General features: G+C 43.4%; 4 protein-coding genes across 8 annotated transcripts; 1 reads left to right on the top strand and 3 right to left on the bottom strand.

Annotated features, from left to right (window-relative positions):
• The first annotated feature begins 23372 nt into the window (after window positions 1-23372).
• On the top strand, window positions 23373-30472 carry LOC122438868 (GTPase IMAP family member 5-like). 4 transcript variants are annotated; one of them, XM_043464134.1, is made up of 5 exons: window positions 23373-23620; window positions 24992-25071; window positions 26013-26096; window positions 28161-28209; window positions 29478-30472. In XM_043464134.1, exons 3-5 carry the CDS (start codon window positions 26061-26063, stop codon window positions 30362-30364), a joined length of 972 nt encoding a protein of 323 aa, XP_043320069.1. In that variant the 5' UTR covers window positions 23373-23620; window positions 24992-25071; window positions 26013-26060; the 3' UTR covers window positions 30365-30472. The 4 variants fall into 4 exon arrangements, with proteins under 4 accessions (XP_043320069.1, XP_043320068.1, XP_043320071.1 ...); XM_043464133.1 differs by lacking the exon at window positions 24992-25071; XM_043464136.1 differs by lacking the exon at window positions 26013-26096 and having other exon boundaries at window positions 23374-23620.
• Window positions 30473-34001: 3529 nt separating this feature from the next.
• On the bottom strand, window positions 34002-41667 carry LOC122437923 (GTPase IMAP family member 5-like). The gene is made up of 4 exons (XM_043462395.1): window positions 41473-41667; window positions 37431-37479; window positions 34235-34739; window positions 34002-34098 (listed from the first exon to the last, which is right to left on the bottom strand). Exons 2-4 carry the CDS (start codon window positions 37471-37473, stop codon window positions 34002-34004), a joined length of 645 nt encoding a protein of 214 aa, XP_043318330.1. The 5' UTR covers window positions 37474-37479; window positions 41473-41667.
• A 7110-nt stretch (window positions 41668-48777) lies between these two features.
• Window positions 48778-53453, bottom strand: LOC122438869 (GTPase IMAP family member 1-like). Of its 2 annotated transcripts, none has more exons than XM_043464137.1 (3): window positions 53170-53453; window positions 50720-50768; window positions 48778-49867 (listed from the first exon to the last, which is right to left on the bottom strand). In XM_043464137.1, the coding sequence occupies exons 2-3, from the start codon at window positions 50735-50737 to the stop codon at window positions 48929-48931; spliced, it is 957 nt and encodes a 318-aa protein (XP_043320072.1). In that variant the 5' UTR covers window positions 50738-50768; window positions 53170-53453; the 3' UTR covers window positions 48778-48928. The 2 variants fall into 2 exon arrangements, with proteins under 2 accessions (XP_043320072.1, XP_043320073.1); XM_043464138.1 differs by having other exon boundaries at window positions 48778-49794; window positions 53170-53450.
• A 972-nt stretch (window positions 53454-54425) lies between these two features.
• On the bottom strand, window positions 54426-66632 carry GIMAP2 (GTPase, IMAP family member 2). Its single transcript, XM_043462394.1, is given in 4 exon segments — window positions 54426-56660; window positions 58150-58185; window positions 59053-59113; window positions 66597-66632. Coding segments are annotated over 4 exon segments (1143 nt in total). The 3' UTR covers window positions 54426-55650.
• Between the last annotated feature and the right edge of the window lie 4264 nt (window positions 66633-70896).

The following is a 70896-nucleotide window of genomic DNA, read 5'->3' as shown; positions in this document are numbered from 1 at the left end:
ATGATTCGAATGTTGGGGTGTTTCACATTGTCTCAGAGGTCCCTGAGGTTGTCTTCATTTCTTTTGATTCTTTTTTCTTTTTTCCTCTCTGCTTCATTTTTTTCCACCATTTTATCTTCTACCTCCCTTATCCTATCTTCTGTCTCTGTTATTCTACTGTTGGTTCTCTCCAGAGTGTTTTTGATCTCATTTATTACATTATTCATTTTTAATTGACTCTTTTTTATTTCTTCTAGGTCTTTACTAAACATTTCTTGCATCTTCTCAATCTTTCTCTCCAGGCTATTTATCTGTAACTCTATTTTGTTTTCAAGATTTTGGATCATTTTTATTATCATTATTTTAAATTCTTTTTCAGGTAGATTCCCTATCTCCTCTTCTTTTGTTTGACTTGGTGGGCATTTTTCATGTTCCTTTACCTGTTGGGTATTTCTCTGCCTTTTCATCTTGTTTAGATTGCTGTGTCTGGAGTGGGCTTTCTGTATTCTGGAGGTCTGTGGTTCCTTTTTATTGTGGAGGTTTCACCCAGTGGGTGGGGTTGGACAATTGGCTTGTCAAGGTTTCCTGATTAGGGAAGCTTGTGTCGGTGTTCTGGTGCGTGGAACCAGATTTCTTCTCTCTGGAGTGCAATGGAGTGCCCAGTAATGAGTTTTGAGATGGGTCTATGTGTTAGGTGTGACTTTGGGCAGCCTGTATGTTGACGTTCAGGGCTATGTTCCTGTGTTGCTGGAGAATGTGCATGGTATGTCTTTTTCTAAAACTTACTGGCTCTTGGGTGGTGGCTTGTTTCAGTGTAGGTAGGGAGGTTTTTGGACGGTCTGTTATTACTTAAAGTTCCCTGTAGTCAAGGAGTTTTCTGGTGTTCAGGTTTTGGGCTTAAGTCTCCTGCCTCTGGATTTCAGTTTTATTCTTCCAGTAGTCTCAAGACTTCTCCAACTATACAGCACTGATAATAAAACTTCTAGGTTAATGGTGAAAAGATTCTCCCCCATGAGGGACACCCAGAGAGGTTCACAGAGTTACATGAAGAAGAGGAGAGGGAGGAGGGAGATAGAGATGAGCAGGAGGAGAAAAAGGGCGACTCAAGAGGAGAGAGACAGATCTATGCAGTTGTCTGTTCCCAGAGTGTTCTCCATAGCCCAGACTCCCACAAAGATTCACAGAGTTGTATTGGGAAGAGAAGGGGAAAGGAGGAAATAGAGGTGTTCTGACATAGAAAACGGAGAGTCAAGAGTGGGAGAGAGTAATCAACACACTCCTGAATAAAAATGGGAACTAAATATTGGATTCTTAAATGTCCAAACTTTATATCACATACTGAAAAACAAACAGTAAGAATCTAGAGTAGAGGTTAGACTCTTAAAAATACAATATTAAAAACAAAAACCAAAACACACAAAAAATTTTAGAAATATATAGGAAGTTCGGTTTAAAAACAGGGCTTCTCTCTTGTTTTTTTTGTAAGGTTATAGTGTAAGAAAATGAAAATTAAGGAGTAGTAGAGGAGTAATAGAGGACTTTAAAAGGAAATAAGAGAAAAAGAAAAATAGAAAAAAGCAGAGAAAAAGAAAAAAAAAACAAGAAAAAATTTTCCTAATTAAAAAAATCATAAAAATCTATGAAATTGAAAGTTAAGGAGTAATGTGGGAGTAATAGGGAATTTTAAAAGAAAATAAAAGAGAAAAAAGAAAAAAGAAAATAAAGTAAAAATATATCTAGGAATTTCTCTGGAGCTGCTGTGGTCAGTTTGGGTTCGGTTCAGTTTCAGATAGCTCCTCGTTCCAGCTTACACTTCTCCATATCTACAGGCCCCTTCCGGTGTACTCGGTGTTATGTACAGGGATTTTAATCTGATGCACCAGTTCCTTCTTAAGTGGTTCCCTTTGTTTATTTGGCTTCTGTTTGCCGGGCTCTTCCATGCCTAATTTCAGCCCTGACACAGGCGGGCGGAGGTGGTCTCTTATTCAGGTTGCTAGTTCCGTTGTGCTGCGGGGAGGGGCTGGCGCTGCTTTCCCCGTCTAGGCTGCTCAGGCTCCCAGTTGTTCTATATGGAGCGTGCCCTGCACTGCACGCTGTTCCAGACCTCAGGTGTTCCACAAAAGCGTGGACTCGGCTGCGCCTGCTTTTTGTGCCTTCCTTGCCCGAGTGGCTCAGGCAGCCCGGAGCTTGACGGGCGCACTCTCCCCGGGTGCGGCGTGCCTTCTCCCCTCTGTGGTCACAGTCTCAGTTTCCGCCCGCGCCAGTCGGGTGCGTGCGCCTTCTCCCCTCCACGGCCCCAGCCCCAGTCCCCGCCCGCGCTGGTCGGGTGCGTGCGCCCTGTGTCTCGCCATGACCCTCCCGGCGGATGTCGACCATCCAGAATCTCAGGAGGTCTTTGATTAGAAACTGGAGGCCTGTTTGCAGTGTGGTAGGGGATGCGGTCCTTGGGGCCGAGCCTGCCCCTTTCCCCTCCCCCCTGCCTCCTGCCTCCTGTGGGGCTGGGCCGGTTTGCAGCCTGCGAGCTCTTCTCTGGACTTGCTCGGTCCCTTTGTTCTGCGAACGGCCGGCAGCGTGTTCGGGCTGGTTAATTTTCTCTCTCTCTCTCTTGCTATCCCACAGTTTAAGTTGGTAACTCACAAAAGCTCCCTCCGATTGTCCTCAGGGCACTCAGGCCCCGTCCTTACCCTGAGCAATGCTGCCCGCTCCTCTCCGTTCCACCCCCACTTGCTGGTAGCAGATGCGGGCGTCTGGGGTACTTTTCTGTTGGGAGTTGCTTTTAGGCACATAATCTGTGGGTTTTATTTATTCTTCCTCTCCCAGTCAGGTTGCCCTCCGAGATTCAAAAACTTACCCCAGACCCGCCAGTGTGAGGGTTTCCTGGTGTTTGGAAACTTCCTCTGTTAAGACTCCCTTCCTGGGACGGATCTCCGTCCTTAGCTCTTTTGTCTCTCTTTTTATCTTTTATATTTTGTCCTACCTCCTTTCGAAGACAATGGGTTGCTTTTCTGGGCGCCTGACAACCTCAGCGAGCAATCAGAAGTTGTTTTGTGAAGTTTGCTCTGCGTTCAATTGTTCTTTCGCTGAATTTGTAGGGGAGAAAGTGGTCTCCCCGTCCTATTTCTCCGCCATCTTGGCTCCTCCCCCTGCAAGAGCTGTGTTTAATACCAGATGAGACTCACGTTGTCTCAGTTTCCCAAACTGATCAGTCAGAGGACCTGGTTTCAGAAAATATTTCAGGAATGATGTTTCAGTAGAATCTGCAAACCTTTAGTGATTATTTCTGCTATTGAATTTTTCATCATTCATGGACTAGTGGCCATTTATGGAAGATGCCAAGAGTCAGAGGAAATCACTGGTACCCAACTAGAAGAATTATTGGACTGTGTAATTAACCAGGTTCAATTGAGGCTTTAGCAACAGAGAAATGAACTGATATCACCTCAGTATGATACTATATTAAACCTGAACATCTTGGGGTATGTTGGGGGCTTTTTAAAAGTTTCTTATAAGGGGAGTTTGGGGGGATTTTCAATTGTGAACCATTCATACTTGTTTTTATTTTTAGTGGAGAATTGTTCTTCTTTTTCTTTCTAAAGTTCTTGGTTATTCCTTTGGCCAGCATCGATCTTCACTTACCTCCCCATTCCCAGGTGTCTCAACAACTGAAGCTCATTTGTACTTTTCTTGGTACTTGTTTATCTTTATGGAGGTATAACTGATGTATAATGAACTGTACATGTTCACAGGATGCAATTTGATGAGTTTTGGCATATACACACCATGATTGTATTTTAGTTGCTAAGTCATGTCTGACTCTTTTTGTGACCCCGTGGACTCTATCAACTGTAGCCTGACGTGCTTGTCTGTCCATGGGCTTCTCCAGGCAAGAACACTGGAGCGGGTTGCCACTTCCTCCTCCAGGGGAGCTTCCCAACCAAGGGATCAAACCCAGGTCTCCTGCATTGCAGGCAGATTCTGTACCACTGAGCCACCAGGGAAGCCCCACACCATGGATTAAGGTAGTGAAAATATCCATCACCTCCCGGAAGGGTCCCTGTGCTCTTTGGCAATCTCTCCCTCCTGGGCCTTCTCTCCCTGCATCACCAGACAACCCCTGACTTGCTTTTTGTCAATGTAGATTAGTATACATTTTCTAGAGTTTTGTATAAGTGGAATCATGCAATGTATATTCATTTTGTCTGTTTGACTTCTTTCACTCAGACTAATGTTTTTTTTCAATAAATCTGATTTTGCTTTTTAAATTTAAGTTTTATCTTATATTGGAGTATAGTTGATTTACAATGCTGTGTTAGCTTCAGGTGCATTTTTTAATGTTTTATTTTCAGTAAACTTGATTTTTAAAAAAATTTTACTTTTTATTTTACATTGAAGTATAGTTGATTTATAATGTATTAGATTCAGGGTTTTTTTTGCTGTATTTTCAGTAAACTTGATTTAAAAAAATTAATTTTTATTTTATTTAAAATTTTTATTGGAGTATAGTTGATTTACTAAGTCTAATGATTTTGAGGTTCATCCATGTTGTTGTGTATCAGTAGCTCATTTCTTTTTATTTAGAGGTTACATTCCATTGTGTGGATATGCCACAGTTTCTTCATCTCATCACCTGTTGATGGATATTTGGGTCGTTCCTGGTTTTGGACCATCATAGGTAAAGCGTCTGTAAACAGTCAGGAGGTACAGGTCTTTATGGACACATGCTTTCTTTTCTCTTGGGAAATACCTAGGAATGAGATGGCTGAAACATCACAGTGTATGGTTACTTTTAAAGAAAGCAGCCAAGTGTTTTCCAAAGCCATGGTGCCATTTTATATCCCAACCATGTCCTCCACATGCTCACCAGCACTTGGTGTGATCAGTGTATTTAGTCCTAAGCATTCTAGTGGTCCTTCTTAATGGCTGCACAGTGTTTCCACGAAATCGCTGTGCTATATGCTCAGTCACTCAGTTCTGTCCAACTCTGCGACCCCATGGACTGTAGGCTCCTCTGTCCATGGAATTCTCCAGGCAAGAATACTGGAGGGGGTTGCCATTTCCTTTTCCAGGGGATCTTCCTGACCCAGGGATCAACCGAGTCTCCTGCATTGGCAGGTGGATTCTTAACCTCTGAGCCACCAGGGAAACTCCTACTGATGAACTTTTACCTCGCTTCCTGTGTTTTTGTCTCTAGAAACAAAGCTGCCATCCTGGGTTGTGTAACTGGAGCACTTATTTCTGTGAGATGGAGTCTTTGGAATAGGATTGCTCACTGAACAGTATAAATATTTAAAAATGCAATAAATATTATCAGAGTGCTTTCCAAAAAAGGCTGGAATCGCTTACATTTTGCCCACAGTGCAGTAAAATGGCCCTTGTCCTTCTCCTTAACCTCTCTTCACAGTAGTAGATACAGAACATATTTTAATTTGTGCAAATTGTTTTGATGTTTATCTCCTTGACTATTTGTGAAGTTGAGTATCTTTTCACGTAAGTATTGGCTATTTGTTGTTCTTCTTGAGCAATCTACACATATATTGCACATTTTCCTTGATTTCTGCGAGCTTTTTTTAATATGGATTTTAAGATTTCATTTTTTTTCAGATTTGTTTTTTTTTGTCTTTAACTTTGATGTTATAATAATATATTAAAGGTATATTTTTTGGGATAACTTCTGGCTTCATGTGTTGGTTAAGAAAGCATACCCAACTCTTGCCATTTTATTTTTTACAGATAAGAATTTAATCTTCCTTGGACTTTTATATAGTATGGGGTAGGAGCTCAGTTTTATCAGCTTCAAGTTAGGAACCCATTTGGGTAAGCACCACTTACTACATAAATCATTGTTTCTCTGCCTTTGTCTTAATAATCCCATTATTAACTGGGATTCTGCTTACTGGTTTGTCTTTTCTTTTTTTAAGGAAAATATTTATTTATTCATCTGGTTGCTCTGGGTTTTAATTGTGGCATGCAGGATCTTTTAGCGTGGCATGTGAAATCTTTGTTTCAGCCTGCGGGATCTAGTTCTCTGGCTAGAGATCAAACCCAGACACCCTGCATTGGAAGTGCATATCTTAGCCACTGGACCACCAGGGAAGCCCCTGAATTGTCTTTTATGTCAATACCAGACTGATTTGATTATGCCAGGCATTTTTCATCCAAAGAAAATACTTAATAAATATTAATGTTGAGAAAGTATTAGTTAATTCTACATACAAAATGTTGGGATTTCTGTTGAATTAAATTACATATATAGCAATTTTGGAAGAATGTGTGTTTTTATACTAGTGTAATATTTTCATACAATAACATAGTGTTGTTGAAACTGGGTCTCTGTACATCGGTACTGAACTGAGTCTCAAGACAGGGTTTTGGGTGAAGTAGAAAAGAATAGTTTTACTGCAAGATGCCAAGCAAGGAAACTGGGGCAGCTTGTGCTTAAAAGACCCAAACTCCCTGCAGGCTTTCAAGGAAAGGTTTATAAAGACAAGGTGAGGTGGTCTGAAGATGGTGGAGGAATAGGATGGGGAGACCACTTTCTACCCCACAAATTCATTGAAAGAACATTTGAATGCTGAGCAAATTCCACAAAACAACTTCTGAATGCTGGCAGAGGACATCAGGTACCCAGAAAGGGAGCCCATTGTTTTCGAAAGGAGGTAGGACAAAATATAAAAGATAAAAAGAGAGACAAAAGAGGTAGGGATGGAGATCTGTCCCAGGAAGGGAGTCTTAAAAAAAGAGAGGTTTCCAAACACCAGGAAACACTCTCATTGGTGGGTCTGTGGTGAGTCTTGGAATCTCAGAGGGCAACATAACCAGGAGGAAAAATAAATAAATAAATAAATAATTAAAACCCAAAGATAACGTGCCTAATGGCAACTCCTAGTGGAGAAGCAGCCCAGACACTTGCATCCACCACTAGCAAGCAGGGGCTGGACAGGGAGGCGTGGGCTGCATTGCTTAGGGTAAGGACCGGGCATGAATGCCCCGAGGGCAATCTGAGGGAACTAACTTGAGATAGCAACCCAGACTGTGGGATAGCTATCCTGCAAAAAGCCCTAACCTAAGACACTGCTGTTCATGGTGTTCATGGGGTTCTCAAGGCAAGAATACTGAAGTGGTTTGCCAGTCCCTTCTCCAGTGGACCACATTCTGTCAGACCTCTCCACCATGACCCGTCCGTCTTGGGTGGCCCCACACAGCATGCCTTAGTTTCACTAAGTTAGACAAGACTGTGGTCCGTGTGATCAGATTGGCCGGTTTTCTGTGATTGTGGTTTCTGTGTGTCTGCCCTCTGATGCTCTCTCGCAACACCTACCGTCTTACTTGGGTTTCTCTTACCTTAGACGTGGGGTATCTCTTTATGGCTGCTCCAGTAAAGGGCAGCTACTGCTCCTTACCTTGGAGGAGGGGTATCTCCTCACGGCCGCCCCTCCTGACCTTGAACGTGGAATAGCTCCTCTCGGCCCTCCTGTGCCAGCGCAGCCGCTGCTCCTTGGACGTGGGGTAGCTCATCTCAGCAGCCGCCCCTGACCTCGGGTGTGGGGTAGCTCATCTCGGCCGCTCCTGCGCCGTCACAGCCTGGTGCTCTTGGTCGCCGCCCCTGTCTTGGCTAAATCTCCTAATGGCCTTGAATCTTAATTTCGTCATCTTTCAAGTAGGGATAATTGACTCTTCTCTGCTTTTTCCTCAGGGATGTTGTGAGGGTGAAATGACCTAGTCCAGTGGCTCGCTATTCTTCGGAATTCTGCATTCAAATGGGAATATCTTTCCTTTTCTCCTTTATTTTCACTTCTTTTCTTTTCACAGCTATTTGTAAAGCCACATCAGACAACCACTTTGCCTTTTTGCATTTCTTTTCCATGGGGATGGTCTTGATACCTGTCTCCTGTACAATGTCATGAATCTCCAACCATAGTTCATCAGGTACTCGGTCTATCAGATCTAGTCCCTTAAATCTATTTCTCACTTCCACTGTATAGTCATAGGGGATTTGATTTAGGTCATACCATGAGAAGAGTTGACTCATTGGAGAAGACCCTGATGCTGGGAGGGAATGGGGCAGGAGGAGAAGGGGACGACAGAGGATGAGATGGCTGGATGGCATCACCGACTCAATGGACATGAGTTTGAGTAAATTCCGGGAGTTTGTGATGGACAGGGAGGCCTGGCATACTGTGATTCATGGGGACGCAAAGAGTTGGACATGACTGAGTGACTGAACTGAACTGAGCTGAACTGAATGGTCTAGTGGTTTTTCCTACTTTCTTCAATTTAAGTCTGAATTTTTCAATAAGGAGTTCATGATCTGAGCCACAGTCAGCTCCCGGTCTTGTTTTTGCTGACTGTATAGAGCTTCTCCGTCTATGGCTGCAAAGAATATAATCAATCTGATTTCGGTGTTGACCATCTGGTGATGTCCATGTGTAGAGTCTTCTCTTGTGTTGTTGGAAGAGGGTGTTTGCTATGACCAGTGCGTTCTCTTGGCAAAACTCTATTAACCTTTGCCCTGCTTCATTCCATACTCCAAGGCCAAATTTGCCTGTTACTCCAGGTGTTTCTTTTTTTTTTTTTTTTTTATATTTTCATTTGCATTTTTTAAAATTAGTTGGAGGCTAATTACTTCACAACATTTCAGTGGGTTTTGTCATACATTGATATGAATCAGCCATAGAGTTACACGTATTCCCCATCCCGATCCCCCCTCCCACCTCCCTCTCCACCCGATTCCTCTGGGTCTTCCCAGTGCACCAGGCCCGAGCACTTGTCTCATGCATCCCACCTGGGCTGGTGATCTGTTTCACCATAGATAATATACATGCTGTTCTTTTGAAACATCCCACCCTCACCTTCTCCCACAGAGTTCAAAAGTCTGTTCCGTACTTCTGTGTCTCTTTTTCTGTTTTGCACATCCAGGTGTTTCTTGACTTCCTACTTTTGCATTCCAGTCCCCTATAATGAAAAGGACATCTTTTTTGGGTGTTAGTTCTAAAAGGTCTTGTAGGTCTTCATAGAACCATTCAACTTCAGCTTCTTCAGCATTACTGGTTGGGGAATAGGTTTGGATTACCGTGGTATTGAATAGTTTGCCTTGGAAATGATCAGAGATCATTCTGTCATTCTTTGAGATTGCATCCAAGTACTGCATTTCAGACTCTTTTGTTGACCATGATGGCCACTCCATTTCTTCTAAGGGATTCCTGCTCACAGTAGTAGATATAATGGTCATCTGAGTTAAATTCACCCATTCCTGTCCATTTTAGTTCAATGATTCCTAGAATGTCAACATTCACTCTTGCCATCTCCTGTTTGACCACTTCCAATTTGCCTTGATTCATGGACCTAACATTCCAGGTTCCTATGCAATATTGCTCTTTACAGCATCAGACCTTGCTTCTATCACCAGTCACATCCACAACTGGGTATTGTTTTTGCTTTGGCTCCATCCCTTCATTCTTCCTGGAGTTATTTCTCCACTGATCTCCAGTAGCATATTGGGCACCTACTGAGCTGGGGAGTTCCTCTTTCAGTATCCTATCATTTTGCCTATGAATATGCCAGCAAATCTGGAAAACTCAGCAGTGGCCACAGGACTGGAAAAGGTCAGTTTTCATTCCAATCCCAAAGAATGTTCAAACTACTGCACAATTGCACTCATCTCACACACTAGTAAAGTAATGCTGAAAATTCCTCCAAGCCAGGCTTCAGCAATACCTGAACGTGAACTTCCAGATGTTCAAGCTGGTTTTAGAAAAGGCAGAGGAACCAGAGATCAAATTGCCAACATCGCTGGATCATAGAAAAAAGCAAGAGAGTTCCAGAAAAACATTCTATTTCTGCTTTATTGACTATACCAAAGCTTCGACTGTGTGGATCAAATAAACTGGAAAATTTTGGAGAGATGGGAATACCAGACCACCTGACTTGCCTCTTGAGAAACCTGTATGCAGGTCAGGAAGCAACAGTTAGAACTGGACATGGAACAACAGGCTGGTTCCAAATGGGAAAAGGAGTATGTCAAGGCTGTATATTGTCACCCCTGCTTATTGAACTTATATGCATGAGAGTACATCAGAGAAACGCTGGGCTGGAAGAGCACAAGTTGGATGAAGTTGCAGGAGAAATAATCAAACTAGATAGGCAGATGAACACCACCCTTATGGCAGAAAGTGAAGAGGAACTAAAAAGCCTCTTGATGAAAGTGAAAGAGGAGAGTGAAAAAGTTGGCTTAAAGCTCAACATTCAGAAAACTAAGATCATGGCATCTGGTCCCATCACTTCATGGCAAATAGATGGGGAAACAGTGGAAACAGTGTCAGACTTTATTTTTGGGCTCCAAAATCACTGCAGATGGTGATTGCAGCCATGAAATTAAAAGACGCTTACTCCTTGGAAGGAAAGTTATGACCAACCTAGATAGCATATTAAAAAGCAGAGACATTACTTTGCCAACAAAGGTCTGTCTAGTCAAGGCTATGGTTTTTCCAGTGGTCATGTATGGATATGAGATTTGGACTGTGAAGAAAGCTGAGCACTGAAAAGTTGATGCTTTTGAACTGTGGTGTTGGAGAAGACTCTTGAGAGTCCCTTGGACTGCAAGGAGATCCAACCAGTCCATCCTAGAGGAAATCAGTCCTGGGTGTTCATTGGAAGGACTGATGCTGCAGCTGAAACTCCAGTACTTTGGTCACCTCATGCGAAGAGTTGACTCATTGGAAAAGACCCTGATGCTGGGAGGGATTGGGGGAAGGAGGAGAAGGGGATGACAGAGGATGAGATGGCTGGATTTCATCACCAACTCAATGGACATGAGTTTGAGTAAATTCCGGGAGTTTGTGATGGACAGGGAGGCCTGGCTTGCTGCGATTCATGGGGTGCAAAGAGTCGGACACGACTGAACGACTGAACTTAACTGAACTGAAGACACTGCTAGGCCCACTCACAGAACAAAGGACTGAGCAGAGCTAGCTGGCTGCGGACCGGCCCATGCCCCGCCGGAGACAGGCAGGTGAGGGCAGCCAGAGCTGGAAGGGAGCAATCGCGGCTCCAGAGAGGCATCCTCTACAAAACTGCAAGCAGGTTTCTTTACTAACCAAGACGTCTCGGGATTCTGGACGGTTGACATCCTCCGGGAGGGTCGCAGCCAGAGATCTGCTCCCCAGAAGAGACACACGGCACACCTGAGAAGGCGCGCCCATTGTACACCCAGAAAACTGAGCGGCTGGTTTGGGGGAGCCGATAAGACGCACCCCCCAACTGGGGGTGACTGTGCTCACCAAGCGCCTGGTCACCTGAGCTGCTCGGACCTGGGAAGGGCATAAAACGCAGGCCCAACCGAGTTTGTGCCTTTGTGGAACACCCGAGAACCTGAACCTGAGTGGCTTAGACATGGGAAGTGCACGCAACCAACCCAGGGCCCGCCTCAGACAGGTCCCGGCAGAGCAACCTAGAGCCTGAGAAGTGTAGACTGGGAAAGCGCACACGCCATGAGCAAACCCAGTGCGGCTGAAACACTGCAAGCACTCCCCACACAGGCCAGTAATATTTGCTTGCAGTGTTCCTCCCTCCTCACAGCACGACTGAACAAGTGAGCCTAAGAAAGTGACCACCACCGCCCCCTTGTGTCAAGGTGGAAAGTAGATACTGAAGAGACCAGCAAACAGAAGAAGCTAAAATAAACAGAGGGAACCGCTTTGGAAGTGACAAGTGCAATAGATTAAAACCTTGTAGTTAGCACTGACTACATAGGAAGGGGCCTATAGATCTTGAGAAGTATAAGCCGGATCAAGGAACTATCTGAAAATGAACTGGCCCCACACTGTCTGCAACAGCTCCAGAGAAAGTCCTAGATATATTTTTTTACTATTATCATTTTTTAAATTAAAAATTTTTTTTTAATTTTTATTTTTAAGTCCTCTATTACTCCTTTAATTTTCATTTTTATAACCTACTATTACCTTGTAAAAAAAAGACCTTATTTTTAAAGCAAAGTTCATATATATATTTTATAATTTTTGTGACTTTGTTTTGTTTTTTTAATATTGTATTTTTGAGAATCTAACCTTTACTCTAGATTTTTAATCTTTGCTTTTTGGTATTTGTTATCAATTTTGTACCTTTAAGAACCCAATCTTCAGTACCCATTTTTACTTGGGAGCGAGATTACTGGCTTGATTGCTCTCTCCTCCTTTTGACTCTTCTTTTTCTCCACCAGGTCGCCTCTATCTCCTCTCTCCCCATTCTCTTCTCTACCCAACTCTGTGAATCTCTGTGTGTGTTCCAGGATGTGGAGAACACTTAGGGTTCTGATTACTGGCTGGATCTGTCTCTCTCCTTTTGATTCCCCCTTTTATCATCCTGGCCACCTCTGTCTCCTTCCTCCCTCTTCTCTTCTCTGTGTAACTCTGTGAACATCTCTGAGGGGTCCAGATTGTGGAGAGCACATAGGGAAGTGATTACTGGCTAGCTTGCTCTCTCCCCTTTTGATTCCCTCTCTTGTCCTCCTGGCCACCTCTATCTCCCTCCTCCCTCTTCTCTTCTCCATGTAACTCTGTGAACCTCTCCGGGTGTCCCTCACTGTGGAGAAACTTTTCATCATTAACCTAGATGTTTTATCATCAGTACTGTATAGATGGAGAAGTCTTGAGGCTACTGTAAGAATAAGACTGAAATCCAGAGGTAGGAATCTTAACTCCAAAACCTGAGAACACCAGAGAACTCCTAACTCCGGGGAACATTAATTGATAGGAGCTCATCAAAAGCCTCCATATCTACACTGAAACCAAGCACCACCCAAGGGTCAGCAAGTTCCAGAGCAAGACATACCACGCAAGTTCTCCAGCAACACAGGAACATAGCCCTGAGCTTCAATATACAGGCTGCCCAAAGTCACACCAAACCCATAGACATCTCAAAACTCACTACTGGACACTTCATTGCACTCTAGAGAGAAGAAATCCAGCTCCACCCACCAGAACACCGACACAACCTTCCCTAACCAGGAAACCTTGACAATTCACCCATCCAATCCCACCCACAGTGAGGAACCTCCACAATGAAGAGGAACCACAAACTGCCAGAATATGGAAAGGCTACCCCAAACACATCAATAAAAACAAGATGAAAAGGCAGAGAAATACTCATCAGGTAAAGGAACAGGATAAATGCCTGCCAAACCAAACAAAAGGGGACGAGATACAGAATCTACCTGATAAAGAATTCAGAATAATGATGATGAAAATGATCCAAAATCTTGAAAGCAAAATGGAATTACAGACAAATAGCCTGGAGACAAGGATTGAGAAGATGCAAGAAATGTTTATCAAGGACCTAGAAGAAGTAAAAAAGAGTCAATATATAACAAATAATGTAATGAGATCAAAAACACTCTGGAGGGAACCAACAGTAGAATAATGGAGGCAGAAGATAGGATAAGTGAGATAGAAGATAGAATGGTAGAAATAAATGAAGCAGAGAGGAAAAAAGAAAAAAGAATTAAAAGAAATGAGGACAACCTCAGAGACCTCTGGGACAATGTTAAATGCCCCAACATTCGAATCATAGGAGTCCTAGAAGAAGAAGACAAAAAGAAAGACCATGAGAAAATACTTGAGGAGATAATAGTTGAAAACTTGCCTAAAATGGGGAAGGGCTTGGTTCACTAACCAAGTCCGAGAAACCCAGAGAGTCCCAAACAGGATAAACCCAAGGCAAAACACCCCGACACACATATTAATCAAATTAACAAAGATCAAACACAAAGAACAAATACTAAAAGCAGCAAGGGAAAAACAACAAATAACATACAAGGGGATTCCCATAAGGATAACAGCTGATCTTTCAATAGAAACTCTTCAGGCCAGAAGGGAATGGCAGAACATACTTAAAGTGATGAAAGAGAAAAACCTACAGCCCAGATTACTGTACCCAGAAAGGATCTCATTCAAATATGAAGGAGAAATAAAAAACTTTACAGACAAGCAAAAGTTGAGAGAATTCAGCACCACCAAACCAGCTGTCCAACATATGCTAAAGGATCTTCTCTAGACAGGAAACACAGAAAGGGTGTATAAACTATAACCCAAAACAACAAAGTAAATGGCAATTGTATCATACTTATCAATAATTACCTTAAATGTAAATGGGTTGAATGCCCCAACCAAAAGACAAAGATTAGCTAAATGGATAAAAAAAGAGACCCCATATTTGTTGTCTACAAGAGACCCACCTCAAAACAAGGGACACATACAGACTGAAAGTGAAGGGCTGGAAAAAGATATTTCACCCAAATAGAGACCAAAAGATAGCAGGAGTAGCAATACTCATATCAGATAAAATAGACTTTAAAATAAAGGCTGTGAAAAGAGACAAAGAAGGACACTACATAATGATCAAAGGATCAATCCAAGAAGAAGATATAACAATTATAAATATATATGCACCCAACATAGGAGCACCACAATATGTAAGGCAAATGCTAACAAGTGTTAAAGGGGGAATTAACAATAGCACAATAAGAGTGGGAGAGTTTAATACCCCACTCACACCTATGGATAGATCAACTAAACAGAAAATTAACAAGGAAACACAAACTTCAAATGATACAATAGACCAGTTAGACCTAATTGATATCTATAGGACATTTCACCCCAGAACAATTTCACCTTTTTCTCAAGTGCATATGGAACCTTCTCCAGGATAGATCACATCCTGGGCCATAAATCTAGCCTTGGTAAATTCAAAAAAATTGAAATCATTCCAAGCATCTTTTCTGACCACAATGCAGTAAGATTAGATGTCAATTACAGGAGAAAAACTATTAAAAATTCCAACATGGGGAGGCTGAACAACACGCTGCTGAATAATCAACAAATCACAGAAGAAATAAAAAAAGAAATAAAAATATGCATAGAAGTGAATGAAAATGAAAACACAACAACCCAAAACCTATGGGACACTGTAAAAGCAGTGCTAAGGGGAAGGTTCATAGCAATACAGGCTTACCTCAAGAAACAAGAAAAAAGTCAAATAAATAACCTAACTCTACACCTAAAGCAACTAGAAAAGGAAGAAAGGAAGAACCCCAGGGTTAGTAGAAGGAAAGAAATCTTAAAAGTTAGGGCAGAAATAACTGCAAAAGAAACAAAAGAGACCATAGCAAAAATAAACAAAGCCAAAAGCTGGTTCTTTGAGAAGATAAATAAAATTGACAAACCATTAGCCAGACTCATCAAGAAACAAAGGGAGAAGAATCCAATCAACAAAATTAGAAATGAAAAGGGAGAAATCACAACAGACAACACAGAAATACAAAGGATCATAAGAGACTACTCTCAGCAACTATATGCCAATAAAACAGACAACTTGGAAGAAATGGACAGATTGTTAGAAAAGTACTAAGTTTAGTTTCCAAACTAAACTAACTAAGTTCGTTTCCAAAACTAAACCAGGAAGAAATAGAAAATCTTAACAGACCCATCACAAGCACGGAAATTGAAACTGTAATCAGAAATCTTCCAGCAAACAAAAGCCCAGGACCAGATGGCTTCACAGCTGAATTCTACCAAAAATTTAGAGAACTAACACCTATCCTGCTCAAACTCTTCCAGAAAATTGCAGAAGAAGGTAAACTTCCAAACTCATTCTATGAGGCCACCATCACCCTAATACCAAAACCAGACAAAGATGCCACAAAAAAAGAAAACTACAGGCCAATATCACTGATGAATATAGATGCAAAAAATCTTAACAAAATTCTAGCAAACAGAATCCAACAACATATTAAAAAGATCATACATCATGATCAAGTGGGCTTTATCCCAGGGATGAAGGATTCTTCAATATCCACAAATCAATCAATGTAATACACCACATTAACAAATTGAAAGATAAAAACCATATGATTATCTCAACAGATGCAGAGAAAGCCTTTGACAAAATTCAACATCCATTTATGATTAAAACCCTCCAGAAAGCAGGAATAAAAGGAACATACTTCAACACAATCAAAGCTATATATGACAAACCCACGACAAACATTATCCTCAATGGTGGAAAATTGAAAGCATTTCCTCTAAAGTCAGGAACAAGACAAGGGTGCCCACTCTCACCACTACAATTCAACATAGTGTTTGAAGCTTTGGCCACAGCAATCAGAGCAGAAAAAGAAATAAAAGAAATCCAGATTGGAAAAGAAGAATTAAAACTCTCACTGTTTGCAGATGACATGATCCTCTACATAGAAAACCCTAAAGACTCCACCAGAAAAGTACTAGAGCTAATCAATGAATAGAGTAAATTTGCAGGATATAAAAGTAACACACAGAAATCCCTTGCATTCCTATACACTAACAATGAGAAAACAGAAAGAGAAATTAAGGAAACAATACCATTCACCATTGCAACAAAAAGAATAAAATACTTAGGAGTATATCTACCTAAAGAAACAAAAGACCTATACATAGAAAACTATAAAACACTGATGAAAGAAATCAAAGAGGACACAAACAGATGGAGAAACATACCGTGTTCATGGATTGGAAGAATCAATATTGTCAAAAATGGCTATTCTACCCAAAGCAATCTATAGATTCAATGCAATCCCTATCAAGCTACCAACGGTATTTTTCACAGAACTAGACCAAAGAATTTCACAATTTGTATGGAAATACAAAAAACCTCAAATAGCCAAAGCAATCTTGAGAAAGAAGAATGGAACTGGAGGAATCAACCTGCCTGACTTCAGACTCTACTACAAGGCTACAATCATCAGGACAGTATGGTACTGGCACAAAGACAGAAATATAGATCAATGGAACAGAATAGAAAGCCCAGAGATAAATCCACGAACCTATGGACACCTTATCTTCGACAAAGGAGGCAAGGATATACAATGGAAAAAAGACAACCTCTTTAACAAGTGGTGCTGGGAAAACTGGTCAACCACTTGTAGAAGAATGAAACTAGAACACTTTCTAACACCATACACAAAAATAAACTCAAAATGGATTAAAGATCTAAATGTAAGAACAGAAACTATAAAACTCCTAGAGGAAAACATAGGCAAAACACTCTCCGACATGAATCACAGCAGGATCCTCTATGATCCACCTCCCAGAGTATTGGAAATAAATAAATAAATAAATGGGACTTAATGAAACTTAAAAGCTTTTGCACAACAAAGGAAACTATAAGCAAGGTGAAAAGACAGCTTTCAGAATGGAAGAAAATAACAGCAAATGAAGCAACAGACAAAGGATTAATCTCAAAAATATACAAGCAACTCCTGCAGCTCAATTCCAGAAAAATAAATGACTCAATCAAAAAATGGGCCAAAGAACGAAACAGACATTTCTCCAAAGAAGACATACAGATGACTAACAAACATATGAAAAGATGCTCAATGTCACTCATTATCAGAGAAATGCAAATGAAAACCACAATGAGGTGCCATCTCACACTGGTCAGAATGGCTGCTATCCAAAAATCTACAAAAAATAAATGCTGGAGAGGGTGTGGAGAAAAGGGAACCCTCTTACCCTGTTGGTAGGAATGCAAACTAGTACAGCCACTATGGAGAACAATGTGGAGATTCCTTAAAAAACTGGAAATAGAACTGCCATATGACCCAGCAATCCCATTGCTGGGCATACACACCGAGGAAACCAGAATTGAAAGAGACACGTGTACCCGAATGTTCATCGTGGCACTGTTTATAATATCCAGGACATGGAAGCAACCTAGATGTCCATCAGCAGATGAATGGATGAGAAAGCCGTGGTATATATATACAGAATGGAATATTACCCAACCATTAAAAAGAATGCACTTGAATCAGTTCTAATGAGATGGATGAAACTGGAACCTATTATACAGAGTGAAGTAAGCCAGAAAGAAAAACACCAATACAGTATACTAACGCATATATATGGAATTTAGAAAGATGGTAATGATAACCCTATATGCAAGACAGCAAAAGAGACACAGATGTACAGGACCGTCTTTTGGACTCTGTGGGAGAGGGTGAGGGTGGAATTATTTGGGTGAATGGCATTGAAACATGTATATTATCATATGTGAAACAGACCTCCAGTCCAGGTTCGATGCATGAGACAGGGTGCTTGGGGTTGGTGCACCAGGATGGCCCAGAGGGATGGGATGGGCAGGGAGGTGGGAGAGGGGTTCAGGATGGGGAACACATGTACACCCGTGGCAGATTCATGTCAATGTATGGCAAATATTCACTAGAATATTGTAAAGTAATTAGCCTCCAATTAAAATAAATAAACTTATATAATAAAAAATAAAAACATAAAAAAAAAAGACAAGGTGAGGGAGGAGGTTTGTGGGGTGTGTAATCAGCTCATGGGCGTTCTTCTGACTGGCTGGTGGTGAGGTCACTGGGAGTCAGCATCATCAACCTTCTGGTTCCAACCTGTCTGGGGTCTTCATGCCTGTGGGCCACATACAGTTCACTTCTTCCACCTGGGGGAGTTTCAGTATCTATGAAACTGTTCAGAGGACATGGCTCAGAATACTATCTATAGTCCCTGAGGAAGAACTAAAGATCCTTGACTTTGTGAAAGTCACTTAGTTGTGTCCGACCCTTTGCGACCCCAAGGACTGTAGCCCACCAGGCCCCTCTGTCCCTGCAATTTCCCAGGCAAGAATACTGGAGTGGGTTGCCATTTCCTTCTCCATCCTTGACTTTGTTTAATGGCTAAAGTATTAATATTTTGTCTTGATTGACTGTTTCCCTTTCTGCATTTTCCCACCTCTCTAAGTTTAACCTTTGACTAAAGTTTTTTTTCTGTAGACAAAAAGCAGGTGAAGGACATGAGTAGTGAATGATGATTTACTCTGGGAAGGTCTTATAGTGTCCTGTAAGGTTACAATAGTGAGTTTTTCTACTACTTCAGATATTGTTTTATTGCTCTTCAAAGTTCTCCACTCGCCCCCCCTGCCCCCACCGTGAGTTCCTTCTTGATCACGTGGCCTCCCTCTTAGCAAAGTATCTTCACTAGCCTGTCCTTATGACAAACATTTTCTTGCTTCTCCTTATAGTTTTAATACCTATGTCTGTTGCTCTAAGTAACATATATATATATTTGTTTTAATTTCATCCATTATTAAGTTTGACAAGGTACTTCCCAGATGGCGCTAGAGGTAAAGAACCCGCCTGCCAATGCATGAGACATAAGAGACGCAGGTTTGATCCCTGGATCTGGAAGGTCCCCTGGAAGAGGGTACGGCCACCCACTCCAGTATTCTTGCCTGGAGAATTCCACGGACAGAGGAGCCCGGTGGGCTACAGTCCTTAGCAAGGCACAGTCAGACAGGACTGAAGGAACTTAGCATGCATGCATACAAGCTTGACAAAAATGGATTCAGGCTGTCTATTCTGTTAGGAATTTCTACTTTTGTTTAATGTAATGTATGTGAGATTTACTCATGTTGGTGCCAGTAACTGTATTTTGTTCATTTTACTGCTGTGTATTATTCCATTATATAAGTATTCTATAGTTTGTTTATTTTATCTACTCTTTATGGATATTTGCATTATTTCTAGCTTTTTACTGTTGTGAGCTTCCTTATAAAAATATGCTCAAATATTTATTCATGTATGAATTTCTCTAGAGCTACTGCCTTTAAACTTTTTTGTGTATTCAGTAAAATAATTTTTTGAATCTCTGTGTTCCCTTGAGAATTTTAAACTGAACTTAAAATTTTTTTCATGTGAATGTTTGCAAAGAATGCAATTTCTAACACATTAGAGATATTAACATTTAAAAATAAATTGCTACTTTTCTTAAAAAATAATATAAATCACATAGAAGTTAGCTACCAGCAGTAAGCTGTTAAAAAATACATGAACAAGGTCTTTTATAATAGAAATTTTACACTTGTTCCTTTTTCTCTTTGTTCATTTACATCCTCCACAGACTTGTATCTTATTATAATGGATTTTTCTGCTGGAAGATCTCCATCAACCTTGTGTATATTTCTGCCACAAAATATATGTGAAAATTGAAAAAATTGTGTGAATGTAAAACTTTAAGTGTAAAACATCTCTTCTGTATTTAAGTAGTATTAGTACACAGTTGATCAAAACAACACAAACATACCACAACGTTTGTAAAATAATAAGTGAAGAAGTAAACTTTTTAATTTTAAAGATGGCATCTCATCTCTCAGACTCAATGAGACTTTCCCCCATTTATTTCATAAACACATTCATGACTATTATTCTCTGGTAGAATGAGACAATGTTCAGATCAATTCAACTCCTATTTTTTGTTTTAATCAGTACAGGCACTGAAAAACCTTGTTCACATAAATAAAATAATAAGGAATAAAAGCAAATTTTAATGGCAATACCACGCAATTCTCTGAACTCTTTTTAAGAAACGTGCCAAAAACCCCACATACTGATGTATCATTAATTTTTAATTGTGTATTAATGGATATATCTGCCTTTGGTTTTTGTTGAAAATAAAATAGTGTAAACTGCTTGACTTGCAAAAGGAGTTATGAGTCAGTCATTTGGGACATTAGATTTTGCAACATCTGGGAAGTATATCAAAAAAGCTTTACCAAGACCTATCAAAAGACAGTATTATCTCTCTTACTTTTGAGGTTGAAACGTATCCATTTAACTGGATATATCATTTTGAAAGAATTGAAATATTATAAGCTTTGATAAATCTTTATCAATGTGCATATTTTTTATCTTACAATTTCATTGAAATATAATTAACATACAGTGCTATGTAAGTTTTAGGTGTAGAGCATAATGATTTGACTTATATACATCATGAAATGATTATTACAGTGAGTTTAGTGAATATCCATTATCTCACACAAATACAAAATTAAAGAAATAGAAAAAATATTTTTTCCTCTTAGGATTTACTCTCTAAACAACTTTCATGTATAATATACAGCCGTGTTAATTATATTTACCATGTTGTACCAGACATCCCCAGTACTTCTTTATCTTATAACTGGAAGTTTGTGCCTTTTAATGGCCTTCGTCCAATTTCACCTTCCTCACCCCATGTATCTGGTAACCATAAATCTGATCTCTTTTTCCATGAGTTTTTTGGTTTGTTTTTGAAGTATAATTGACCTACTACACTTCGTTAGTTCCTGTTGTACAACATAGTGATTTAATATTTTGATACATTTCAAAGTGATCACCATGATAAGTCTAGTTATTACTTACTATTACTTATCAGGTTACAAAGATAGTACATAATTATTGACTATTTCCCCCACATTGTACATTTTCTACCTATGACTCATTTATTTTGCACCTGGAAGTTTGTAACTCATAATTTCTCTCACCTATTTATTTTCATCCTCTCACCCTCATCCCCTCTGGCAACCACCTGTTTGCTTTCTGTATCTATAACTCTGTTTCTATTTTGTTATGTTTGTTCATTTGTTTTGTTTTTAAAGATTCAACATACAAGTGAAATAATAAAGTGTTTGTCTTTCTCTGTTTAACTTATTTCACTTTGCAAATATCCTCTAGGTCCATGTGTGTTGTTGCAAATGGCAAGATTTCATTCTTTTTATGGCTGAGTAATATTCCATCTTATATCTATCTATCTATCTACCTCTAAGTGCCTATCAATGGATGCATGGATAAAGATTACTTCCATATATCTTAGCTATTGTAAATAAGACTGCAGTGTACATAGGAGTGTACATATCTTTTCTAATTAGTGTTTTTGTTTTCTTCAGATATATACTTAGGAGTGAAATTGTTGGATAAAATACCAGTTAAGAGTTAAATGTGTAGCAAAAGAAATTTGTTTTAGAAGAGTTGATCTTTAACCCTCTTCTCCTCATGCCACCCCCACCCTGGGCAAGAATGAGATATCAGAGGCTTTTGTAGCTAGCAAAGAGCAAATAATGTCTTCTGTATGTTAAAAGCAAGCTTTTCTGTCCTCTATGGTAGGAGGGCATGTATCCACCACATTCAGTGCAACAGTTAGTATTATTTGAAAAGTTAAAATTACAGTATTAATATGGATGAATAGTTTGTAAGTTAAGTGTGGCTTTCACTGTAAATGTGAAATGTGGGTGTTAATCTGCATTATGGCTGAGCAAATAAAGAATCCGTCTGCAATGCAGGAGACACAGGAGATGCAGGTTTGATCCCTGGGTCAGAAAGATCCCCTGGGGGAGGAAATGGCAACCCACTCCAGTATTCTTGCTTGGAAAATTCTACGGCTGGAGGAGCCTGACTGGCTATGGTCCATGGGGTTGCAAAGGGTGGGACACGACTGAAATGACTTAGCACACTTCTGCAAGCTAAGCAAATGAACCAAGAGTTACCTGTATCTCTATGTCCCGTTTAGTGTTGCTTTCCCAGAGTTAATCTGAACCCAAATGGGCTGGTAATGCCCCCTTCACCCTAAGAATGTCTCCAGAGAGGTGCTTCAGCCCTGGGGCCCCCAGCAGGGCCTTTGCCAGGAAGCAGAGGAAGCGGGAGGCCGCCAGGGGATCCGCTTAAATACTTGTCACTTTGCCTAGATCATACTGTGGGTGGGGACAGATGTGTCCCTGGCTTCCATGGAAATACAAGTCCACCCAGATGAAGAAACCTACCAAACTTTGCTTCCCCCTGAATTTTCCCGCCAATGCAGGAGCTTCAGGAGGCATGGGTTCGATCTCAGATAGTTTTCATATGTGAGTAGTAAAAAAACCTACACAGAAGATTATCGAACTCCAACTTTCATGGTAATTTGCATGAGTACGCACCTTGCTTCCCAGGTGGTGCTAGTGGTAAAGAGCCTGCCTGACAATGCAGGAGACATAAGAGACATGGGTTTGATCCCTGGGTGGGGAAGACCTCTGGAGGAGGGCACGGCAACCCAGTTCAGTAGTCTCGCCTGGAGAATCCCATGGACAGAGGAGCCTGATGGGCTACAGTCCACAGAGTCGCAAAGACTCGGTTATGACTGAGACAATTTAGCATGCATACAAGTCAAAACACGACTAACTTGAGGGCAGGGCATTTGACAGAGAAACAAGAGGCCCAGATCCCCAGAAGATTTCAAGCAAGACGCCTGCTTGAGTTCAGCCTTCGCTGCCGTCTGGAGTTACATATAAGAACTATCTATGCAGAAGAGGTAAATGGTGGATGAGCAGAGATGCCTGTTAGTCCACTTCAGGCCAGTGAAAGGTGGCAAATACTTGGTTTGGGGTGCAGCTATGCCCCAGATGTTCATTGGCTCCCCTGGGTCTCCAGACTAACTCAGGTAGAGAACTTGTTTTGCACAAAAGCCTTATAGAGATGTGGTGGGGAGAAGGAAATGGCATGTTATTAAAAAGAAAACAAAACCAAAGTAAAAAAACCCTCTTCCTTGGGTGTATCTGCCTCTGAGGTCATTTGAGTCATTCTCCAAGGATGGCTTGGTGAGGAAACCCATGCGTTGTTCTTTGCCTACCCTGGGGGACTGGTCCTTCTCTGTCTCTGGCAGATAGGATCGGTGGCCAGGTTTTTTTCATCATCCACTGATCTTGTGTTTTTGTGATGAGACTAGAAGCCAAAGAAAAAGGCTGCCTGGAGAGGAAGGAAGATTGCAGCAAGATTGTCTGAGAACTTGCAGAACTTTGCAGCATCTAGCAGGTGACAGGGTTTGTTCTTCTCTCTGTCTCTCTCTCTTTCCCCCTCCCTCCCTCTCAACGTGGTTCTCCCAGTAACAGTCTGGGTCAGCCTGCACACTTGATCTTTCAAAGCCTCAGTTTCATTATTTCAAAATTATTAGGGTCAGGAATTATGTAGCCTAAAGCCCCAAATTTACTGCAAGAGAAAATATTACTGGTACTATACTTTTCAGAAATGATTGTATCAATCCATTGGACTAGTGTAATAGTGGCAAGAATGCTGGAGTGGGTTGCCATTTCCTCCTCTAGGGGATCTTCCCAACCCAGGGATCCAACTCTCATCTCCTGTATTTCTTATGTTGCAGGCAGAGTCTTTACCTGCTGAGCCATAGGGGAAGTCCATACTTTTCAGAACCTAAAATATGGAGCATAATGAGCTCAGACAGTAGCCCTCTGGTGATACTAGCTTGCTTATTTCTTGTGCTTCTGCAAAAGCATTTTCACATATGCACCTAGTGGCTGCTTCATGCATGTCTGTGTTAGTTGCTCAGTCAAGTCTGACTTTTTGTGACCCCATGGAGTGTAGCCCACCAGGCTCCTCTGTCCATGGGATTCTCCAGGCAAGGATACTGGAGTGGGTGGTGATTCCCTTCTCCAAGGGATCTTCCCCACCCAGGGATCGAACCTTGGTCTCCTGCACTGGAGTCAGATTCTTTACTGTCTGAGCCACCAGGACCTATCGAATTTTCTGCACATTGCTGGGAGGAGGGTCTGACCTGCTCCCTGAAGTCACAGGATGTCCTTTGAAAAACGGGCAGAAAAATTGCCTTGTGATTTTAATCTGACTTGATGTCTGTTGCTTCTCTCTCTCTTTTTTGTTTTGGATATAAATTTTTTTTTATTGGAGTATAGTTGATTTACAATATTGTGTTAGTTTCTGCTATACAGCAAAATGAATCAGTTATACATATCACATATCCACCTTTTTAGATTCTTTTCCCATATAGTTCATTACAGAGTATTGAGTTGAGTTCCCTGTGCTATACACATTAGGTCCTCATTTGTTATCTATTTATATGTATATATGTATAGTATATAATATATATATTAGTGTATATATGTCAATCCAATCTCCTAATTTGTTCCTCCCCCCCACCACCCCACCCCAGTTTTCCCACTGGTAACCATATAGATTCAGATTTTTAAAGGTGAAATCCCTTATCTTTAGAATGTTGGTGGCTAATTTTTATTTATTTACTTTTTAACTTTTTTACTTTGTATTGGGGTATAGCCAATGAACAAACAATGTTGTGACAGTTTCAAGTGAACAGTGTAGGGACCCGGTCATACAATCACGTGTATTCATTCTCCCCCAAACTCCCCTCCCATCCAGGCCGCCACAGGACATAGAACAGAGTTCCATGGACTCTACTATAGATCCTTGTTGGTCATCCATTTAAAACCTAGCAGTGGGTACGTGTCCATCACAAACTCCCCAACTATCTGTTGCTTGTTTCTGTTGCATACACTGCTTAGCTGGACGGAAAATTTCTATTTTCAAGAGGGGAGAAATTTTTAGGAACAGGATTCAAGATGATCTGCTCAGGTAAAGCATGTACTTTATTTCTGAGAAAGAAATACAATTTACTGTTTTAAAAATGATTTATCTCCCTCATTAGCCAGAATGGGGTCATGAGGGCATTATTCCTGGAGGATTATCCTGCTTGGCTCCCTGTGATGGGAACAGTGTCTCACCATGCTACCTTGTCTATGATTCTGAATCAGGGTGTCACACTCTCCAACACTCTCCTATGGGGCCAGTAGGGGGAGATTCTGAATGCTTTTGGCAAAGAGTAAGATAATCTGCCCAGGTTTTGGTCCATTTCAGGCCAGTTTCTGTATTTTCCTGAAACTGAATCAGTTTCACAATTTTCGCAAGGCTGCCTCTATCTTTGCCATCCTCATGTTCCCCTTTCAGCTCTGCCCAGTGGAGATGTGGTGGCAAGTGGGGTTATCCAAGCATGGTAGAAAGAATCACCTTCTTTCCCAGTCTCTGCAAGGAACTGTTCTCTAAACTGGTCCAGCTGTCTTCCAAGTGTAGGAAGAGAAGTGTTTAGTAGCGCTTAAATGAATGAATGAAGAGATGATGGCTTTAAAGCGAGGGAGCTGGGTTGTTGGCAGGAGGAAGCGTGGTGATGGTGATGTTGGGAGGGGACTGATGGGCACAGGGGTCTTCCGGGAACAGAGCAGGGGAGAGAGTGCAGCTGGGACGTGGTGGCAGCCTTCTCATCAGAGGTGTGGCCATTTGCACTAAGCTAGAGAGAAGAAATAAATCTTCAAAAAATAGTTGAGAAAGATGGTTCTTGAGAAGGCCCCCCTGCCACGTTTTAAAAAAAAATTCTCTTTCTGCTCAGGCTAGGCTCAAAGAGAGCAGCAATTTAAGCTTCTCATTCTTGGAAGAGATGGCTGGCTACCAGTCGCTTGGTCATACATATCGTGTGAGTAGCTCTGCTTGACCTGTTCCCAAGGGACTTGGGGGCAGCCCGAGGGGACCAGTCTCTTCCAACATGCAGGGCAGGTGGCATGCTCTGGTCCTGCCTGCATTCTAAATTGGCCAGGAGACATGGCGAAGGAGTTGCCATCTCTCTTTGATATCCCTTCAACACCAGTCCTGGGTGCAGGCTGCTTCATGCCATTGCTGTATTACCTACCCCCTGAAGCCTCAGTTTCCTCATATTTAAAAGATGTGGACAGCATCTTTTGATTTCTCTATGAGTCCAGGTGTATCATCTCCAGCCTCCCCCACCTCCTCCAGTTCCCCTTTCTGCAGCTCTTTCAGCATCACCTTCTCTGCCCCTCATCACTCTAGTCACTTACCTGGCACCTGTGTGGTACCTTCAGATGCTCGGGAGCCCCTCCTCAGTGGTCCTCTCTGGAGACCACCATTCAAGATGACCCAAGGGCAGTATGTGAGAAAATAGAACACCTTGGTTTCAAGATCATCAGCACAGAAAACAAGCTGATACTTAAAATAAAACCCGGTTCTCCCATTTGCCACCCCTTTGCAATATGTTTAAAAATCCTCCTTGAAAAGATCCAGCCAAAGATAAGAATTATTTTCAGGTTTGTTCCTTTTCTGAGTTTCAACAGAGGGACTTAGCTGAATTGATGTATCAGTTTTCTCTAGAAAAACAGAACCAATAGGATATATGTATAAAGAAATTTAATTGAAGGAATTGGCTCACATGGATGGTAGGTCTGAAATTTGTAGGGCAGACTGGCAGGCTGGAAACTCAGGCAGGAGGTGACAATGAAGTCTTGAGGCAGAATTGTCTTTTGGCTTGAAAAATACAATACCATTAGAATGAATTACAAAATATTATCAGGAAACTGACAGAAGCTGAATGCTGACTTTCATTGCAGTCAATTTCACAGATGGAGAGGTTAGATAATACTCTATATGGTGTGATCCCATGGGTGGTGGAGGAAATTCACTTATTCCAAAACTTTTTTTTTTGGTTCATCTGTCCTAGATGCTGAAATTCCACAATTAGAGATTCATTCTTTAGCATTAACTCCTTGAGCTTTAGAAAATACTCTAAAAGTTTGCACACAGCAAGGTTCTGATGTAGTTTTGGAAAGGGTTGTGAAGAACTTTCCCAGTAATGAAGCTTGAGTAGTCATCCTTGGGTGGGGCCTCAGTGGACCCCCTCACTGAGCACAAGAAGTAGGAGGTGGGGAGAAAGAGAAAGATCAAGAAAAAGGCATATGGGGGACAGCGAAAGAAGGAGAGTGGGCGCAAGAGAGATGGCCCTGAGGTAGTTACTGGTCTAGGACTGTTTGAGCTGAGAACATAGAAGTGTAGATCTTTGGTAACAACAGCTGATCTGAACCTAACAAATCAGGTGTTCCTCTGTTTACTGGATGTCTGGTCCACCCTCCTGCCAACCTGGACTCATGACCATCTCCTACTTCTGCCACGACCAACTCATCTCAGTTTGCCTGGGACTCTCCCAGTTTCAACGCTAATGCTCCTTTGATCAGGGGACCCTCTCTGTCCAGGGCAAACTGGGATGATTGGTGACCCTCTACACCATCATCACCATAGAAGAACTTAGGGAAGAGCTTCTTTTGTGAACTTACCAAAGGGAGGAACTTTGCCAGGCAATCTTGGGTTTGGAACTCAGGACAGGACTGAGACCCTCAAGGCAGAGAGCCAGGATGCCAGGAAATGACCAGCTTCCATGTTTGGTTTTCTGGGTGGACAGCACGTTTTTCACTGCATCTTGTCAGTAACTAAATACCGGTGGTGGGAAACCACGTGTCGGTGCTTTCGTGTTGGGACTGTCTTATATACTCCTCACTAGGAGCCTCGATCTAGTGCCAAGAGTGGCTGAGGGTCAGAAGACTTCGGTTTTAGTCTCAGTACATCCTTTAAATTATGTTAACCTTCAGTAGTTGTTTTTTGCCCCCTTCAGTCTCCTGTCTATAAAATGTGGTCTTCTGTGCTGGATGTCACATCCAACTCCAGTCTGAACAATCCTTGTCTGTTCTCTCCCTAGAACAAAATGGAAGGGTTTCAGCAGGGTGGAAGAGAGAGCTGCACCACAGGTAAGGTCTGGAGGAGCCCTTCACGACACTGGGGGGCCATGAGCACAGCACTGGGGCAGCCAACTTCCCACCTGCAGTGAAAGGTACAAGACTAGAGTCACCTGAAGACAAAGAAAATGCATTTCCCCAGGAAACAGAACTTACTAGGCTACTTGCTGTCATACTCTCCTTACTGAGGATACGTTTTTTTCATAGAAAACTCTGCCATGTGATAAAACGGAGACCATGCAGGGATGGGAGGAGTTGAAAGTATGGGACAAATATTTAATCCAGTGGTTATAGGAAGCTCGGAGCATCAAAAAGACTTCTGGGTGGGAACTGAATAGGGAGAATGTTCTGGAAAGGTTGGAGAAGTCCAGCATCCTGGAAAGATCAATCCTAAAGACTTTGGCCATCCTGGGTGATTTATTCTACCAGCCCTGTGTGAACTCCCTTTTTCTCTATATAAGAATATTTACTCTGAGCCCAGGCCTGTGGTGAGAATAAAGGGTGTGATAGCCAAATTGATCCAGGTGTGCTAGTCCTTTGAGATCTTTTCCTTTTTTTCTTTTGTTCTCTTCCTCCTCAAGAGGCATGTATTACTCTTTTTGTCAGTTAAAACTGCTAAAACAAATAGCAGAGACTGGGTGGTAATCAAGAAATATTTATTTCTGACTGTTCTGGAGCCTGGGAGGTCCAAGATCAAGGTGTGGGGGATTTGGTGTCTGCGGAGAAGCCACCTTCTGGTTGCTGTGTCCACATCTGATGGACAGAGAGTAGTCTCTTTCTTTTCTTTGTTGTTCAGTCACTAAGTGGTGTCCGACTCTTTGCGACCCCAAGGACTGCAGCATGCCTGTCCTGGACAGCCTTCCCTGTTCTTCACCATCTCCCAGGGTTTGCTCAAACTCACATTCATTGAGTCAGTGATGCCATTCAACCATCTCATCCTGTCGCCCCCTTCTCCTCCTGCCCTCAGTGTTTCCCAGCCTTTTCCAATGAGTTGGATCTTTCCCAAAGAGTTGGCTCTTTGCATCAGGTGGCCAAAATACTGGAGCTTCAGCTTCAGCATCAGTCCTTCTAATGAATATAGTCCTTGTTTCTTTAGAAGGACACTAATTCCATCATGGAGTTCCATCCTCATGCCCTCATCTAGACCTCATCACCTCCCAAAAACCTGACCACCAGTGACCATCACGTTGAGGATCAGTGTTTCACATATGAATTTTTTTTGGGGGGGGACACATTCAGTCCACAAGGATTGCACATTAACTTTTCATGTGCTGTGACAGGTGAAGGAGGAGAGAGCTTAAATCCAGGATCATCTTCGTTGAGGATCATCCTGGTAGGGAAAACAGGCAGTGGGAGAAGTGCCACCGGGAACAGCATCCTCTGCCAGCCCGTGTTTGAGTCCAAGCTGGCGTCCCAGTCGGTGACCAGGAAGTGTCAGAGGGCAACAGGCACGTGGAATGGGAGGAGCATCCTGGTGGTGGACACGCCCCCCATCTTTGAGGCCGAGGCCAAGGCCCAGGATCAAGAGGTGTATGAGAATATCGGAGCCTGTTACCTGCTGTCGGTGCCAGGGCCCCACGTGCTGCTGCTAGTGACCCAGCTGGGGCGCTTCACTGAACAGGATGTGGTGGCCGTGACCAGGGTGAAGGAGGTCTTTGGGGCGGGAGCCGAGAGATACATGGTCGTCCTCTTCACCCACAAGGAGGACTTGGCGGGTGCATCCTTGGATGAGTACGTGGCAAACACAGACAACCTCAGGCTAAGGAGCCTGGTCCAGAAGTGTGGGCGGAGGTACTGCGCCTTCAACAACCGGGCCTCCGGGGACGAGCAGAGAGAGCAGCTGGCCCAGCTGATGGCCGTGATCGAGGGGCTGCAGCGGGAGCACCAGGGCGCCTTCCTCACCAACGAGCTCTTCTTTGATGCACAGAGGCTCCAGCGAGGTGGGGGTGGCGCCCATGGAGAAGGTCAGAGGTGCTACCTGGCCAAGGTGCAGTTGCAGGTTGCAAAGCAAAAGCAAGGCCTGAAAGAGGCCAAGAGAAACTGGGCCTTCAAGACAGTCTTCCGACTCAAAGCCTGGATCGCTGTGAATTATGAGCTTTGTGTTTGTATTGTTTGGTGCAGTTTACTTTTTCTTCTTATTCTACTGATCATCCTGTACCAGCTTTAATTCTGAGTGACATCTGTGTGGCAGAGTCATTTCTCAAATATCACCCCATGGATTCATTGTTTAATTCAGAAATAAAGTATCCTGGTCTGCTGAGGACATGGTTTGCCATCTCTGCAGCTCCCCTGACCCTCCTTCCTTGTAGATTTCTGGCTTGGTTCATGCCTCCACAGCTTCCTTGGTGAAGCCACATCCTTCAGAGCAAGACAACGGCTGAGTTTCAGGGGTCCCTGGCTGGTGTATGTACTGTCACATTTTCTTTGCAGTGACCAGCTCAGTCAAGGGCCTGAGATCAAAGTCGGGCCAATGGGAAGTGAGTAAAAGTCTGCAGAGGTGGGGCCAGAAAGTATCTCCTTGCCCAGCAGAGACCCCCATAGAGAGACAGCCTCTTCTTCCTCGGGACACTATGGCATCTGAGTGCAAGGCATGGAAAGACAGCAGCCATGTGAGGTTGAAGGCAAAATGTTAGGGTTCACAAGGGGCTCATAGCATGTAGTTAAAATATGGCCCATTGTGGTGCCCTGACAAACAAAAGATGAAGTCACAGTGGCCACATTGGCCTGGTGGGCATCCTGTTTTTCCTGAAGGCAATATCCTGTTTCTCCCTGCTGGTGCTAGTTTCTTAAGACTATGTGACCCTGCAACTTTGAGACCCCTTCAACTATGTGACCACAAGACCCCACCTGCAGGCTAAAGATAAATTAAGGCCCCTTCCCTTCAGGGCACAATTACCCATCAATAAGGTATAAGAAGGGTTGGCTGTAAAGGGAGGGCACTGGTTTTTCTCTAAAGCCAGTTTCTTTCTTTCTTTCTTCCTATAATGAATCTTTTTCTGCCTGAATGCCTGGCTTACTCTCTTTTTCTCCATGGCCACCTTACCCAACACTTCAAAGCTGAGCAGAGTAATGGAATCAACCCTAGACCCTAAATCAACCAGCCCTGAAGCCCACCCCATCTCCGATTTCTGATTCTGTCAGCCAATAAATTCCCTTATTACTTAAGCCATTGTAGTTGGGGGTCTTTTTTACCTGCACTTGAAAACATTTGAACTAATAAAGAGTTCTTCGTATCTCTTTAAAAGAAATCCTGAAATTTATCAGAACACCCGTGTTTTCATGCTTCCTGCGAAAAAAGTGAATAGAGAATAAATAAATGAATTTCTCTTTTATCAGGTGACAGGGAGGACCTCTGCCTATATCTAAAGCTCCCACTTCAAGAAATGGAAATTCACTGCATCCCAAGAATGTGAAAAAACCATGGGATGAATTATCCTGAAAATGACAAAAGGGGGGCAGAGGAAATGGGATGCCCCCAGGTGGTTTTTTCTGTGCTTCCTTCACCTTTTGAGGGAGATTCAGTGCTCATATTTGAACACTTTCCAAGAGGTTACGTTGGGGAACATCCATGTGTGAGTCAAGGTGGAGCACGGCCCTGTCTCCTCTTCTACTGCAAAATATTCCTGGGTTCACCCTCCAGCTTTACTCCCCTAGAAAGTCACCAAAGGAGGAATGCCATCTGGATCACTGAGAAACGCTGCTCTTGGGGCGAGAGATGCTTTCTCATTGCCGGGAGGCCTGGGAACCGATCATCTGCATCCCTGGAGGTAGGCCACCCTCCTGCAGCCCTACTCCCAAATACTTTCTTAAGTGAGTTTCCCTGGTCCAGTGCCTTAGACCACCCACCCCAGAGGGCTTCTAGGTCGACTCCACCAGATCTGAAGTCTCCGCCTTCCTCTGCTCAGCCCAGTCTCCTCTCAGGGCCCGGGCAGTGGGGGGGGCCAGGGCCCCTGGGAGGCCGACAGAAAGCTGGCTCCCTTCTGACCTTGATGTCAGTGCCACTCTGTGTCAATTCACCCCCTCGGTGTCCCCATTCCTGTCGTGTCCTCTCCATCCCCACACTTCCCGTTCCGGCTCAGGCCCCGATGGATGGCTGAGATGGAATTCTTTTCTTCTGGGTGTGAAGCCATGTTCCTAGGCTCACACTTATTTAGCCCAACTGCCACACTGCTGCAGCGTGATCTTCCTGAAATTCCTAACCTGCTTAAAAACCTCAGGGAGAAAGCCTTTGAACCTGCCTAGGGCCCCGCCCAGCCTGGTCCCTCCCTGCCTCCTCCAGTGATTCTCAATCTCCTGCCTGACCCAGCATTACTGGTTGGGACACAGACTTAGATTACTGTGATATTGAATGGCTTGCCTACTCCCTCTGCCTGAAGTCAGTCCTGGAGGGAGGGGGTACGAAGGGACGGGCAGCTATCCCATAGAAGGAGAAGTTGGGAAGGGGTCACCCAGACCCTTCCTCATCTGATTTCCTCTTTCCACTGACCTGGTGACCACCACTCAGACTTCATCCCAGTGTCTGCCCACTACTCTTTTTCTACCACTGAAATGTGCAATGTCACCCTTTCCCCAAATTTCTACATGTATCACCACGATTGTGCTGATCTTAGGGTTCAAGATGTTCCACTACATCCCAGCTCAACCCATGATAGAAAATCTCTTCTAAGACGGGAGTGGGCAAACCACAGCCTGCAGAGCAAATCCAGGTTGAGGCCAGTTCTGTATAACCTGTGAGCTGAGGAAGGCTTTTACATTTTTTTAAAGCGTGAATAAATCAAAAGAAGCAGAATGTTTCATCGCCACATATGAAAAGTTCATGCAATTCAAATTTCTAAACTTGTAGGGAATGCAGCCTTGCAGGTCACTTCCTTTTGTCCAGGGTGGCTTTTGTGCTCAAGAGGACGGTTGGGTGTTGAAGGAGACCAGATGGCCGGCTAAGTCTGAATTCCTACACTCACCATCTGGCTCTTGTCCAGCTCTGCTCTAAGGATTTCTGGTTCTTTAATTTCCCAGGGGCTGGCTATGCGGAGATCTTCCTCCCCACCCATCTCCAGGGCCTTCTTCCTTTCTCCCCCAGCCTCTTCACACCCCAGAGACATCCCAGAACACCCTAGTCTTTCTCTCTTGTGGAGTGTATAATTATTTTTTTTTTTACAACCTACAAGGAAATCAGAGTATGTTTCATATAAAATAAGCAATTTCAACTGTAAAAAGTAGGTCCCTGGTGAGACGCTCACTCACACAGCATGTCAATTCACTTACTTTCCTTTACGCAAACTCCTCGATATTTCTTGATGTTATGGATTTAGTTTATTATTTGCCTTCACCATTTTTAACACAACAGAATGAGATTTTTTTTCCCCTTTGCATTTTATTTACCTAAAAAAGCAACTGAAGAAAAGGGATGGTATGTCTGATGCAAGGAAGTGAAATTATTTAAAAAGCAAATAAAGTTCCTGACCAATATAGATACATATCAGTTCAGTTCAGTCACTCAGTCGTGTCTGACTCTTTGTGATCCCATGAACCACAGCACGCCAGGCCTCCCTGTCCATCACCAACTCCCGGAGTTTACTCAAACTCATGTCCATTGAGTCGGTGATGTACTGACTCTGAAAAAAATGGAAGCTGACGGCAGATATCATCTGAAAATGCTCAACCTTGATGGGTACTAGACAAAATAATTACAATGGCAAGAAAAATAAAAAGGCATAGGACAAGAAGAACAAATATTTTGGCATGAGAAGCGATCCAGGCTTTGAGTCGGAGGAGCGCCTTGAAGGCACAGTTTCTCTCAGCCTCTTTCAGGCCTTCCTTTTGCTTTGCAACCTGCAGCCGTACCTTGTCCAGGTAGTGCCTGTAACCTTCTCCACTGGCGCCACCCCCCATCTGCTGGAGCATCTGTGCATCAAAGAAGAGCTCGTTGGTGAGGAAGGCACCCTGGTGCTCCCGCTCCAGCCCCTCGATCACGGCCATCAGCTGGGCCAGCTGCTCTCTCTGCTCGTCCCCGGAGGCCCGGTTGTTGAAGGCGCAGTACCTCCGCCCACACTCCCGGACCAGGCTCCTCAGCCTGAGGTTGTCTGTGTTTGCCACGTACTCATCCAAGGATGCACCCGCCAAGTCCTCCTTGTGGGTGAAGAGGACGACCATGTATCTCTCGGCTCCCGCCCCAAAGACCTCCTTCACCCTGGTCACAGCCACCGCGTCCTGCTTGGTGAAGCGCCCCAGCTGGGTCACCAGCAGCAGCACGTGGGGCCCTGGCATTGACAGCAGATAGCAGGATCCAATGTTCTGGTACACCTCTTGACCCTGGGCCTCAGCCTCAAAGATGGGGGGCGTGTCCACCACCAGGATGCTCCTCCCATTCCACATGCCTGTTGCCCTCTGACACTTCCTGGTCACCGACTGGGCCCCCAGCTTGGACTCAAACACGGGCTGGCAGAGGATGCTGTTCCCGGTGGCACTTCTCCCACTGCCTGTTTTCCCTACCAGGATGATCCTCAAGGAGGAGGAGGGTTCAAAGCCCTGATGTTCTATCCCGCCTGTAAAAAAAAAAAGAATTTTCTTGTTTTACCATGGTAGTGATTTTTTTTTCTTTAATTTTAAATTTTTATTTACTCTTGGAGCAGATAACGAGTTGGCTTAAAACTCAACATTCAAAAAACTAAGATCATGGCACCAGTCCCACCACTTTATGGCAAACCGATGGGGAAACAATGGAAACAATGAGAGACTTTATTTTCTTGGGCTCCAAAATCACTGCAGATGCTGACTTCAGCCAGGAAATTAAAAGATGTTTGCTCCTTGGAAGAAAAGCTATGACAAACCTAGAGAGTGTATTAAAAAGCAGAGACATGACTATGCCAACAAAGGTCTGTTTAGTCAAAACTATGGTTTTTCCAGTGGTGCTGTGTAGATGTGAGAGTTGGACCATAAAGAAGGTTGAGCACCGAAGAATTGATGCTTTCAAACTGTGGTGTTGGAGAAGACTGTTGAGAGTCCCTTGGACTGCAAGGAGATCCAACCAGTCCATCCTAGAGGAGATCAGTCCTGGGTGTTCAGTGGAAGGACTGATGCTGAAGCTGAAACTTCAGTACTTTGGCCACCCGATGCGAAGAAGAGCTGACTCAGTAGAAAAGACCCTGATGTTGGGAAAGACTGAAGGCAGGAGGAGAAGAGGACAACAAAGGATGAGATGGTTGGGTGGCATCACGGACTCAGTGGATGTGAGTTTGAGTAAACTCCAGGAGATGGTGAAGGACAGGGAAGCTTGGTGTGCTGCAGTCCATGGGGTTTCAGAGGAGGTCATGACTGAGCGACTGAACAACAAGATGACGAGCATTGTTGTTTCAGTTTCAGCAAAGTGATTCAGTCATACCTATATGTGTATCTATTCTTTTTCAAATTCTGTTCCTATTTAGATTATTTAGAATATTGAGCAGAGTTCTCTGTACCATACAATAGGTCTTTGTTGGTAAAGTTAGTGATTCTTAAGATTTTTCTGTCCCTGACCTTTCATGGTATCTCATGAAAGCTATGGACCTCTCTCTGCCAAACAGTGATATGAAAATTATACAAATGTTTGCATACAACTTTAGGTGGCTCTTGACTGGTAGGAAGCCTACATTGGGAGCCCAAGCTTGGACCCATAGCCAAGAGCTATGGAGGATGCTCCACTGCTACACTATGGAGGATGCTCCAAGGACTTCTTCAGGACCAATGAAAACACAGGTTTTTGGAAAGAAAAGTGGTCCTTTTCTTTTCCCCTGATGGTACTTAGGCCAGTTTCATGCTAATCTCAGGTGAAATTACAAGGAGGTGAGAATAAATCATAAATGAGAAAATATTATCAACTGCTTTTCACCCACCAGTTCCCAGGCACACAGACTGCTCATAACAATCATCTGAACCCTGGGGGTAAAGGAAGTCTCAGATGTTAGAGTCCCAGTGACCTCCCACGGAGGACCAGCTGAATGTCCCTGGGTTTCTGCTGTTAGGGTAGGGATTTGAATATTGGAAAGTGAGCCTACAGAAGGCTTGTGGTTGATGTCAGGGACAGATCTGACAAATGACCCTGGATGGGTGGCTGAAGAAGAGATAAGAACATTAGCAATATATATTTTCAAAAGATCATTGATGTGGCTGATAGAATTACAGGAAATTATAACATAAGTGGTGTTGGTGAGGGTCTCTCTGTACCAAGAGCTAAGTCTTCTAGGGATGAAGAGAGTGAGAATGCAAGCATTTCTGGAGTTCTTATAAACCCAAATGAATTAAGTTCATTCTAGGCTCCCAAAATCTGTTATTTTACTCCTTTTACTCTGTGCTGGTTCTGCCTTTCCTTAAGTATTCTGGATTTTTTTTTTTCAAACATGATTACTAAATCTCTGTGGGGGAACTTTGGGCTTCCCAGGTGGCACTAGTGGTAAAGAAGCAGCCTGCCAATACAGAAGATGCAAGAGACCCGGGTTTGATTCCTGGGTCAGGAAGATCCCCTGGGGGAACTCACTCCAGTATTCTTGCCTGGAAAATCCCATGGACAGAGGGGCTTGGTGAACTACAGTCCCAGAGGGTGGCCAAGAGTTGGACACAATTGAAGTGACTTAGCATGCACACATGGGGAAACTGCCCTCTTTTCAGCTGAGCACAGGTAGGGAAAAACAATTTCACAATTTGGTTCCAAATTCCCTGATTTCTGACTTGAAGTTTTGTTGCCACATTTCCCATACATCACCGCGCAGGGCAGAGCTTCACACTTGGGTGTGTGGGCTGTGCTGATGGTAGGGAAGATAAACAACAAGATGAAAGTGAAAGTCACTCAGTTGTGTCCGACTCTTTGCGACCCCATGGAGTATACTGGGGTTCCCCTTGTGGCTCAGCTGGTAAAGAATCTGCCTGCATTGCAGGAGACCTGGGTTTGATCCCTGGGTTGGGAAGATCCCCTGGAGAAGGGAAAGGACTCTACAGTCCATGGAATTCCCCAGGCCAGAATAATGGAGTGGCTAGCTATGCCATTCTCCAGTGGATCTTCCCAACCCAGGGATTGAACCAACCTCTTCCTCATTGCAGGCAGATTCTTTACCAGCTGAGCCACCAGGGAAGCTCAAAGAACACGATAGCTACCTTTTTCTTCTGCAGTTTAAAATAATTGGGTTTCTCTTCTGTCTCAATATTTGAAGACAGTGATTTTCCCCTGGTGCCTAGAGAGCTTGAGAATTTGGAGAGTTTCTTACCTTCAGCCATGGTTCCGTATCTGCTCCTCTGAAGCCCTTCCATTCGCTTCTGGAATAAAAAGAAGAAAGGAATAAAGGCAAGTGTCCTTATAGGAGTTGGTAAGGCCTGAGAACACCTCCAATTCAGACAGCCAAAAACAATTATCCTTTCATGAGGCATTTCCATTGCTAACTTTCTAACTTCTATTTTGCTTTCAAATATTCATATATAACTTTAAGCAAGCCAGGTGATGCTAGATTATGTTAACACAGTGAACTCATGCTTGTTTCTCATTCTACAGGAAAGCAAGAAATGTTTGAGTACACATCAGCTGATTATCTCCTTTCAAGCAGAAAAGGCATGAAATAAAGAAAGCCTTCTTCTAGGAATGAGAAGCCGGACTTTTTATTATTTTATTATTATTATTATTAGAATCAAGGTAGGCAAACTTGCTAGACTAGAGAATAAAAGTTGCCTTACTGTAAATGAATAGTGGTTTGTTTGAAGTACCGGGCATTTCCAGTCCCAGAAACTATACGTATCAGATGGACATCCCAGTGGCAAAGGGGAAAGTACAATGTAGTTCCCAGTGGGAGTGTGGAATTGGGGTCCAGGGCTCCTTTGAGGATGGATACGAGAGGGAGAAGGGGAAGAAGGCTGACATGGTCACCATCCTCCTCCTGCTGAGCAGCTGGAGGAAGAGAAACTGGTGCCCTGACTGAGGGACAGCAGCAACATTTGGGACAAATTCAGCATAAAGTCATTGCCTGCTCAGTTTTAAATCAAATGTCTTTAAATCAATAGCCACTTAAAAAAAAATCCTAGTTGATGTCACCAGAAATTGGCAAAACTATAGAGATAAAGGTTTCATTCAGTTGAGGCATGCTATTGTGTCATTCTTCTTGGTGCTAGAAAAGATAAGTGTGCATTAGAAAAGGCAAGCATGCAATATGCAACTATAATTAAGATGAACTCTGAGCCTGTATTTTATTTAGTCAATCTTAAAGATTATGCTGTCATGAAACAAACATTTTAAGGAGAGAAATACACAGAAAAATGAAATGAATGCCCACCATTTGCAGTGAACAAATCTCAGTATTTTGGCATTGTTATTGCTGCTATTCTGTTGGACTGAAAACATTAAAAGAGCATTACACATATAGCTCCATTTCTTTATTTTTTGACTCCTCCACTTCCCAGTCTCATTCTCACTCTTCCTTTCCGAGGTAATCAGTATTCTGAGATATTTATGTTTCTTTCTCAATTGTGTATTTACACTTGTACATACACATCAGTCTATAGTTAAGATACAGTACTTTTTGGTATTTTAATCTTTTATGCAAGTGACATTATTTATGTAACATTTATCCACTTCTTTCTTAACAAACATTTGGTGTTCCAAATACATCCTTGCTACTACCAAGAGTGCTGCAGAAGAGTCCTGCACACATCTTGTGCACGTGAGAATCCCTGGGATGGACAGCTTCCACCTGACTAGATGTTGCCAAGTTTGACTCCAGGAGACTTTTGCTCTCAGGCTGGCAGTAGTCACATGTGAGCATCCCTCAAATCTTCACTTATACTTGGTAATACTAGATTTTTAATTTTTTGGTTACCCTTTTGGGCATACATTAGAATGTCTTATGTTTTAATTGGCTTAAACTTGCATTTTATTGATTGACATTGAATTCAGAATGGGTTTCATAACTGATTTGCTTATTTAGGTTTATTCTGGTATTATTACCTTTTTTACATTTTTCTATTCATTCAGTCGAGATGCTTAGAAATGGCCCCCATTAGGGAAACCATCCCTTGTCACACTGTTAGAATATATTAGGATAACTTCCTACCTTTCCTTTTCCTCCAACACCCCTTTCCCTTCCTTCACCCCCAGAAGAGCATTTTCTTCACCACCTTTCCCCACATTCTGTCCTTGCCTCTGGTAAATTATACTCAAGATTTTGCTAAAACTGAACAAATTCTCTGACATCGTATCTACCTCAGATGAGATTTACTATATATTGGAATCAGTATATCAATGTGGTAAAAATGACGAAGATAGTGGTGACAATGTTGATGAACTTTACCATCATAAAGTTCTCTGTGCATTTATTTTAAATTTTAAAGTTTCTTTTATGCCCATTATTTTAATTGTTCTTCAAAATTCCCTATGATGTGACCAAGATAGGTATTAAATTTTCCATTAAAGTATTGGGAAACTGAACCTTAACTGATCTGCCCATGATCACACAACTGCCATGAGGCTAAGAGCAAAAAATGACACATTTTGCCTGCATATTCTCTTAGATTTATCAGGGCAGAAAAGCGGTTATAAAGTCAACCAGCCTCTTGGAACATCACATACCATGTTGCCATCCCTGGTCAAGACAAAACTGAACCCAACAGGATGGAAGCTTACCCTAAAACCAACAAAGAGAAGTGTATTGCAAAATTTTGGGTGCATTTTTAAAAAAAAATTCAAACATAAAATTGCAGGGGGGAGAAGTTGCTCAGAATGGAAGGATTTCAGTTTTAAACGATCTGGTGTTTTTCTGTGGCTTGATGATCTGTGTGACCCAAATGGAGCTCTGTGGCTGCCACAAAACGCCATCAAATTTCTGGTTGGTGAGCAGAGGTGCAGCACCGTCCTCCTGAACCATCTTCTGAGTGAATCAGGTCGCCTGGGAGACACATCCCACTGAAGAATGGTGTTTTTTTTTTTTTTTTTTTTGGGTGGATATTAATACATACCAAAGTGTCCAGAGACTAGTCAGAAAGGATACTGATGGAGATGCCAAAATGACAGGATATTAGAAGGACTGAATCAAGCCTAGGAAGACATCCAGAAGCATTGTAAACCTGAAGCAATGTGACATGTGTCCATCGCAGAACAGAGAAAAGTGGGGGAATGAAGAATGGAGGCAGATTTTTTTCCCCACAAAGAAAATCTTAATCCTCCCCAAACGGGATCAGGAATCATGATAGAGACAATGTGCAAGCAGAGATTATAAGGGTATTTGACAGGAACAGCAGGAGGATCTAACTTAGGGAGGAGGCTGAAGCAAATGAACATTATATACCTTCTGATCTTTAAATTGGGCGAATCTGACATTATCTTGACAATACATTATTTTATCAAACCATGAGAAAGCGGGCTCTTTCATGTATGCTGTTTTAGGAAAGGTAAAAACATTTTTCATTTTCCTTATTCATGAGTCTCTCCTTCCCGGTGTGCCCTGGTCCCACTGTTTGCCAGCATCGCTGGTTTCACAGTTTAGCATCATAATTTCATAACACGGCGCTCACAGGGGGTTGACAGCAGACAAAGGGATGTTTCTTTTACACGCTGGGGTCTCTCTGAAATAGAATCAAGTTCTACATCGTGTCGCAAGAAACGTGTGGTGTCTCTGGGAGAGAATGGGGTGGATTTCAGAAGATCAAGGTCTTGAAACAATGTCCACTGAGAGGTTTTGTTGGGAACATGTGACTCAGTGAGGGCACTCGTCCTGAGGAGCCCTAGGAATGGATTCCTGCGCCCTGACATCTCTGGGAGGTGGTGCTTGTCAGGGGTGGGCTGGGGGTGGTATTGGAGAAGTGAAGAAGCTAAAACTTAAGATGTTCGCTCTACCTACTTAGGGCAGCTTGTGAATTTCAGTTTTTCTCATCTGTCAAATGGAAGAGACTATTAGTGAAGCTCTATGAAACCCCGTGAAGCTTATGAAAATCAAAGGAGCTAAGAAGTAGGACACGACACGGAAAAGATCGCAGCCCTGTGGAAAGCGATGGGCTGTGAACGCGGAGTGAGCGGTTCCCAAACCCGCTTCAGTCGCGCTGGGAACCCGCTGTTGTCCATAACGCTCTCCATCGGCGCCGGGTTTCACAGACGGGGGAGCCCAGAGGCATGGAACCGGTGTGAGGTCGCACCAGAAGTCAGTAGCCCTGACTCAACTGCTGGCTCCAGACGCCCTCCCCAGCCCCCGCTCCCCTCCTGCTTTGCTCCTCGCCGCCCCCCCCACCCCCGCCTCCCCAGAACCCCGGGACCCCCCGCCAGGGTCCCCTTACCAGGCGCGGCGCTGCGGGCTGGGTGCGGGCGGGTCGGCGGGAGCGCGCGGCCGAAGGTTGCAGGGCACGACTGCAGGATAAGAAGGAAAGTGGGGCTGACGGAGGGCGCCCCCTGTCCCCTCCGGGCGGGGAGAAACTGCTGCCGCCGAAACTGAGAGCACTGGGTTCAGAGTGTGCGCCACTCCCCGCCCCCCAGCCTCCACCCCCCAGCCCCCAATGCACTCAGGGATGCTTCCTGTTGGAGACCGCGAGCGCCTCGCCCCTCTCATTTCCTCTTTAAGACATGAGAGAAGAAAAGAAGTGATGTTTGGGTTGTGAGAGAGCAAAATATGGACTCCCCTAACTCTCCGTCCCTCACCCCCTCGTTGCTAAAGCCCACTGGCTGCCTTCATGGGAGTGTTGGGTTTTGGCGGAGAACTTCTTTACCCTCTGTGCAAAGCTGGAGCAAGGTGCAGAACAGGATGGAATGGAACCTTCTTCCTTTCCAGAAACTTCTCAGAACTGGGAGTCAGAGAGCCACTGTCCTTGTCTTTTGCTTTTGGGGTTGGACTGTCTGTTCTTAGGGAGTGTGTGTGTGTGTGTGTGTGTGATTTTTGAGGAGCGGTAGGCAGTTCTTTTTGACTGTGTGGATCACAACAAACTCTGGAAAATTCTTCAAGAGATGAGAATACCAGACCATCGTATTTGTCTCCTGAAAACTGATGTTTTTGAATTGTGGTGCTGGTATGTGGGTCAAGAAGCAACAGTTAAAACTGGCCATGAAACAACTGACTGGTTCAAAATTGGGAAAGGAGTACATCAAGGCTGTATATTGTCACCCCGCTTATTTTACTTATACGCAGAATGTGCTGTGCTTCTCTTCCAGGCGATCTTCCCAATCCAGGGACTGAGCCCAGCTCTCCCTCATTGCAGGTGGATTCTTTACCGTCTGAGCCACCAGGGAAGCCCAAGGATACTGGCGTGGGTAACCTATCTCTTCTCTAGGGGAACTTCCTCAGCCAGGAATTGAACTGGTGTCTCCTGCGTTGCCATGGTAAAGAGTCTGCCTGCAATGTGGGAGACCCGCTTTCGATCCCTGGGTTGGGAAAATCCCCTGGAGAAGGGAATGGCAACCCACTCCAGTATTCTTGCCTGGAAAATCCCATGGATAGAGGAGCTTGGCGGACTACAGTTCACAGCACCGCAAAAAGTTTGACATGACTGAGCAACTTCACTTTCACTTTCTCTTGCATTGCTGGGTTGGATGAATCACAAGCTGGAATCAAGATTGCCAAGAGGAATATCAACAGCCTTAGATATGCAGATGATACCACTCTAATGGCACAAAGCCAAGAGGAGCTAAAGAGCCTCTTGATGAGGGTGAAAGAGGAGAGTGAAAAAGTTGGCTTCAAACTCAGCATTTAAAAAATTAAGATCATGGCATCCAGTCCCATCACTTCATGGCATATAGAAGGGGAAAAAGTAGAAGCAGTGACAGATATTATTTTCTTGGGCTCCAAAATCACTGCAGCCACAAAATTAAAGGATGCTTGCTTCTTGGAAGGAGAGCTATGACAAACCCAGACAGCGTATTAAAAAACAGAGACATCATTTTGTCATTAGAGGTTCATATAGTCAAAGCCATGGTTTTTCCAGTAGTCATATATGGATGTGAGAGTTGGACCATAAAGAAGGCTGAGCACTGAAGAACTGATGTTTATAAATTGTGGTGCTGCGGAAGACTCTTGAGAGTCCATTGGACACCAAGGAGATCAAACCAGATAACCCTAAAGGAAATCAGTCCTGAATATTCATTGGAAGGACTGATGCTAAAGCTGAAGCTCCTATACATTGGCCATTTGATGTTAAGAGCTGAGTCATTGGAAAAGACCCTGATGCTGGGAAAGATTGAAGGCAGGAGGAGAAGGGGATGACAGAGGATGAGATGGTTGGATGGGCATCACCGACTCAATGGACATGAGTCTGAGCAAGCTTGGGGAGTTGGTGATGGACAGGGAGGCCTGGCATGCTGCAGTCCATAGTGTCACAAAGAATTGGACATGACTGAGTGACTGAACTGAATTGAACTGAAACTTAATGGGGGTAAAGACTGAAACGAAATACAAAATAAGAATCGGGCCAAGAATAAGGTTGAATATAAGATATTCCTTCATAGCTCAGTTGGTAAAGAATCCACCTGTAATGCAGGAGACCCCTGGTTTGATTCCTGGGTTGGGAAGATCCGCTGGAGAAGGGATAGGCTACCCACTCGAGTGGGTACCACATGGACTATACTGGGGTTTCTCTTGTGGCTCAGCTGGTAAAGAATCCACCTGCAATGCAGCAAACCTGGGTTTGATCTGTTAGGTAGTTGGAATAGGAAAAAGGAGTCCAGAATGGTGGTGGCTAAAATACTGGGAAGGGAAAACCTGAGAAAAAAAACAAAGGAAGGTCTGAGGGCTGGAGTGAGGACCTCAGGTAGAACAAACAGCACTCCTGGCTAGCCCAATTTACATGGGTCAGGCCCAGGGGAGGAAAAAAACATAAAAAGAGGAGCCAAAGGATGGGGGGAGTGGGGTGGGGTGGGGGGGTAGGGGGTCTCTCCCTCCCTCTCCCTCCCTCTCCCTCCCTCTCCCTCGCTCTCTCTCCCTCCCTCTTTCTCTCTCCCCCCTTTCTCTCTGTCTCTGTCTCGCTCTTTCTCCCTCCTTCTCTCCCTCCCCCTCTCTCTCCTCTTCGTGTCTTTTGGGTCAGCATGCCCTCACGCCTGGAGGATGTATTTTCCTTTATTTTCTAAATAAAACTGAACTGTAACACAGAGCTGTGACACTGATCTGTCTGAGAGCTGTAACACGGTCTCTCTGAGAGCTGAGGCATAGTCTGTCAAAGGGCTTTAATGTCTGTTGCTTCACGTTTTTGTTGTGATGAGACAGAACCGGGGAAATTACACACTCCCCTGACAGATCCCTGGGTCGGGAAGATCCTCTGGAGAAGGGAAAACTACCCACTCTAGTATTCTGGCCTGGAGGATTCCATAGACTGAATAGTCCATGGGATCACAAAGAGTAGGACACGACCGAGTGATTTTCACTTTCACAAGATATAAAATAAAATAAAATACTACATTATTTTGGAAGATAACTACTTTAAAAGAAAAAGTAAAAGACAAATTTAGAAAAAAAAAAACTTAAAATATTTATTGCTGAAATAAGCAAGCACAAATCCAGTTCTCTAAGAAAAGGCATATATTACCACTATTAGATGAGGGCTCCAGGGCAGGAAAAAAAAGTCTTGGGTCATAGTCTAGCTCTGGCTTCCCCAAGGACTTATAGGAGTTCCTCTTCTAAGGAATTCAGTCCACATGGTATTCTCTGGAAGAAGTAGTGGCATCTGTCCAGCCAGGCTGATAAATACTGAATATTGTGCATAATTATTGAATATTGTACAACACTGAATATGGTACAAGACTAGGTAAGAGGGTATGCATTGTTTGAAATCTGCTTGAAAACTCATCATGGCCAAAAACAACTCTTAGAAGTAAGCCAAAGATGAACCTCTCTGTGTAAAATGACAGCTGATCCAGGCAGTAGGGCATGGAAATCTGAAAGAAGCTTATCAACACACAAACAAGGAATTTTTATGCCTGAAGAGATAAAAGGTGAGAGGAGACCTATGTAAATGATATGAATATACATTCACTTAGAGCATTTTTGAGAAGTTATAGTGTTTTGATCCTGTGTCTGGTTAATGAAGCTTTTTATATGACAGTAAGGAAAAATAATTTCAGGTTCTGATTTGCCACTTTTTGCCTTTAGTAGATCACTTGATTCTCAGTAGATCACTTTCCTCTGCAAATAAAAAGTTCTTAATGAATATTATCCTTCATACTTCATGAGGTAGCTTTTATTAAAAAAAATTAAGCAATACATTTTTATAGTATTCTCTCTACAATTATGTTTTCTATTTTATGATCAATCTTGCATTATTTTGCTTTATTATCTATTTTGTATTACATGTGTATTATTAAATTATATATATTTAAACTTTTTTTGGCTGTGCTGTGTAGCATGTGGGATCTTAGTTCCCAGACCAAAGATTGAACCCATGCCCCCTGCAGTGGAAACAGGGAGTCTTAACCTCTGAGGTGCCAGGGAAGTTCTTACATTATTACACTTAAGAAACTAAAAATTGTGTCTTCCATTTACTTATGTGTCTGTGCTGTGCTGTGCTTAGTCATTCAGTCATCTGTGACTCTGCAACCCTATGGACTGTAGCCTGCCAGGCTCCTCTGTCCATGAGGATTCTCCAGGCAAGAATGCTGGAGTGGGTTGCCAAGCCCTGCTCCAGGGGATCTTCCCAACCCAAGGATGGAACCCAGGTCTCCTGCATTGCAGGCAGATTCTTTACTGTCTGAGCCACCAGGGAAGTCCCACTTATGAGTCTATATAGTTCTAAATCTAAGAACTAGAAACTAGCAATATTTAAGAGAATAAGTACAACCGTGATTGTACTTTGTAAATATATTTGATGACTAATCATATGGACCTTTTATTACCACTAGCACCCAACTCTGTGGAATAGAATAATGTGGAATAGTTATTATTACAAATACTAAATGTGGAGTATTCACAAGTGTGAAATTTATGTATTTGTGAGTATGAAATTTATTTATGAGGATTATTATTATGATGTTTCCTCTACACTTTTCATTTCTGTATCATATTCTTATGGAATTTAACCTACAAAGTGCTTTCTCTTGCATTAATTCATCATACATATTAAGATTAATTTTAATATATACATCTCAAGAAAAGATGAAGCCCCTTTGCCACAAAGTCTCTGAGCAAGTTCACAGGACGGGTTTTGGAACACAAGCCCTCCGCACATCTCCTGCTCTTTCTACTGTACCTCACAACGGTCCCACTGATACCCCAAACAGGGCATTTTACCCACAATGTCAAGCCTTCTTCTGATGCTATACATTTCTAGATGCTACAGTTTGCATGAGAATTTGACAATCCTAACACTCATATTTGGGGCATCCCTGGTAGCTTAGATGGTAAAGAATCTGCCTGCAATGCATGATACTCGGGTTCAATCCCTGGGTCAGGAAGATCCCCTAGAGAAGGGAATACAACCCACTCCAGTATTCTTGCCAGGAGAATTCCATGGACAGATGAGGCTGGTAGGCTATAGTTCATCAGGTTGCAAAGAATCGCACAGAACTGAGCAGCTAACACTCATATTTATCTTAAAAATCGTATTTACATTTACAAACTAGACAAATAATAAGTAGTGACAGAAATTGGAGGGTATAGATGTACATTCGGATGTGAGAAAATGAAAAAATGAAAGAACAGCAGGTTAAATTCAGCCCTGTGGTTAAGCATTCTTGGCCCACAGTGCATGCTCGTGCACACGTGGCCCTGGATGGGCAAGCTGCAGACACTGGCGGTCCCTGCTACCTCGGCCCTTTCCTGGGCGTCTCAGGTTGTAGAAGGATTTTCTCTCTGGCTGAGAGTCCTTGCATAGGCCCAGCAGGCAGCTAAAGAAGGAATTGATAATTTTTTTTTTCCAGCTAAACTTCACTGAGTCTAAGTCACTGCTCTCAGGCCCCCCAACTGCACTCAGCCTTAAGGCCAGAGTCCATCCCGAGTCTCCCCCGAACTGAGATGACATTGAAGCGCATGCGCATAGCCTCCTGCTCCATGGAACTGGGACGGCCCTAGGGTGCCTGCGCACAACCTCACTCCCCACCCCTGCCCCATTTCTCCTTCCGGCCTGCTCCTCGCCCCCCGCACATCACCCTCCCCCTTAGCACACCTGAGCCCTGATAGTCTTGGGGTATCTGTGTCCTCCCGCATTCACACCTCCTAACTAGGGCGTGGCTGATAGAAAGGCTTCCCTTTGAAGTGTTGTTTCAGAAATAAAGAAACGATAACGATAACGATTGTTTACACACCGTAAGGATGGCGTTCAAGGACTTAGGTGGGTTGACCCACCCCATGTAAAACCCCACAAGGGTGCAACCACACCTAACCTCGAGTTCTCTGTGGCTCTCTGCTGATGCACCTGCGGCTTCCTCTCTTCTCTGAGACAGGAACTTTATTATTACTTGCATAAAAATCTAGATAGATAACTACATTGAAGACATTGCATGTTATTTTCCCCAAATCTTACTTCATTTTGGACAGACATGAACCATTTTGGACAGACATAATACACGCTAGAAAATGGGAAATTGAGTTATTTTCAGTATAGTCACATTTAACTTCTTGGTTCTAAATCATTGTACTGGTAAATAAACTGATGTATGTGTGTGCTCAGTCGTGTTCAACTCTTTGCAACCCCATGGACTATAGCCCACCAGGCTCCTCTGTCCATGGGATTTTCCAGGCAAGAATCCTGGAGTGGGTTGCCAGTCCCTGCTCCAGGGGATCTTCCTGACCCAGGGATCGATTACCCAGCTCCTGAGTCTCCTGCATTGCTAGGTGGATTCTTTTTGTGGCTCAGCTGATAAAGAATCTGCCTGCTATGCGGGAGACCTGGGTTCAATCCCTGGGTTGGGAAGATCCCCTGGAGAAGGGAAAGGCTGCCCACTCCAGTATTCTGGCCTGGAGAATTCCATGGACTGTATAGTCCCTGGGGTTGCAAAGAGTTAGACAGGACTGAGTGACTTTCACTTTCAGTGTCACCTGGAAATAAACATTAAGATGTTTGACTGTGACTTCTCTTTCCTTGATGATAATAAAAATCTGCAAGGATCATTGAAGGGAGATAACTACCTTTAAGAACTAGAAAATATCAAGAAGAGTCTGTATAGGCTATGGTCTGAATGTTTATGTCCACCCCCTCCCCCCTCAACATTCACAGGTTGAAAACCTAGTCTGGAGAGGAGGGCATTAGGAGGTGGTGTCATTGGGAGGGTCTTAGGTCAGGAGGGTAGATTCCTCCTGTTTGGAATTAGTGCCTTGTTATAATAGATTGTTCTAATTGAGTGTGAGGGCACAGTCAGAAGCTGACATTCTTCAGTCTCAGAGAAGACTCTCTCCTAAACCCGACCATGATCGTGGACTTCCAGCCTCCAGAACTGTGAGGAATAAATGTCTGTCGTTTTAAAGCCACCCAGACTCTCTCTCTGTGTGTTTAAAATAGCAGTCCAAAGAGAGCAAGGCAGTGTCTAAACAAACCAACCAGCAAACAGACACACACTAGCTCAAAATAAAAAGAGTGGGTTTTCCCTTTGCTAGGAATCCGTTTTCTACCGAAAACTGCCAGTCATTTTACGATTTCTCACAGACGACCAATATATCAAGATAACTAAACACATTTTAAGGATGTTTTGAAGTGGTACAACTTTATTTAAAAATTATGTGCTGGGGTAAACATGAAATTTCTGAAAACTCTGATTCCTTTGAAATCCCCCTTCAGATCCAAGTGTTCAGGTCCTTTCTTGCCAGGTGATGTGCGAGACTGAAGGTCACACAGTCACCGCCTCGGGCCGGCGCCTGCAGAGCAGGTACAGCAGGAACAGGGCGCCCAGCAGGGCGGCCAGGCCCAGCTTACACCGGGTCCCCGGCGCCGCCTTGGGCCACCGCCACAGCCCGGCCAGAGGCCCCCGCCCCGGCCACGTCGGCGCGCGGGCGGCCAGTCGCTCCGCCACCCTGCGCAGCCTCTCCTCGGGGCTCAGCCCGCCCAGGGTCTGCACCAGGCGGTACACGTCGTTGGTGTAGGGGGCCCCGCCGTGGTCCCGCACCAGCTCCTCCACCAGCCCCATCAGCTCGCCGACCTGCGCCTCGCGCTCCCCGTCGGCCGCTCGGTTGTCGAAGGCGCAGCAGCGGCCCCCGCACTCGGCCACCAGCTCCTGGAGGGCGCGGTTGTCCGTGTCGCGCACGTACTGCTGCAGCGAGCCCCGCGCCAGGTCCTCCCTGCGGGTGAAGACCACGACGGCGCGCGCCGCTATGCCCGCCCCGAAGAGCGCCTTCACCCCGCGCCAGGCCCGCAGGTCCTGGGCGGTGAAGCGGCCGAGCTGGGTTACCAGGAGCACGGCGTGGGGCCCCGGGGCCGACAGCAGGTAGCAGCGGGCTCTCTCCTCAAAGCCCGGGTCTGCCTGGGCGACCTCGGGGCTGAAGAGGTCGGGGGTGTCGAGGATTTCCACGTCCCACGAGGCCCAGCGGCAGCTCCCCGTGGCGCAGGCCCGGGTCACCGCCGTGGCCGAGAGCCTGGAGAGGAAGTGCTTCCGCTGGAGGATGCTGTTGCCCGTGGCGCTCTTCCCGGTCCCCGACCTCCCAACCAGGAGGAGGCGCAGCCTGCGCTCCTGCGGGGCGGACCTGAACTCCTGGAAACCTGTGGGCACCGGTGGTCTGTAAGCTTCGGAACCTGAGAGCGACATGTCCCGGTCCCCGGGTCTCCTGGACGCCTTGCGAGGTTGTGTTTGGGGTCAGACCTTTACTGAGTGACCTGGTGTGAGATTTGGGCACTCCAAGGGGGTCTCTACCCGTCTATTTCTCCTGTCTTTGGCGTCACACGTGCACCTGTAGGTGCCCCAGCAGCTGCTGAACGTTTCTCTAGAGGATGCCTTTGTAATACAGGCCATTACTTCGTCTGATATGATCTGTCATCCAGGCTGTGCAAAGCTGGTCCCCATTGACAATTTCAGGAGCCTCTGTCTTATTTTCTCTGATTCCGTCCCACTGGAGAAAGGGGTGGGGCAGTGGGCCCAGCCGGGAGGGCTATCTGGAGTCCCCTAGCCGGGGTTTGAATCATAGACCTGTCCTCTACCAACGTTGTAACCCTGGGGAACTGCTTAATCTAAGTGTTAAACCTCTTTTGCACAAACGGAATCAATACTGTAGCGCTGTCCTCATAGGCTGTTGGGAGGATAAGACCAGGCCATCTCTCTTCCCTCCCTCCTCCTCCTCTCCTCCTCTCTCTTAAAACTGTTGTCTAATAACCTCCATCCGTGTTCCCTAACACCTTCTACCTGGTGAATCATGTTCCTTCTAATACAGGATCTGATGCCCTCTATGTCCCCTTCTGTTTATTCATTTTACTTTGGGAGCAGAGCTGCAGGTTAGTCAAAGAACTTAATATCTCACAGGAGGGTGGGGGTAAAGATTCAGGTGAAGTGCCAGCCCCAGGCCTCTTGCTGCTTCACACCAGCATCAAGACACCTCTGGGCTTCTCTCTGTTCAGTCTTGAATTAGCCCATCCCCCTACTACCTAGAGCTCACTCCTGGGGGCAAACACTCATTGTGAGACGTGTTCTTACCATAGGCATTTTCTTCATCTCTTGGCATCTTCCGTCCTCCCATGATTACCTGAAAGAATCCCAGACACAATTTGTTCATTCACTCATTCATCAAATAGATGTAACTGCCTACAGTGTCAGGTCAAGTCCAAAATGCTGGTGACCCCACTGTGAGGTCATAGTTCCTGCCCTCCTCTGAGCATCGGAGTTTAGGGAAGACATTGGAGGAGCCTGGTCTGGGTTGGGATGATGCTGTGAGAACACCTGGTGAGCTTGGCTTTGTCTTCTCAGGGCCCTCAAATGCAAAGAGCAAAGGGGAGATGATAACACTTAATCCCATCCATGCCAATGAGTAAACTTTAGATGTTAATTTCTCCAGGTAATTCTGTGTCAGGTGGTACTAATGGTGAAGAATCCACCTGCCAATGCAGGAGATGCAAGAGATGTGGGTTTGATCTCTAGGTCAAGAAGATCCCCTGGAGAAGGAAATGGCAACCCACTCCAGTATTCTTGCCTGAAAAATTCCTGCACAGAGGATGCTGGCAGTTTGCAGTCCAAAGGGTCAGAAAACATCAGACATGACTAAGAGACTGAGTACCTATGTCAGTGATATAAGCTGTTGAAAACAAGACTTCCCAGGAGTTTCAGCATCAAGGGTGGTGATGGAGGGTGGGCTTTGGAAAACCCCAAGAACAAGACTTTGCTCACTGACAGAGGATCTACCTTATGGTGGCTGGCCTGTGAAACAAGCAAGAAGAAAATTGGAAAACAGATGTATTTCCCAAACTCATCTGGAGAGTTTCTGCTCTTAGATAACCACATAGTTTGGCTTCTCCTTATGTATCTAAATATGGGGAGACTGGGATGCTCCCCTCCAACTCTTTATGTTCTGGCCCTTGAGGCTGAGGCTTCTCAAAGTACAATGATTACACCCACTCAAACATCATTTAATACAATTAAACATTTTGTGATCGTTTGCCTGATCACGCAAGCTTCTGAACATGAGCCCACAGTCTCTGCTTAGTCTACTTCTCCAGCCTCATTTCCAATGAATCCCACCTCGCCTGCTCCATCTTCACCCCTGCCCCCACTCAGCCACTCCAGACACAGGAGATTTCAGCGCCCTTTCCCAACCCACCTCGTGCTTTCCCTCCCAGGACCCTTCATCCACCCCACATTTCTGCCTGAATCTTGTCTATACTCCAACATCCATTTCAAATTCTACCTCCTCACGTCACCCACCTCTTTCCTGCAGGTAACTGTATTCAACCCCATTTGGCACCAGCAGGGAAGGAAAAGTAAAGGGAGAGGCTGGGTGAATAACCCCTCTCTGGCCAAAGGACTCAGAGGGCAAGTTTGTCTAGAACCCAAGCCGAAGCTCTTTGTTTTTTTGCCATCACTCTCCTGCTACCCCATGCAAAGCTTTCAGTAAAGTTTACCCTGGGACAAATCACATGATATGATTAGTTATTTTGTCTAGGCATCAACAAACTCTCATAATTGACATCAGAGCAGAAATGAAGAAAGAGCCACAATATTCAAACCCTAAAGAAGACTAGCTAAAGCAAGAGGTCCTCACCAAAGTTGGAAATGAGAAAGTGTGTTACAGGGAATCCACAGAACTCTCAAGTAGGTCACTGGGATTTCCAGATAGTTTGAAATGTGGGTTAAAATCATTTAAAATAAATTTTAAGAAGGAGATAAACTCTTCCTGAAATCTGGGGTGATAAACAGCTCTTTATTGTAAAGCATGTTGAATTCCTGTATTCTGAATACTCTGAAAATTCAAAGTTTGTGTAACTCAGTGCCTCTCAAATATGTTGTTTTTCAAAACTACTTGAATGTTCTTTAAAAATGTCGATTCTGGGGGGACCATGCTCAGAAATTCTGATTCATGAATCTGATGTATCTGATATTATCAGTCCACACATCAGAGTTTGGAAATGAGCCGTTTATTCAGATCCCTTCATTGTACAGATGAGGAAACTGAGGTGTTCCTACAGCAGGGGTGGGAGAGACTTGAATTAGGGAGCCAACGTGTCAGGGGTCATGAGAACGAGGGGTTGAAGACCTGGTTTCTAACCTCTTTAGTCTCTTGAGGGTCCCTTATTGTGGACAGAGGGGAGAGGGGGAATCTGGGGTGGGGTTGAATTCTGATGATTTCCTGTCTCAGCACACTATAACTTGCTCTGAAGTTAGATTGCTTTGGGGCCACAGAAAAGATCTTTTGCCTGTGCTGAACATGCAATTTGAGCAATGTTGAATGCATTTTAAAATGCATTTTACTCCTAGACATAGTTCCAATACAGACTTTTCTTATTGTATGGGGGAAGTGTGGAAGGAGACAGACATGTGTGCTCTCCAGACTGGGGACCATGCTCATAAACCTTTTTTGAACTTCCTCTATTGGAAACTTTGAACATCTTCACAAATCCGGACGCCCCATCTTAATGGGTCTGGCTCTTACTCACCCGAAAGGTAGGTGCCTGGTGGAGCCCGGGTGCTCAGACAGTAAATGCTCTCAGAACCATGTTCCTTCTTGTTGGTTGTAGCTCCTGCTCCCTGCGGGGCTTGCCTTTCCTGGTGACAGGCTCTCACTGGTGATCCAAGAAGGCCCTCATCTTTGCTTTCCCTTTGGTTTTGAGTGTGGTGGGCTGTTTCCTTCCACTCTGCATAGAGGAAGTCTTTGAGACTCACAGCTCCTGTGAGCCCAGAGGGAGGGTTAGGTGGTGGTGATGATTTAAAGAGACAGGAACATTCAATGTAGGCTTAAAGTATTTATCTTACAAAACCTCCCTCCTGTTGCGACTAATCTTCTGTGTTCTTCAGCAGGGCCCTGCCCCCCGCCCCACCATACCAAATATCTTGTTGTAGGACCCCAAGGTCTGGGTCTCCTTCTAGAACTGCTTAGTGATCTAATCTTCAATTACTTTTTACCATGTAGGCATTTTCCCCATATAGAAGAAGTCCAGGGTGCTTTCTGCTCCAGAACAAAGAACATGATAGCTTTTCTCAACAGCTGACCATTGACTAGACATCCCTATGGCTGGTGCCCCTCTAGGGTCCAGTCTGTCAGCAAAATCCAGAAGCAGAGTTTTATCTGAGAAAGGATGTCTTCTCAGCTATGAAAGGACTTGAAGCTAGCCGATGTATTGAGGATGAGGATGAATTGTTGTTGCTGTTTAGTCGCTCAATCATGTCAGACTCTTTGTGACCCCATGGACTTAGCTTGCCAGGCTCCTCTGTCCATGGGATTCTCTAGGAAAGAATATTGGAGTGGGGTGCTATTTTCTCCTCCAGGAGATCTTCCCAACCCAGGGATCAAGCCTGTGTCTTCTGCATTGGCAGGTGGATTCTTCACTGCCAAGCCACCATACGTTTACACTGTTCCTAAGTTAGCATTATGTAGAGGCTTCATCTGGTCATCTGTGTTGGTATCACTGATTCTAGTTATTCTGCCTTCTCTCATGAGGGTCATGAGAGTGAAGTCAATAAAAGATCCAGTGGTGTGGTGAACAGGTACCAAAGGACTGGCCCTAAAACTGGTCAGGCCACCAATCCAACTCAAGCTTTTTAGAGTTGACGGTTGCTGGATGTGGGAAAGATGATTGTCCTGAGCCCTAATCTGCTGGCTGGGATCTGATATTTCATCTTTCTTTCCAGCCCATTTTTCAGGTAGGAAAGAGACCCAAGGTCAACTGTTTTCCATTTTTTTTTTCCAGGTACAGTGTCTCTTGAAAGACTGACACCCCCATTTTTTCCATTCAGCATTATTGAAGCCTGGAGTCTCTCATTCTCCCACTAGACTAGCAGGGCCAGGACTAGTGTGAGGAAAGTTTGGTGTCCAGGACACAGAGTTGAAGGAGACACACTGCCAAGGCCTCTCAAGTGCCAATACTACAGGTTAATGACCCTGGGAGTGAGTATTTCCTTAAGACTGAGGTGAATATGGCTTCTTACTGGCTTCACCCTAGTCCGAACCATGTAGACCAGTGTTGACTAAGTCTTTGCTACCCAACATATTCCTTTCAGGAAGATGCTTCCAGTGTTTCTTTGGCAACTCCTTGCCTTTCAGTGTTCTCATGTGTGCATGTGGAGTCTTCCTTCACCACATGTGACTTTGCCTGGAGTTTACCTGGTTACAAGAGGGTGCTTGCAGCTCTATATCCTTCTTACATTTTCCCACCTCCCTTTTATGTGTGTTGTTTGCTGCATCCTTGGAGTTTTCCTAATTATCTAATGAGCTCATCAGTCATAAAGACTGTGTTTATTTTAATAAATTCTAGTTGAATTTAACAGGAAGATGTTAAATGTAAAATACTGCAGATGCAAAATGCAAAATACTAGGTCCACTCTTGTCTGAAACATAAGCCTCTAGCATGCTTCAGTGCTGACTGGGATTGGACACAAGGGATAAAATCTAGCTGAGCCTCTTTCGATGCATATAAAACAGACTATTGATGTGTGTGTCTGTGTGTGATTGTTGAGCGTGAGTGGTTGTGTCAGAGAAATAAGCCATATGTCCATTTACCATCTTTGGAGGATAAAACCATAGCACAGAGTTAAAGACATGTGATCTCAGAAACTTTACAGCTCACTTGTTAATTTACTATACCTTGTAGAAATTTTATTGCCATTTTTGTTATATTCAGAAGAAATAGTGATGGTATAAAGAAGAAAAAGAGTTTTCAGGAGCATAAAACTGGCTTTAGATAGAGACTTGCAAATGAGAGGAATTTTATGTTTATAACTTTCAGAAGGTTTTGGTATTATGTTTCAAAACAAACAAGAAAATTTTAAATCATTTGATTCATTAACAAATAGGATGAGGTTAAGATCTAAACAGTTCACAGAATCTCAAACATTTAGTGATATCAGACACTGACTATCCCCGGCAGGCAACTATAACTCACCCAGGATATGACAGTGAATGAAGAGGTGCTGATCAGTAACTATGACACAAGAGTCTTGCATTCCAGTCTACTGGCCTTTCTAAAAATCATCACTAATTGTTTGGGTATGACTAACAGTAAACTACAGAATAAACTGCACACACTAAAGGGTAAGCGGCAAAAGAAATCGCATGTCCTGTGCAATACACAAAATAACTGAATGAGCAATGCGGCAGACACCTGAGCACACAATGCAATACACAGCGCTGTTTGGAGTAGGGCTTTTCTCAGGCAATTTGCTTTGGCCATGATTGTACCACGTCTCTGAATTTCCATGTATTTTATAAAGCTCCCTTTGAAATCCTGCAGTCTTTGCTCTGACTGTACAGGCCCACATTCTGACTGTGTTAGGTTATACAACCTGTTAGTGTAGTGGTCACCCCTTTCCACTGTCACCAGGCTCTCAACCAAGTCCATGAACTTCTTCACGTGGTCATCCCTGGTGCTCCCTGTAGTGCGGTTGTCAAAGGCACACACTCACCCCCCACACGCTGCCACCAGCTCACTTAGGGCTCTGTTGTCTGAGCCTTGGATATAATCCCTCAGGAAGCCTCCCTCGAGGTCTTCCTTGCGGTTGAAGATGACAACTGTGTGCCTCATGGCACCCTCTCCGAAGATCTCCTTCACCCCCTGAACAGCCTGCTGGTCCTCCGTGGTGAATCGGCCCAGTTTTGTCACCAGGAGCAACACATGGGGTCCTGGGGCAGAGAGCAGGTAACAGCTCTGCACCTCCTGGTTCAGGGAGTCAGAGGGGTCCTTCCCACAAAACATATCTGGTGTGTCAATAACCACCACCTCGCTCTCTCCCCAGCTACCCCGACTCTCACTGCAAGTCTGCGTCAAGGACCGGACACTCAGCCTGGACTCAAATGCTGGCTTCACGAGGACGCTGTTCCCTGTTGCACTTTTGCCGGTTCCTGTTTCGCCCACCAGAATGATTCTCAGCTCTGATCCTCTGGCACAGTGAGCTGGGTGATTCTTTGTATAAGGTCCTGCTAAGAGCAAGTTTACTTAGAAGAGAAAGACAAATACCACATGATATCGCTTATATGTGGAATCAAAAAAAAAAAAAAAAAAAAAAGGATGCAGATGAACTCACTTACAAATAGTGGGCTTCCCTGATGGCCCAATGTAGAGGATGCAGGTTCAATCCCTGGTCAGAGAACTAAGATCCCACATGCTGCAGGGCAACTAAGACCATGCACTGCAAGAAGAGAAGATTGTGCACCTAGCGAAGCATTGAAGAGTCTCATGTGCCACAACAAACCCAATGCAGCATAAATAAATTGTAAAAACCAGACATGGACTCACAGACATAGAAAACAAACTTCTGGTTACTAAAAGGGAAAGGGGCAGGGGAGGGATAAATTATGAGTTTGGGATTAAAATATACACATTACTACATATAAAATAACAAACAAGGACTACTGTAGAGCACAGGGAACTATACTCAATATCTGGTAATAATCTGTAATGTAAAAGAATCTAAAGAGAATATATTTGTGTGTGTGTGTATACCTAAATCACTTCGTTGCATACCTGAAACTAACACAGCATTGTAAATCAACTATATTTCAATTAAAAAAACAAGGTGAAAAAAGAGCCAGCTTACTTTGTTATTACCATACTGTCATGCCAATGGAATATTTTTAATGATAAGAAAATATCTGGGAGAAGATACTCTCATATTGTATTTATAAAGTAGAAGCTGAAAAAAACAAGGTGAAAAAAGAGCCAGCTTACTTTGTTATTACCATACTGTCATGCCAATGGAATATTTTTAATGATAAGAAAATATCTGGGAGAAGATACTCTCATATTGTATTTATAAAGTAGAAGCTGACTCTATTATCAAATAAGATAATGATTTTAAAGCATCTAGCTTTCTCTAGGTCTGTAGGGCATTGTCATATTGGATACAAGAAAATTGGGGGATGAGATAGAATTAGAAATGTATATTGTCATTCAAAGTTTGTCTATATCACTCTGTTCTGGCCCCCTAAAAGGCAAATTTTTTGAAGATCAGAAATGTGTATCGAAGATGGTGGTTCCATCTCCAGGTGGGTAAGTAACCTGCCTGTTCCAGGGCCAGAGATGGTTCCTCTGACCTTGGCTGGGCAAAGGTGTGGTCATGACCACCAGTGAAATGATTGGACCAAGGAAATTGAAATGAACAGTGCAAAGTTATTCTCTCTGATGAAGAAACAGTTGCTGGCTCATATTGTGATTCTAGAGGATAGCATGCTTTTTATACAAACTAGGCACAGAATAGGGTTTCCCTGATAGCTCAGTTGGTAAAGAATCTGCCTGCAATGCGGGAGACCTGGGTTTGATCCCTAGGTTGGAAAGATCCCCTGGAGAAGGGAAAGGCTACCCACTCCAGTATTCTGGCCTGGAGAATACTATGGACCATGCAGTCCATGAGCGACTTTCACTTTCACTTTCACTTATGGCACAGAGTAGGACAGAAATGGCATGCACAGGAGGTCACTTACTCACCAGAGGGACTGCCTTCATTTTGGCTCATGGCTGTTCCTGAGGGGCAGAGAGACCAGAGTTCAATTAAAAAAACGATCATTTTTGAGTTACAACACATGAAAGAACCTTATATTTCATGAGCATGTTCACAACCATGCCTCAGTTGTCTGCACAAAGCTGAGGAGGTGGGTGGAAAGAATTACGATTGCTGGTTTACAGAGAAATGTAGTCACTTGCTCAGAGTTCACTCAGTGAGTCAGAAGATTGGGTTCGTTTGTGGCCCCACTGGCTGCTTCTCACCCCCACGCCCACTTCTCCTCTAGGGTCCCTCTTCCCTGGGGGGCCCCCCGCCCCCTCTCTTGCTTTCCTGGGTTTCTTTTCTAGGTCTGCCGTGCTTGTCCTAGGTTGAGTCTTCTTTCCTTCCCTCCTCCCCACCTGCGTTCTCCACCTCCCCGCCAAACCCCTGCCCTCACTGAGACTCTTGCTGAGAGACTCGGTGAATTAAAAACGTGACTTGGGAAAGTGCACTCTTCTTTAAACCAGAAATGCACTTCATTTGTTCTGTTAGTTACTTGAATTTTCCTCTTCCCACAAGAAGCCTTGCCATTTACTTCCCTTTCCTATGCAGAGTGGAGTATCTTAAAAACTGGCAACCTGTACCAAGCGACATGGCACAGAAAACTCGTGTGTTGATGAGCAAATTCTTCCCAGTCAGCCCTTTTGTGTAATGTCCTGTTTGCCACTCCTGGGTAAACTAAATTCCAAGAAGATTACAGGTCCTGTAAACTGGCCTCACTTAAGCCAAATGCCATCACTCTGTTTCCCTGAAAACAGGGTAAATTTGTTTAAATTTTTTTTTCTTTTTCAAGCATAGCCTAAAAACCAGGAATGAATGGCACAGAACTTTCATGAGTGTGGGCTTACCTGAGTTATTGTTGAAAGAAACAGATGCCTCCTTGTTCAAATCTGTGACTTGACAGTCCAGCTGAAAGAGAGAGAGAGAGAGAGAGAGAGAGAGAGAGAGAGAGAGAGAGAGAGAGAGAGAGAAAAGCTGGAAATCTAGCCTGCTTCTTCCTCTCTTGAATCTCCAGTGGGCTTCTGTGCTGCAACAGAGCCCTTGCACCATGACTGTCTGAAATTCTCTTTTTAAAAATAAGCAGTTAAAATGGCAAAATTTAATGAGTCATTTGTTGTCCTGTGGACTTTCCTCAATTGAAAAAACAAACAACGTTTGAATCGTTTAAGCTGGAATAAAGGCGAGGCTGACGATGCTGGTAGATTTGATTCCTTCCCCCATCCTGAGGCTGTGTCCCTACATTTACAAGCTTGCCTGAATGTAACCCCCCAAGGCCCCCTAGGAAGAATGACCTTATCCACACTTAGCAGTGACTGTTCTAAAGGCAAGTGCCACTGCAGGGGCAGAAACTATGGGTGTGGGGGCACAGGACAGGGCGCTGTGCAGGGGGAGAGTACAGAAAGGGGAACTGAGAGAGGGAGATGTCTGTCTGAACGCATTCGGAAACGGCTCATTCATGGTTTCTTTGCTTTCCCTTCCTGCTCAGCTATGCAGTTCAGGGCAGCCTCCCTGGGGACCAGTGCTCCGGGTAGTGTCTACAATGATCTAGGCAATGTCTACATTAATGATCTGAGTGTCTACAGTCAGGGGGAATGACCCAAAGCATTAAATTTGAAATCACTCAAATGTTTTTATCTTTACTTCTGTGATATTCGGTGCAGTAGGGACAGAGGAAATGTAGGAGTTCTTAGACAGCCTTTAAATATCCTGGATGAGTAGTGATGCACTTCGCTTTCCCTACCAACTGTTGATGAGAAACGAGCCCCAGGCCTGGACCTCATCATAGAGAGGCTGGAAAACAGTGCAGCCCTGGGGCTCAGGTGGACACCACTACCCTTGTCATACACTGTTATCACTGTTTTGAATTCTTCCACATCCTTTACTTTGTAGTTTTCTACTTAATAACAGTAATCTCTTCCTAAAAACAAAACATTCTGTGTCAAAACACTAACGGGGACCTATTTCCAATTGTTTTATATGAAAACAAATATAATGCAATGTCAAATTCAAAGCCCACTGATTTTCTAAATTGTTATGTAAAATTCAGTAAAGCATCTCTATAAAAACTTTCCATAGAATAAAAAAGCTTAAAATATTGCTATTTTGAATACCCAGGATGTTTTTTGTTTATAAAAGAAAGGTATTGGATAATGTAAGTACCCTGACAAATAACTCAATTAAAAATGGGCAAAGGACCCGAATAGAAATTGCTTCAAAGAAGACATACAAATGGTCAACAGGTACTTGAACACATGCTCAGCATCACTATTTATCAGGGAAATGTAAATCAAAACCATCGTGAGATAGCATCTCACCCCCGTTAGGATGGCTATTACCACAAAGACAGGAGAGAAGTGTTGGTGCGGATGTGGCAAATTCATGTTTTGGTAACATGTGTTTCTCAATATGAATGTGGTCAAATTATTTTTCCACTTTTAAAAAACTAAGTCTTTTATATTGATATCTTCTCATATATTTGTTTTTTGTGCTGTGCATGCTCGGTAGCTCAGTCATGTCCAGCTCTTTGTGACTCCATGGACTGTAGCCCACCAGGCTTCTCTCTGTCCATGGGATTATCCAGGCAAGGATACTGAGTGGGTTGCCATTTCCTCCTCCAGGGGTTCTTCCTGACCCAGGGATCACACCTCATCTCCTACATCTCCTGCATTGGCACATGAATTCTTTATGACTGAGTCACGTGAGATGCTCAGAATATATTTGTTGCTCATAGTTAAAAGCTATTAATCCTTTTGATATTGATTTGGAGAAGTTCTTTATGCAGTCAAAATGATCATTTTACCTACTCTTCTTGGATTAAGAAAAATATAATTTCATTCAGTGTTAGTTTATTGTGGCTAGTATCTACAAGAACCCACAGTTTGTTGTGATCCACAGAGATGGCAGAGGATGAGGTGGTTGAATGGCATCACTGACTCAATGGACATGACTTTGAGCAAACTCAGGGAGATGGTGAAGGATAGGGAAGTCTGGCATGCTGCAGTTCATGGGGTGGCAAATAGTCAGACGCAACTTAGTGACTGAACAACAACAACAAAATCTAGAAGAATGTTCAATAACCACAACATAGTAGGCCTCCTTAACTTGTTTCTAACTTTTGTGGCAATAGCTCAATGCTTCCAGTTAAATAAAGTACAAGCTTTGAGGTTGAGATGGAAATTATTATTGTAAAAATGTAACCAATTATTTAGTTCAGTCTCTCAGTCATGTCTGATTCTTTGCAACCCCATGGACTGCAGCATGCCAGGTTTCCCTGTCCATCACCACCTCCCATAGCTTACTTAAGCTCATGTCCTTTGAGTCGGTGATGCCATCCAACCATCTCATCCTGTGTCGTCCCCTTCTTCTCCTGCACTCAATCTTTCCAAGCATCAGGGTCTTTTCCAATGAGTCAGTTCTTCACATCAGGTGGCCAAAGCACTGGAGCATCAGCTTCAGCATCAGTCCTTCCAGTGAATATTCAGGACTGATTTCCTTTAGGATGGACTGGTTGTATCTCCTTGCAGTCCAAGGAACTCTCAAAAGTCACAGTTCAAAAGCATCAATTCTTTGGTGCTCAGCTTTCTTTATAGTCCAACTCTCACATCCATTGGAGAAGGCAATGGCAAGCCACTCTAGTACTCTTGCCTTGAAAATCCCATGGACAGAGGAGCCTGGTAGGCTGCAGTCCATGGGGTTGCTAAGAGTCGGACATGACTGAGTGACTTCACTTTCACTTTTCACTTCATGTGTTGGAGAAGGAAATGGCAACCCACTCCAGTGTTCTTGCCTGGAGAATCCCAGGGACCAGGGAGCCTGGTGGGCTGCCATTTATGGGGTCACACAGGGTCAGACACGACTGAAGCAACTTAGCAGCAGCAGCAGCTCACATCCATATAGGACTACTGGAAAAACCAAAGCTTTGACTAGACAGACCTTTGTTGGCAATTATTAGGACCTTTGTTGGCCAATTATTAGATGCTGAATTTTTACCAAATTACTTTCCAACAGCTAAGGCCATGATTGGATTATGTTTCTCCATAGCTTCATAATACATTAAATTATATGAAAATATTTCCTCATATTGAACCTTCTTTGCACACCTAGGACAAATCTTTATCATCTAAGTTATTGCTGGATTCTATTTGATAATAGCTAATTTTGAGGTTCTGCGTTTTTTTGTAATTTTATTCCTTTCTAAAACAAAGAGATTCTTTTCCTTTTGATTGCCTTGGTTTTGGGGTCTCCTTTTCCTTCTGAACATATCAACTATGGTGTTTTCCTTGAATAGATACTTGCACTGCAGAAGAATTCTGGTTCTGTCTTTTAAGAAAATAAGATTTTGACCATCACCACCTTTCTCCATGATCTCTTCTTTTCTTAGGCAAGTCTGACATTAAATGAAGATTATATAGCATAGTGAATGTTTTTAAGGAAAATGTCAGTGTGCATCAGGAATGTAGAACAGATGAGTTTAACTGACTGGAGTGGGGTTGTCGGGAAAGACTTCTGAGAAAAAGTAGCTTTGCTTGAAAATGAAAGTCAGTCAGTTGCATCTGACTCTTTGTGACCCCATGGACTATACCAGTCTGTGGAATTTTCCAGGCAACAATCCTGGAGTGGGTAGCCTATCCCTTCTCCAGCAGATCTTCCCAGATGAGGAATTAAACCAGGATCTCCTGCACTGCAGGCAGATTCTTTACCAACTGAGCTGTTAGGGAAGCCCAACATTGCTTGAGCTGAACTTGAAAAGTGAGGGAGGTGGGGATTGGAGGTATTTCCAGGTATAAGTAACACCATATTCCAAGGCAAGTGACCATATGGAGTTCTCAGGTATTTAAAGGAAGCCAAGGGTGGCTAGAACCCAGAGGCAGGAAGTCAGATTATGTAGAAATGAGGCTGGAGATCAAGGCAGGGATTTGTCAAGTTTTGGTCCTGAATGTTTTCTTGCAAAACAATGGAAACTCCCTCTGGTTCTGACTTGGGGCTGTAGTGTCCTGGCCCCGAATGTGAGTTGTGTGAAGAATGGATAGGAAAGTCCTGTCCCTTGTCCTTCTATGTCCTGTATATGATCTGCATTTGGGGATCTTTCCTGGGGTCCTCCTTGATGGTCTCTTTCACTTCCTCTGCCTCCCCACCCACTCCACTCCCCTAGGGTGTGGAAACAGAACTATTGTGGTTCAGGTGAGCTGGAGAAGTACACTTGCTGTGACTTCTGAGGTGAGCCCTCTGCCCCAACTATTTCCTGACACCCTCCCCCATGCTCAGGACTCTGTCAACTCTTCACTTTTTTCCAACCACTTCCTGCATAAAATGTTTTCGTGTTTCACCTGTTGTTCTAAGTTCAACTATGTCTCGAGAAGAGCTTGGTTTTGGGGCATTTCTTTTGAACCAAGAGGGGAAAATAACTGTTTGTGATTCTGTCTGCAAAAGGAAACCACGAGGCCCAGAGCTGCTCCTGAGGCAAGCTCCTTCCTCTGGGAGGAAAACCGATTTATCAGGTGTGATCTGAAGGGGCTGCAACCCCCTCTACCAAACACCGCCTGCCTCTCCTCTCTTTGAAGCAAAGCTCTTCCAAGAGGCGCTTAGGCAAAGAAAACAGCATACAGGGAGAGAGACTGAGAAGGAAGTCAAACGGGCTGAATACAGATTGAAGGAGTTCAAGCAAAGCATTAAAGCTTCAAGTCCTCGAACACCATTATACAGTCTGAAAGTTTTGGCTGCTGTAGCCTATGCCCCTTTACTCTCAGATGTACAGGGTATTTTAAATTGTGAAATTATTTGTTCTAGTTCTCTGAAGAATACCGTTGGTAGCTTGATAGGGATTGCATTGAATCTATAGATTGCTTTGGGTAGTATACTCATTTTCACAATATTGATTCTTCCCATCCACAAACATGGTATATTTATCCATCTATTTGTATCCTCTTTGATTTCTGTCATCAGTGTTTTATACTTTTGTATGTATAGGTCTTTTGTATTTTTTTTAAATTTTTATTTATTTATTTATTTATTTTTTTCATTTATTTTTATTATCTGGAGGCTAATTACTTCACAACATTGAAGTGGGTTTTGTCATACATTGACATAAATCAGCCATGGAGTTACATGTGTTCCCCATCCCAATCCCCCCTCCCACCTCCCTCTCCACCCAATTCCTCTGGGTCTTCCCAGTGCACCAGGCCCGAGCACTTATCTCATGCATCCCACCTGGGCTGGTGATCTGTTTCACTATAGATAATATACATGCTGTTCTCTCTAAACATCCCACCCTCGCCTTCTCCCACAGAGTCCAAAAGTCTGTTCTGTACATTTGTGCCTCTTTTTCTGTTTATCATTACCATCTTTCTAAATTCCAAATATATGAGTTAGTATGCTGTAATGTTCTTTATCTTTCTGGCTTACTTCACTCTGTATAATGGGCTCCAGTTTCATCCATCTCATTAGAACTGATTCAAATGAATTCTTTTTAACAGCTGAGTAATATTCCATGGTGTATATGTACAATTGTTTCCTTATCCATTCGTCTGCTGATGGGCCTCTAGGTTGCTTCCATGTCCTGGCTATTATAAACAGTGCTGCGATGAACATTGGGGTGCATGTGTCTCTTTTAGATCTGGTTTCCTCAGTGTGCATGCCCAGAAGTGGTATTGCTGGGTCATATGGCAGTTCTATTTCCAGTTTTTTAAGAAATCTCCACACTGTTCTCCATAGTGGCTGTACTAGTTTGCATTCCCACCAACAGGGTAAGAGGGTTCCCTTTTCTCCACACTCTCTCCAGCATTTATTGTTTGTAGACTTTTGGATAGCAGCCATCCTGACTGGCGTGTAATGGTACCTCACTGTGGCTTTGATTTGCATTTCTCTGATAATGAGTGATGTTGAGCATCTTTTCATGTGTTTGTTAGCCATCTGTATGTCTTCTTTGGAGAAATATCTGTTTAGTTCTTTGGCCCATTTTTTGATTGGGTCATTTATTTTTCTGGAATTGAGCTGCAGGAGTTGCTTGTATATTTTTGAGATTAATCCTTTGTCTGTTTCTTCATTTGGTATTATTTTCTCCCAATCTGAGAGCTGTCTTTTCACCTTGCTAATAGTTTCCTTTGTTGTGCAAAAGCTTTTAAGTTTCATTAGGTCCCATTTGTTTATTTTTGCTTTTATTTCCAATATTCTTGGAGGTGGAAAACCCCCTTTCTTATAAGCACTGCCTACTGGCAGTGAGACACATTGACACAAGGGCAAGAACTTGAATTCCTACCTATAAAAACTGTATCGTGGTTAACAAAGGAGGCTGTATTAACTCCCAAAGCCCTTGTTCTGCTGTATTAAAATATATAGGGGCTTTCCCTCAGCCTTCCCCTGAAATCATCTCTGCCTCTTCCTATTAGTACATTAGATCTTCCCTCTTGAGTGTCCTTCAGTACTCTTTATGCCTGTGGGTGACTTTAAGACTTTTGCATCAGCTCAGAGTTGCTGGTTTGCTCATGTGAGTCCCCTCAGCACTGGACTTTCCCACTGCTGCCTCAGCACTTGTGCCTCCTGTTAACACACAAATAGAGTGAAAAGAACACGTGTTGAGATCAAAAGATGAAGGTTATGGGCATCAGGCTGCCACTGTATTTTATGGGCAAGGCTCATAAAGTTTCTGAGCAGCATTTGTTTATGGTTAAAATGAGGATTGTGGCCAATGGTCTGAGGTCTCTTCCTATGGTGAAATTAAAGTTCCCCAATATTTCTTAGCATACCCAGTGAGCATAAGAGTCCAGCTCACCCAAGAGCATGAGCTCTTCCTCACAAACCCATAAATCCTCAGAAAGCTGGTCAGAATGCACTTTTCACTTTGCAGGGCTGGCTCAGAGGACCAGTGCTCCGTGATGGGAGATCATAGATGGTGACTAGTCCAGGGGAGGGACAGTGACAAATCTGGGAGACTTACAATAAAGAGTCCTACCAGGGCAATAGCAATAAAAGCCAGCCTTCTGGGTCCTGGGGTTTTGATTCCTAGACTCATCTGAGAAATGTTGAGTTGGAGACATTCAAGGGTAAATTAAGCCATTTATACCCACCTTTTGGTACAAGCTTCCGTGATAGATCAGATGGTAAAAAATCTGCATGCGATGCAGGAGATCCCTGGGTTTGATCTCTGGGTCAGGAAGATCCCTGAGAGAAGGGAATGGCACCCCACTCCAGTATTCTTGCCTGGAGAATTCCATGGACAGAGGAGCCTGCTGGACCATAGTCCATGGGGTCGCAAGAGTTGGCTAAGATGAACAGCTAACAGTTTCACTTTTTCAAACAAGGAGGCAAGGGTGTACACGGCCCCTTCCAGGTAGTCCCAAGTTTCTCACCTCTGCACAAAGCACTCTATTCACTTTAATAGCCCCTGAATTCTTACCAATTCCTTAATGTCAGTGGTGGGAGCAGACTCCATCCAGAAGATCCTGGGCAGGCATGGAAGGATCAACAGTCTAGTGATGTGCCACCAGCAAGGTTCCACACTAGGTCTGGGCAATGTCTTCTACTTTCTGCAGTTCTCCCCTCTGCAAATTACCATCTTTGCTTGATGCAGATTCTCTATCACTCACCCAAGTTTGTACTTCTTTACTGCTATGGATACTGTCAAAAGTTCAGAAACTACAGAACTAAAACCAATGATTCACTGAAACAGTCATTGTAAAGGATTGTTTTGCCCATACCAAAAAGACAATTTGAAAGCTGGGAGCACTCAAAGCAGAACATGGAAGGGGCTCAGGGGTACATTGTTATGAGGCAGTTTAGGTTAGTGAGAAGGCAGTGACTATTTTTCAAAGTGATAATCCTAATAATATTAGGATTTACTTAAATGATGGGGAATTGGTGAGTGATTGCCTCATATCAGTTTTGGGGCACACTTTAAGGTTTGCTTGTGAGTTCCAGAGACATAAGCAAGAAATGATCCAGTCCAAGTTAGTCTTTCAAGATAAGATAAATTAAACTTTGTATGACAACAGTGGTTTTGTCTGCCAGGGAATTTCTGAGGCTGGTCTATATTTGTCTTTGACTTTGACAGTATGACGAGGAGTTTTGTTTGTGCATCTCAGCATGTCCCCAGGAAGTCTGTGTGTACAAGTGAGGTTAGGCCATTTCCTAGAACTGTATCACATGCTAGGAACGAGACTTGTCACTATCTGTGTGCAGCTACATTACCTCCTGTCTCTGCCACAGCTGTTTTCTACCTCAACTCCTCCACCATTTGCCTTCCCCATCACAAAATGTTATGGCCACTTCACAGGAGAGAGTTAAAATATAGGGCCATGTATCTTTTACTCTTTATGTGAGATGGTACTCAGAATGGGAGAGAGTGGGAAAGCTGGGGAGAGGAGAGATATTACCACGGAGAGGACAACTGATCTCACCATGGAGATCTCACTGAACTCTTTTTTTTCCCCCCAAATCAAGAATGACACCTAGGGAGAGTGATCAAGATGGTGGAGTAAGAGGACGTGGTGCTCACCCACCTCCTGCAACAAACACGTTAAAAATACATCTACATGTGGAACAATTAGCTACCTTATGATCCTGCAACCTCATTTCTGGGCAGGTATGCAGAAAAGATGAAAACTAATTTGAAAAAATACACATACCACAGTGTTCATAGCAGCACTATTTACAATAGTCAAGGCACTGAAACAATCTAAAAGCACATCAACAGACAATTGGTTTCAATAGAATATAGATATTCTAGTGGGATATTTGTTGTTACTGTTCAGTTGCTAAGTCATGTCCAACTCTTTGTGACAGCATGAACTGCAACAGAGGCTTCTCTATCTGTCACTATCTCCCTGAGTTTGTTTAAACTCATGTCCATTGAGTCAGTGATGCCATCCAATTATCTCATCTTCTCTTCTGCCCTCTTCCCCCTTCTCTTCCTGCCCTCAGTTTTCCCCAGCATCAGGGTCTTTTCCAATGAGTCAGCTCTTCTCATCAGGTGGCCAAAGTATTGGCGCTTCAGCTTCAGCATCAGTCCTTCCAATGAATATTAGGGTTGATTTCCTTGAGGATTGACTGGTTTGATCTTCTTACTCTCCAAGGGATTGTCAAGAGTCTTCTCCAGCACCACAGTTTGAAAGTGTCAATTCTTTGGTGCTCAGTCTTATTTATGGTCCAACTTCTCACATCCATACATGACGACTGGAAAAACCATAGCTTTGACTATATGGGCCTTTGTGGGCAAAGTGATGTCTCTGCTTTTTAAAACACTGTCTAGGTTTGACATACCTATTCTTCCAAGGAGCAAATTTCTTTTAATTTTGTGGCTGCAGAAATATTACTCAGTCATAGAAATGAATGTAGTATTGCCATTTGCAGCAACATGGATAAAGCTAGAAATTATGATACTAAGTGAAGTAAGTCATACAGAGAAAGATAAAATTATAGGACATCACTTAAATGTGAATCTCAAAAATAATACAAATGAATCTATACACAAAGCAGAAACAGACTCACAGACATAGAAAACACTTATGATTTCCACAGAGGAAATGGAGGGAATGTGCCATATTAGGAGTATGGAAGTAACAGATGCAAACCACTCTAGGTAAAATAGATAACAAGGGTTTATTGTATAGCACAGGAAACTATATTCAATATCTTGTAATAACCTATAATGGAAGAGAATCTGAAAAATTATGTATATATTTGAATCACTTTGCTGTACACATGAATCTAAAAATATTGTAAATCAACTAGACTTCAAAACTATACTTTAAAAAAGAAGAATAAGTAAAGAAACAAGACAAAGAGAAACAAAAACAAAACAAAAAAAGACTGACACCCAAGATCTCAAAGTGACCTAAGAATGTCAATGATTAGGAGCAACATAGAGCTACTAATTAACTTCAATTCTCATTAATTTATATATTTAAAATTTAAGAGTAGATTTTAAAAGAATAAAAATATAATCTATAATTTACAGCATAAAGGAGAGTTAAATAAGTAATCTGTAAGGCAGAAAGCAGAAAAAAAGAAAGAAATCAAAGCCCATATTTATAATTTAATGCTGAAGCACCTCAAGTTTTCCCTTTAAAGTTAGCAACAAGGCAAGGATGTCCTCTACCACTTGCTTTATCCAATATTACATTGGAAGTCTTAGCCAATGCAATAAGACAGGAAAAATTAGTCACAACAATTGGAAAAGAAAAAAGAAATCTGCTACTACTTGCAGGTGGCATAACTATCTGGAGACTCCCTCAGGTTGGTGGTGGCCCAATGGCAAAACAGGATTGCTTTCTTCTGAGTCTTCAAATACCACCAGGGCTTCATTCAGAGCAGGCATGGCAATGAGCATTTTAGACTCTTTTGTGGGCAAGCAGATGGCCACTTAGTTGGAATGAGTCTTCTGCCTTCATTCTGCCTATTAGCCTGAGCCAAAGTTGTCACTAGAAGGACATGAGCTTAGCCTGTGGGCAAACATGTAGACCAGGTGGGCACAGTTTAGTAAATGTATACCATCAACTGTTCATGTTAGGAGTTAGTGATGGAATCTGTCAGCTAAGTTTCTGGGTAATTATTACTTACTGGCAGTTTGGAATATAACTGTTCCCTTGGTATGTGTTTGTTTTTATTTTTCTTCTTGTTTAAACCATTTAAACATGTTAATTATCCTTTTCATTTCTCACTTGAGCCTCATGAAATAACACTGCAAAAATGGGCAAATGCTGAGAATATGGACAAACCTGGGCAAAAATCACTGGAAGAACAGAAAACAGGATCTCTAATAGTAAAGTGGGGCTATAGGGTTCAAGTTTCCACTGTATACTCCAAATTGTCGATACATTCCAAGATCTTGTCCCTGGAATTGGCTTTGTGTTTCTATGTGTTGCTTGGTCAACTCAGAGAGTTGGAAGTACTATGTCCTATTAGATTTGGACTACTGTTAATAAAGTCTGTGTTAGGGAGTAGACGGAAGTTCTTTCAGTGACTGTGACACCCATTTGAGGGGATAATTGGAGATGGTTGCAGCCCATTTGTCCCTCCCCAGTACCCCACCAGAAGAGGAATACAAGGAGGGTACAAGCTCTGCCAACTCCCCTGTCATAGCTGTGGAACCTGCACCAAGGAGAGAGGAGATATTGACACAAATTATTTAAAAGAAAAAAGGCAACACCGTCTCCATAGTTGACATTCCTGTGTTTGAAGTCAAGTCCTGAGCCTTTGGAGTGGGAGAACAAACATTCAAATTATAGGGGTCGCAGAAGAAGAGAAAAAGAAAGGGTATGAGAAGTTTTTGAAGAGATTATAGTTGAAAATTTCCCCAAGATGGAGAAGGAAATAATCAAGTTCAAGAGGTGCAAAGAGTCCCATACAGGATAGACTGAAGAAGAAGCATGCCAAAACACATACTAATCAAACTAACAAATACTAAGCACAAATAAAGAATATTAAAAGTAGCAAAGGAAAAACAGCAAGTAATATACAAGGGAAACCCCATATGTTTAACAGCTTATTTTTCAAGAGAAACTCTGCAGGCCAGAAGGGAATGGCAGGATATGTTTAAAGTATTGAAAGGGGAAAAAATCTACAACCAAGATTACTGTACCCAGCAAGGATCTCAAAATTGATGGAGAAACAAAAAACTTTTCAGACAAACAAAAGTTAAGAGAACTCTACCACCAAACCAGCTTGACAACAAATGTTAAAGGGACATATATTGTCAA

Source organism: Cervus canadensis, chromosome 3 (assembly GCF_019320065.1).
Source record: "Cervus canadensis isolate Bull #8, Minnesota chromosome 3, ASM1932006v1, whole genome shotgun sequence".
NCBI lineage: Eukaryota > Metazoa > Chordata > Mammalia > Artiodactyla > Cervidae > Cervus > Cervus canadensis.
The sequence above is the reverse complement of the archived record's forward strand: the minus strand, read 5'-3'. Positions and strand labels throughout refer to the sequence as shown.

What these genes read in the sequence shown, in the direction of transcription:
- LOC122438868 (XM_043464133.1), top strand. Translation starts at nt 26,061, where the DNA reads ATGGCTGGCTACCAGTCGCTTGGTCATACATATCGT. An exon ending in CGCTTGGTCATACATATCGT is followed by an intron (nt 26,097 to 28,160) that starts GTGAGTAGCTCT and finishes TTCTCTCCCTAG; the next exon opens with AACAAAATGGAAGGGTTTCA. An exon ending in AAGAGAGAGCTGCACCACAG is followed by an intron (nt 28,210 to 29,477) that starts GTAAGGTCTGGA and finishes GTGCTGTGACAG; the next exon opens with GTGAAGGAGGAGAGAGCTTA.
- LOC122437923 (XM_043462395.1), bottom strand. Translation starts at nt 37,473, where the DNA reads ATGGAAGGGCTTCAGAGGAGCAGATACGGAACCATGGCTGAAG. An exon ending in ATACGGAACCATGGCTGAAG is followed by an intron (nt 34,740 to 37,430) that starts GTAAGAAACTCT and finishes TTTTTTTTACAG; the next exon opens with GCGGGATAGAACATCAGGGC. An exon ending in GTCCGGGAGTGTGGGCGGAG is followed by an intron (nt 34,099 to 34,234) that starts GTACTGCGCCTT and finishes TTTGATGCACAG; the next exon opens with ATGCTCCAGCAGATGGGGGG.